Source organism: Myotis myotis, unplaced genomic scaffold, assembly GCF_014108235.1.
Source record: "Myotis myotis isolate mMyoMyo1 unplaced genomic scaffold, mMyoMyo1.p scaffold_m19_p_1, whole genome shotgun sequence".
In the NCBI taxonomy this organism is placed as follows: Eukaryota; Metazoa; Chordata; class Mammalia; order Chiroptera; family Vespertilionidae; genus Myotis; species Myotis myotis.
In genome coordinates this window covers 101,893,476-101,965,564 of record NW_023416313.1, presented here as the reverse complement: position 1 = coordinate 101,965,564, position 72,089 = coordinate 101,893,476, and positions in this window count along the sequence as shown.

Below are 72,089 nucleotides of genomic sequence, written 5' to 3'. Positions count from 1 at the left end.
TCACTGAAATGAACATAGGGGTACATATATCTTTGCATATAAATGATTTTGAGTTTTTTGGGTATATACTTAGGAGTGGGGTTGTTGTGTCATATGGTAGCTCTATTCTTAGTTTTTTGAAAAATTGCCAGACTGCTTTCCATAGTAGTTGTATCAGTCTACATTTCCACCAGCAGTGAATGAGGGGTCCCTTTTTTCCACAACCTCTCCATCACTTGTTATTGCTAGTATGGTTGATAATGGCCACTCTAACAGGTTCTACAAAGATCATATAACCCTGACACCAAAACCTGGCAAAAATAACACACACAAAAAAGAAAAGAACAGACCAATAACTCTGATGCAAACAGACACAAACATTCCAAACAAAATACTAGCTAATTGAATACAACAGTACATTAAAAAAATATTACATCATGATCAAGTGGTATTCATTCTAGGGGCACAAGGATGATTCACCATTCACAAATCAATCAATATAATATACCACATTAACAAAAGAAAGGATAAAAATCACACGATCTTGTCAATAAATACAGAAAAAGCATTTGATAAGATACAACAACCATTTGTGATTAAAACACTCAATACAATAGGAATAGAAGGATAGTATCTCAACATAATAAAAGCCATATATGATAAACCCTCAGCCAAAATCATACTCAATGGCAAAAAAATGAAAGCTTTTCCCCTAAGATCAGGAATAAGACAAGGATGTCCACTCTCACCATGCTTATTCAACATAATACTGGAAATCCTAGCCGGAGCAGTAAGGCAAGAGAAAGAAATAAAAGGCATCCAAATCAAACAGCATTTATCCCTAATTTGGCTGTGCTACAAGGAAGCAGAGCTGATTGAGTGGTGGTCACAACTTCGAATATTTGGATTGCCTTCTGACAGAGTAGTTTATATTTGATTCTAAAAGCCCCAAGAAGCAGAGGCCAGAGAAGCAAAGATGGTTGTCAGAAAGGTTGAAAATGTGCAATTTATGCTCCCCTTGTTTCTTATAACTCAGAATATATGTTGGCTCTGATATAAAAAGCAATATGTACATATTTCAGAGAATATTTTGCAATCATTAGAATAGCATCCCAAGCTTTTAAGACTTTTTTTTTCCTGAATTTCTGCTGTAATGATCATTATAGTCTTCCATAGGACTAATGGTTTGGGGATGGGGTAAACATAAAACATATGAGCTTTAATAGATTATCTTTAAATTTAATTAGACAATAATTTCCTTGGACAGAAATAATATTATTGTATGAGAAGCAATAATAATGAACAAAAGTATTCAGAAAACGCAAAAATGGTAGTGCTGATGATATTCGTATGTTTGCTAAAGAAGAAAGAAAATGTAAATCAAGGCTAAGTTTCTATTCCAAGGAGAACAGAGATCTGATCTTCCCATAATAAAATGTGTCAAAAGTCACCACCAATCAACCAATGAGTTAACTAGTTCTTGTAGAATGTGGCACCGTGTTGAAGTACAGGGTTAAATGTTGCTGCTAGTTAAATGAGATAGTGCAGTACAGTAACTTGGTTTATATTGGGTTGTCATTTGTTGTTTCTGGTATGTTCTTAACTCTCCATTATGTCCATATATCATGCCAAAGCTACTTGCCTAAAGGGACTAGATTCTCTACTATAATTGTCTTGTTAGCACTTGCCTCAAGCTCTATCTGCCTCTGATCAGCTACAGACAGGTCAAGCACCATTGATTCTCTAGGTAATAAACTTGTACAGTAGCCTACATTTTCAATTTCTGAAATTTTTACAGTAAAACCTCAATATAAAGGACTAATTTGGTGAGGAGGTATCTGTTTTTAGCTAAAAGTCCATTATATAATAAACTTGGTTTTCTGAAAGTGTATGCTAAAAAAATTGAGAAATTAGTTTACTGTTTTTACTTATGTAGACATTTTGTTTGTGTAATTAAAATTAAGTATTTATGAAAAGTTTAATTTCACAGAACAGTTTTCTATATGTGTTACAGTAATTATAATTTTATGCTGAATAGGTCTAGTAAAAACTTGCATTCACCAGTCACCAGAGTAAACAAATGCACATGGCTGGGGCGTGGAGAGTACACAGCTGACCACTGGCCACACACGTTAAAACTGCTGCACAAAGTCAGCCACACAACAACAAAACCAATTATCCCGTGCAATGCGGTATGATCATGTGTTATTCATTCGGGGAACATTATTTATGAGTGGTGAATCGTGGACTTAAATATATAGGCTGTAGTTGTAGATATGTAATGTTTATTTATGTTGGCAAAATTACTAATATGTTTTTTCCAACATGTGGCCTATCTGGTAAAATTTGTTAAAAATAATAGTGAATTAATAACAAAAAATAATCTGTTAATTTAATTATGAGCAAATCTTGGTTAAAAGCATATGACATGGACTGGAAATTCTGTCCATTAGATCTGAATAGATACTTCTCCATAGATGCCATACCTATGATCAATAGAGATATAAAAAATGCTCAATGTCTCTAATTATCAGAGAGATGCAAATTAAAACAACAATGAGATATCACCTCACACCTGCCAGAAAGGCTACCATCAACAAATCAATAAACAGCAATTGCTGGAGAGGATGTGGAAAAAGAGAACCCTAGTGCACTGTTGGTAGGAACACAGATTAATGCAGATACTGTGAAAAACATTATGGAGTTACCTCAAAATATTAAAAATGGAAGTGCCTTTTGACCCAGTGATCCCACTTCTGGTAATGTATCCTAAAAATTCTGAAACACCAATTCAAAATAATATATGCATCTCTATTTCATGGCAGTGTGATTTATAACTAGAGGCCTGATACACGGGATTCATGCACTGGTGGGGGGCATGGCCTGCGAGGATTGGCCTGCTGTGAGAGCACTGCTCAACCCAGTCAGCTGAGCAGCGTTCCCACTGTGGGAGTGCACTGACTACCAATGGGCATCTCCTGCATTGAGCGGCTGCCCCTGTTTGTCAGTGTGTGTCATAGCAACTGGTCAACTGGTCGTTTTGGTTGTTCTGCTGTTCGGTCGCTGGGCTTTTATATATATATATATAGATATAGATAGCCAAGATCTGGAAATAGCCCAAGTACCCATCAGTATATGAGTGGATAAAAAAGCTGTAGTACATTACACCATGGAATACTATGCAGCAGTAAAAATGAAGGAAACTTACTTTTTGCCACTGTCTGGGTGGACCTGGAGATTATTATCTGAAGTGAAATAACCTCTTCAGAGAAAGACAAAAACCTTATTATCTCAATTATATGTGAATTCTAATGCACAAAATAAACTGATGAACAAAATAGAAACAGAAGCATAGATACATGGAATAAACCCACAGCTGTCAGAAGAGAGGTTGAAGTGCCACTGGATAAAAGAAGGTGAAGGGATTAGCCAAAGAACATATATGCAAAACCCATAGACACAGACAACAGTGTGGTGATAGCCAGAGGGAAGGGGAGTGAGGTGGAGATGGATAGAGTGTGGAAAATGGAGATATCTGTATTAGTGTGAACAATAAAAATGAAGTAAAAACAAAACAAAATCATGGAAGACATTGCTTTTATGAAAGAAAGAAACCATATTTATGGAAATAAAGAACTTTATCACCATGTTGTCTACCCACTCAATATTTCTGGTTATCATTAAAATTTTATCTTTTTATATCTCATCAACCTCTTTGAACCCTCTATGCTTACACATTTACTGTCAAGAATGCTGTTACTCTCAGCATAACTTTTTTTGTCTGTAAATTTAAGCCATTTATTTATTTATTTATTTATTTATTTATTTATTTATTTATTCAAAAATGTTTATTGTTGAAAGTATTACATATGCCCCCCCCCAATTTATCCCCTCTAGCCCACCCTTGCCCTCTGCCCCAGGCCATTACCACACTATTATCTATGTCCATGGGTTGTACATATAGATGTATACAATTTCTTTGGTTAATCTCTTCCCACCCACCCACTCATTCCCACTTTCCCTCTGAGATTCAACAGTCTGTTCCATACTTCTTTGTCTCTGGATCTATTTTGTTCATCAGTTTATTTTTGTTCATTAGATTCCACATATGAGTGAAATCATGTGATACTTGTCTATCTCTGACTGGCTTAGTTCGCTTAGCATAATACTCTCCAGGTCCCTCCATGCTGTCTCAAAGGGTAAGAAATCCTTCTTTTTTACAGCTGCATAGTATTCCATGGTATAAATATACCACAGCTTTTTTATCCACTCATCTACTGATGGGCATTTGGGTTATTTCCCGATCTTAGCTATTGTAAATAGCGCTGCTATGAACATAGGGGTGTGGAGGTTCTTTCTGATTGATGTTTCTGGCTTCTTAGGATATATTCCTAGAAATGAGATCACTGGGCCACATGGAAGTTACATTTTTAATTTTTTGAGGAAACTCCACACTGATTTCCATAATGACTGCATCAGTCTGCATTCCTACCAGAAATGTATTAGGGTTCCATTTTCTCCACGTCCTTGACAGCACTTGCTGTTTGTTGATTTTATTGTTGGCAGCCATCCTGACAGGTGTGAGGTGCTACCTCATTGTCGTTTTAATTTGAATCTCTCAGGTGATTAGTGATGTTGAGCATTTTTTCACATGACTCTTGGCCATTTGTATGTTACTTTGGAGAAGTGTCTATTTAGGTTTTCTGCCCATTTTTATTTATTTATTTCTTTTCCATTTTTTGATTTGTATGAGTACTTTATATATTTTGAATATTAACCCTTATCAGATGCATCATTGGCAAATATGTTCTCCTATACAGCAGGTTCCCTCTTTATATTGATGTTCATTTATTTTGCTGTGCAGAAGCTTTTTTTATTTTGATGTAGTCTCATTTGTTTATTTTTTTCCTTTGTTTCTCTTGCTCTAGGCAAGAGAAAATTTTGCTTGGTTAGATATCTGATATTTTGTTGCTTATGTTTTCTTCAAAGATTTTTATGGCTTTATGCCTTACACTTAAGTATTTTATCCATTTTGAGCTTATTCTTGTTTATGGTATAAGTTGGTGGTCTAGTTTAATTTTTTACATGTAGTTGTCCAGTTATCACAACACCATTTATTAAAGAGACTGTTTTTACTCCATTGTATGCTCTTTCTTCCTTTATCAAAGATTAATGACTTGGGTTGATTTCTGGGTTCTCTGTTCTGTCCCATAGGCTATATGTCTGTTCCTGTGCCAGTTCCAGGAAGTTTTGATTACCATGGTTTTGTGGTATGGTTTGATATCTGATCTTGTGATTCCCTCCAACTTTGTCCTTCTTTCTCAGGTTTGCTGCGGCTATTCGGGGTCTTCTTTGGTTCCACATAAATTTTTGGAGTATTTGTTCTAGATCTGTGAAGTATGCCTTTGGTATTTTAATAGGGATTGCATTGAATCCATATGTTGCTTTGAACATTTTAATGATGTTAATTATACAAATCCATGAACATGGTATATTCTTCCACTTGTTTATATTCTTTTCTATCTCTTTTTTTTCAATGTTCTATGGTTTTCCGAGAGGGAAGTTCATAACACTACAGGCCTATCTCATGAAACAAGAAAAATTGCTAATAAATTATCTAGTACTACAACTTAAAAATATAGAAAGAGAATAATAAGAAAAGCCCAGAGCAAGTAGAAGGAAATAATAAAGAACAGAGCAGAAATAAATGACCTGGATACTGAAAAACAATACAAAAGATCAATGAAACCAAGAGCTGGTTCTTTGAAAGGATAAACAAAATTGATGAACTGTTAGCCAGACTCATTAAGAAACAAAGAGAGAGTACCCAAGTAAATAATATCAGAAACAAAAGAGGTGAAATAACAACTAACACCACAGAAATACAAAGGATTTTAAGAAAATACTATGAGCAACTACTAGTATATGCCAACAAGCTGGACAATCTGAAAGAAATGAACAAATGCCTAGAAAAATACCACCTTCCACAATTTAATCAGGAAGAAGCTGAACACCTGAATATGCCAATAACAACTGATGAATTAGAAGCAATAATAATAATAATAAAACTCGCAGCCAATAAAAGCCCTGACCCAGATTGCTTCACAGGGGAGTTTTACCAAGTATTCAAAGAAGAACTTGTACCTATCCTCCTCAGACTATTCAAAAAAATCCATGAGGAAGGAACACTTCCAACCTCTTTTTTTGAGGCCAGCATTATCCTAATACTAGATAACGACACTACAAAGAAAGAGAATTATAGGATATTGATACCTGCTGAACATAGATGTTAAAATCCCCAACCAAATATTAGCAAGTTGGATCCAGCAATATACTAAAAAGATCATACACCACAACCAAGTGAGATTTATTCCAGGGATGCAAGGCTGGTACAATATTTGCAAATCAATAAATGTGATACACCACATAAGAAACTAAAAGACAAAAATCATATGATCATATCAATAGATGTAGAAAAAGCATTCAACAAACTTTTTTGATAAAAACTCTCTGCAAAGTGGGAATAGAAGGATCATACCTCAACATAATAAAGGCCATATATGACAAACCTACAGCTAACATCATACTCAATGGGCAAAAACTAAAAGTGTTTCCCTTAATAACAGGAACAAGAAAGGGATGTCCACTTTCACTGCTTTTATTCAACATAGATCTGGAGGTCCTAGCAACAGTGATCATACAAGAAGAATAAATAAAAGGCATCCAAATTGGAAAGGAGGACATAAAACTGTCATTATTCACAGATGACATGATATTGTCCTGAGAAAACTCTGAAGACTTCACCAAAAAACTATTAGAATAAAGCATTTTGGTAATGTAGCAGGATACAAAATTAACACCCAGAAATCGTTAGAATTTTTATGTAATGATAATGAACTCTCAGAAAGAGAAACTAGAAAACCAATCCCATTTACTGTTGCAACAACAACAACAAAATAAGATACTTAGAAATAAACTTAACCAAGGAGGTAAAAGACCTATACTTAGCATAACTTAATAGTTAAAAAATGCGGTGAAGGCTTGGGGTGGGGGCCTTCTAGGGTGGAGTGGGGTCACTGTGGAAAAAAAGAGGGACATCTGTAACACTTTCACAATAAAGATAACTTTTAAAAAAACGTATTTATATGAAAAATGCAGAAAGTGAAAGTGTCTGGAAAACATCCATCTGGTCTAGGCAGTATACTTTACAAAAATCTCTGAGTAATGGTAGATTTAAATTACTGACTATTTTTGCTACTAGACATACTTAGTATTTGATATTTATTATCTTACCTTAATTTTTGTGGTACAACTGTAATTAGGACTTATTAGTCTTATTTAAAGATGCAAAAAATTAGTCTTAGACAGATTAGAACATGGGCTGGCCGACGAAGCAGATAAAGGTCAAAGCAAAAATTGGAACACAAGATTTAACAGTTTTGACAACTTCTATCCCTAACAGAATCCAACTTTGTTGTATTAAAATATATTAAATTCAAATAAAAACTTTTAAATATATTTATAATTAGTTTTTTGAACTGATAAAAAACAGAATTCTAAAAAATACACAATAAAATATATTTCAAAAAAGTTAGTAAAATATAAGGCGTATGTAAATAATTTTTATCTTCTAATTGAAAAAAATCTTTACATTTGATTATATTGATTATGAATCTTAGTCTTTCTATCATCTATCCACTTTCAAGCACATAACCTCAAACAACATAATTATAAAGCAAAAAATTATGTTCTTTAAAAATCTTTAAAAGATACCAAACATGGTAGCATACTTGTGTCTATTATAGCAGAAGAGGTATTGTGTGATTAAGACAAAAATAATAAAAATTCCTAAAAATAATAGGCATGAATTCATACACTTACACAGCAAAGCTATCAGTTCTTGCTCATTAAAATAATGGTAACAAACTTTGAAAATATATAATTAAAAGTTCTTTTTACTGTAGATTGTGCCAAAAACTTTCATAGTAATGCTACTTGTTCCTTGAACTGTAAATACATGCATAGCAAAAAAGTAATTGGGCAGTGTAATAACTTGAGTCAGGACACAGTGATGTTGGCATTTTTTTTATTGTATAACTGCTGAAGTGTTGCCTTAGAAAACAAACTTGGTATGTCATTTATCAAAAAAAAAAAAAAAAAGCTCCCACTGAAAAAGGCTCATCCTTTTCTGCATTCATTATATCTAGAGACTGTTGAATTTTTTAGGGTTTATTTTTTCCTATTTCCACTCAAACTCTGTTCCTTTTTATAATGCAGCCATATTAACAGACAGAGAGAGCTTCACACTCTTCAGAGATGCTGAAAATATTGTTGCTAAGCAACTGGATGCTGAACATTGGAACTCCATTTTTTTCTGATGAAAGTGACAGGGAAAAGATAGGGACATCAGTAGCTTTCTTATTTTTTTTTTTAACTTAACAACTGTAGAGAAAAGAGGAGAGGAGAGGTACAATGAAAGAAAAAGTCAAAGAAGGATAAAAAGGAGGAAATCTGGACGTAAAGAAAGGAATTATGAAAGGAATCCCAGGAGAAGAGAAGATTTAGTTTGTATAAACAGAGGGAAAAGTAACCCAGAAAAGTTAAAATTATTTTTGTAGAAACTATTTTTGTAAATTAGATGCTCCACTAAGAAAGAAAACCAAAAATAAAATACAAAGTTTTGATCCTGAGATTGAATTTAGTACACTGAAACTCCCCAACCCTTCCAGACTCCATTTCTTTTCTCTTACATTATGCTTCAAGGTCTGACTTTTATCTAAGAATCAGAAAATATGTCTGAAGTGAACATTTTTGGCCTTTGAAATTTACCAGATACTAAAAAATGAGCCTCTGAAAGAACAATGAAAAGGTAACAGGGATAGATAGCTTTGAATCTCTCCAAGGAAATGAAAATCTGCACTTTTATCCAGCCTAATGAAGAGAGACCATCTAAGTAATAATGTCTTAGAAAGAAGGAAAAGAAACACCTTTAAATGATTTTTAATGCAATTGGATATGTCCTAAACAAAAAAAAAAATGCAGGCATGATAGTGATGATATATAGACATCTCTTCTTTCATTTCAATTTAAATGATTATAAAATCAAGCCAAAGTTGTAAAAAACATTTGGCATAAATATCAATAATAGTAAGGTTGAAAGATAATGAAAATAAATAAATAAATAAATCTATTTGAGATATTTCAGATATGTATTTGATTCCTGGTTTTTAAACTTTCTAGAAGTTATTTTAAGTTCTCTAACTTCAGTCTATAACATGGGAATAATTTTTAGGTTTGGGTTATAAATAAAACTTTGTGCCAGACAATTACCATAATCTCTGACTTATTACACCAAAAAGTATACCATATTCACTAATGCTTATAATATATAAAATTTTAGTATGAAATATGCCATTTTTTATTAATCTAGACCATTGGTATTGCTGTATACCCTACCACTGTTGGTTGAGCTGAATAGCTAAGAAATACTATTCATTGGAAATCTAAAACTATAATTTTTAATGGAAAACTCATTCCTGTTCTTCATTTGACAAAAATAGAAAAATACGACAGAACTAAATTTTTCTTTTATGACATACTGCATTCCAAACTCTTGATTTTAAATGTATGAATTATAAAAGTGATATTGGAACTTTAACCATCCTGGTCAGTACAGCCCTGCCTTGAACCAGTGATTGGTCCATGTCTGCAGTAAGGTGAAAGAAAATTAAAAATATAGAAGGAGGAGAAACAGCAAACTATTGATTCCATTCTGATTATCTTTTTCCTAGTTAGTTCCTGGCTGGGGTTGGTATTGACTGCTCTTGGTGTAGTATTGTATGTTCCTGAGACATGATTCCTACCATTCAAGAGAAGGTGCCAGATCCTTTGATTGGAGGTTTATATGTTATAATAAATTTAAAAATTAACAATTTCTTCAAGTTAAAGGTTATAAATGAAATACACAGTGAACAGTAAAATAATATAAAAAGAGAATTTGCATATGGGCAAAATTTAAAAAAGCTGGCTATTTAACATTTTTTTCAAAATTATTTATAATAATATAATTCATTGTTGCTAACAACCTAGAGATATAAGCTATTTTTCATATTTACTATAAGTAAAGAGAGCAAGCTAGGGAGCACATTTTATTTTCTGAAAGCACTGGTTTTTATACTTTCTAAATATGCTTTGCTTTAGCTTACGTTACTTTACTCTGGAAGTTTGTAGGGTGTTTCCTCCACCACTACCCCCACACCAAGATGCAAAAGCAATATTTTTCATGCATCAATTAACACACCTTTCATTTTGCTAACCAAAATCACTGTTCTCAATTCATTTAATCCTCATATAGCCCCCAGGAATAATAACTATTATTCCTGTCAGTTGATAGATAAGTAACTGAGAAATAACTCTTCCAAAGTCATAGTTAGTTGGGGAAAAAAACAAACTCATATAACTTGCCACCACCCCCCTCCCACAAAGAAACAGTTTTCAGATATGCTAAATAGTAAGTTAAGAGGTTGCCATAAACAGGATTTTGTGAATTTTACAAATGTTTTTCAAATCCCTAATGATGTTTATGTTTGACCTCTATTCATTTGACATTATAATACACTAGAGGCCCAGTGCATGAAATCCATGCATGGGCGGGGGTCCCTAGGCCTGGCCAGTGATCAGGGCTGATTGGGGCCTTCTGACTGCTGGCTGGGGCCTTCCTTTGTTCCACATGGCACCCTGGTGGTCAATGCACGTCATAGAGAGAGATCAAACTACTGATCTCCTGGTCAAACTCCCAAGGGGACACTTGGCATTATATATATATATATATATATATATATATATATATATATATATATATACACACACACACACACATATATATTGGCAGCAAAGTGCATGAAATTCGTGCACGAGGGGATGTCTCTCAGCTTGGCCTGCACCCTCTCCAATCTGGAACCCCTCGGGGTATGTCTGACTGCTGGTTTAGGCCCTATCCCTGTGGGGTGATCAGGCAGGCAGGCAGAGGCAGTTAGAGGCAATTGTACCTACCTTGCCCCCCTGCCGGCCTGATTGCCCCTACCTTGCCCCCCCCTGCCAGCCAGATTGCTCTATCTTGCCCCCCTGCCAACCTGATCGACCCTAACTTGCTCCCCTGCTGGCCTGATCAACCCTAACCATCTCTGCCTTGGCCCCCCAGCCTAAGCCTCAGTCTTATAAGTATTAAATCACTTTTAGGTATCATTATTATTCTTAGTTTACAGATGAAGGAACTGAGGAAGAGAAAAGCTAACTAACTTTTTAAAATATCCCTGGCTGGCCTCAGTGGTTGAGCATCAACCTTTGAACCAGGAGGTCAAGGTTCAATTCCCAGTCAGAGTGCAAGCTTGGATTCTAAGCTCAATCACCAGTAGGGGCATGCAGGAAGGAGCTGATCTATGATTTTCTCCCATCATTGATGTTTCTATCTTCTTCTCCCTCTCCCTCCCTCTCTGAAATAATAAATAAATAAATACATAAATAAATAAATAAATAAATAATATTTCCCTGGCTGTAAATGGTGAAACTAGGATATAAACCAGGAAAATTAGCTCCATGGTCCACATTCTTTCTAAAATGACACAAACTTTATAGACAATGGTAAGACCCTTGATCCAAATCCTATGATGTATAGGTGTAGCTAGGACCATAGGATCACAATCCAGATTATCAGATTTAAAGTTTATTATTTTTTTCATTACACGGGAATCTATAGTGAATAAATAATGGAAATGATAGAGATAAAGCATATAATATTGGAACCATATAATAGTAGTATGCAAGTGCTTACATTTTTAATGTTTTTAACATCAGTACTGTACTTCTTTTTTAACCTAGTAATTAAAATATGAATCAAGTATACACAACCAAGATTTTTAGGTTATGTTTTAAATTTTATTCAATATCAGGAGTAGAAATGCTTTGATATTACATTAGCAACTCATTCTCTATGTGGTCCTGTTGAGTACAGCCCATTAACAGAACACATAGGTATGTTTGGAAATTACATTGAAAATTCTCTGATTTCTTCCCTTGTCATCTCTAATTATTGAGCAGCCCAGTAAGGTTTTTACTTTGGTTAGTTTAATTTTGATTCTATAATTAGGTTCTACATTTCTGAATTCACTAAGATTTGTTATTTATTCTTTTGCTTCAAATGTGTTTGTAATTGCTTTTTTAATTTATTTTTATTTATTTGAGAGAGAGAGACCTGTTGTTTCACTTATTTGTGCACTTATTGGTTGATTCTTGTGCCCTGGTCAGGGATGGAACTCACACCCTTGGTGCTTCAGGACAACAGTCCAACCACCTGAGTTTCCTGGCCAGACCTTTCCATAAATCGTGCTTTAAAATTATTTTTAGATAATTACTACATCTGAGTTATCTAGTGTTATTTTCTGTCAGTTGTCCTTTAATTCAAGTTGTGTATGTTTTTCTTGGTTCTTGGTATGATGATCGATTTTCAATTGTTACTGGACTTTTGAGTATTTTGCTGTGAGACCCAGGAATTTTAGCAGTCAGTCACCTTACGTAGGTATGGCATTCAGGTCCAAGTGGGATAGATGTTCATCTCCTGACTGTACAAATCCAGCAAAAATGGAACACTGAAACTGACTCATTACGCATAGGTAGAGTAGCCCCAATTATACAGGGGTCTACCGACTCACTTCTTTGTTACCATTACCTCTGGATATACTGAGTATAAGCTCGATTTATCTGCTGAGATCTGCTAACACAAGATGAGGGGTGTGGGGGGAAACAGGCACAACTTGTGTGCACTGCCTCATTACTGCTGGTTTGTGTGGGGAGAAGGGAACATTTTTTATATTAATGCAGCTTAGGAGTCTTTGGCATGAAACTATATAAGTTAAAGTAAGTACTAGTTCTTAGGTCAAAAGATAGGTCAGAGTATATAGCTACTAAACAAGACAAAGACAATCAAAAGTGGGTTTACTTCTAAGAGCAGGAGAGGTCACGAAGAAGGAAAAAAACAAGAATCTTTCTTTACACAAGGTGATGAGTTTTCTCTATAAAGGAAAGCATAATAACTATGGGATGGTTAGCCTTGATGCTAATAGATGATTGATTGTGTCATGTGGCTTAGAAAAACTTATGTAGACAGAGGAATGCTTGCACCTCTGACAGGCAAATGAAGATGGATATATTCACTGTAAATCAAGTGTTGGGCCTTTCCTGTGTAATTCAGCTAAAGCAAGCACTAAAAATGTTAAACATATCCAGCAATCACATTCCTTGGTATTTACCCAATTTATTTAAAAACTTATGTCTGCTCTTTATTCTGCTTATAATAGTTTTATACATAATCACCCCAAACTAGAAGCAATCAAGATTCCTTTTAATAGATGAATGGATTTTAAAAAATGTGGTACATCTCTACAATAGAATACCATTCAGTGATAAAAAGGAATGTTATCAAGTCTTATAAAGAAATGGATAATAAATGCATTTTGCTAACTGAAGTCAGTCTGAAAAGGCTATACATTTTATTATTTGATTGATATTCTAGAAACAGCAAATATAGAAACAGGAAGCAGATCAATGACTGCAAGAATTTTCTTTGATAGGAAGGGTTGAATAGGTGAAGCAGATGGAAATTTTTTGGGGTGGTAAATCTATTTTTTATGATTCTTTAATGATGAATATAAAGCTATTTCTCAAAACTCAGAATTTTATAAATGAAAAATTAAATCATAATGTGTGCAAAATTTAAAATATCATTGTGGAGATTGGGGGATACCAGAATGGAATGCAGAGAGTGGCACAATAATGTACTCACTTTCTAAATATATGAAACTACCTCATTGAAGTGGGTGAAGAAAAAACTATGTGTATCTAAGCATGTTTGGAAATGTGTAGAGTCTATAAGACTAAAGGCAAAAGGAACTGTACCTAAAAGCTATTCTTCAGTTGATAATTTTTTTCCCATGAGGCAGGTTAACAATTCTGTAACCACAATACAGGTGTATTGACATTAAACAGTTAATAAATGGATGGCATGAGCTAGGTTTCTCATGTTAGAGTGCTAGGCTACAGACAGATTAGGATAGAAGGCTAAAAAGATTCATGAGATTATGTATTAGATTGGGAAGCATCATAATACCTCATGCTTAGCTTAAAATAGATACAATTCATTATATATAGAACTATTTATGAATATTTTTATATACAGGTGTTAATAAACAACACACATATATTTTCTTGTTCTGTCTATTGCAATGGCCTAAAAGAAATACATCAAAGTAGAAACAGGTATTGTTAGCACACAGATCTTGGCTTCTAACACCATTATCCTATACTAGAGGCCTGGTGCACAGATTCGTGCTCTGGTGGGGTCCTTTGGCCTGGCCTATGCCCTCTTGCAATTCAGGACCCCTTGAGGGATGTCAGAGAGCTGGTTTTGGCCCAATCCCTACAGGCTGGGCCAAGGGACCCCACTAGCACACAAATCCATGCACTAGGCCTCTAGTATGTATATAAAATCTTTGGTTAATCTCTTCCCACCCTCCCCCCTGCCCCGTTCCCTCTGAGATTCATCAGTCTGTTTCATATTTTCATGCCTGTGGTTTCTACTCCTGTGTTGAGCATCTGCTCTGGTGGTCAATGTGTGTCATTGCTACTGAACGGTAGGCCAGTTGGCTGGTCAGCTGGTCGCTTAGGCTTTTATATATATAGATAAATAACCAAGGCTCCTTGAATATATGGAATATTCTAGAGCTGGAGCATATATAAGATACCATGGAGCACATTACAGTTCCAGAAAGGAAGAGAGAAGTAACAAAACATAAACACATGTGATAATGGGGGTATCATAGAGGGTCACAGGAGCTAACTAAAAGAGCTGCAATATATCCTATATAATAAAAGGGTAATATGCAAATTGACCCTAATGGCAGAACGACCAAAAAATGACCGGTTGCTATGACACGCACTGACAACCAGGGGGCAGACGCTCAACAAAGGTGCTGCCCCCTGGTGGTCAATATGCTCCCACAGGGGGAGCTCTGCTCAGTCACAAGCCTGGCTGATGGCTGCGAGCATAGTGGTGGTGGCGGGAGCTTCTCCCACCCTCTCCACAGTGCTAGGGATGTCCAACAGATGATTTTGGGGAGCCATCCTAAGCTGTCAGTTGGACATCCCTCAAGGGCGCCTGGACTGCCAGAGAGATGTCTGACTGCCTGCTCAGGCCCGATCCTCCAGGGCGCAGGCCTAAACTGGCAGATGGACATCCCCCAAGGGCTCCCAGGCTGCCAGAGGGATGTCTAACTGCCAGGTTAGTCCCGATCCCCCAGAGAGCGGGCCTAAGCCAGCAGGTGGACATCCCTCAAGGGTCCCGGACTGCAAAAGTGTGCAGGCCAGGCTGAGGGTCTCCCCCAAGTGCACAAATTTTCATGCACCGGGCCTCTAGTTGTATTATATTAGAGCAGTTTATCATAACTCAATATATAAAAAACACCTAAGTCTATATTGATATAAATAAGTGATTGATTAAATAAATAAGTGGAGAAAATAGACAAATCACCCATGCAGAAGGATTACAAAAATATTTGTAAATATTCCACCTCAAATTGGTCAAGCAAAACCTCTCAGTCTTTAAGGATAGGTTGTGTATAGTAACTTCTTTCCAAGCAGTACAGTATGGAAAGTGTGCAAAAATAATATCTGACAACACTATCACTGCCACATGATCAAGGTCAACATTAGCAGTATTAATAGTGATAAGTCGTGATCATAACATGTATCCTAGCTATGATGTGATTAAAATGGCACTTAACCTCTGTTGTCTTCCACAAAAACATAGTCCCAGTGTACTAGTTATTATGGGGAAACATCTGACCAGTCCCAACTGAACAACATTCTATAAAATACTTGACCATCACTCCTCAAAAATAGTAAATCATGTAAAACAAAGTCTTAAAAATTTAGAAATTGGTATAGCCAGGAGAAGTATAGGGAAACATAAAAAATAAATGTAATGTATTAGGGATCAGAAAAAGGGCATCATGGTAAAATTAGGAAATCTGAATGGAATATGAACTTTAACTAATGATAATGTATTGATATTTCCTCATTGTAAATATACTATAGTAATTTAAGGTGTCAACAAAGGGGAAATCAGGTGTGGTCTACATGGGAATTTTTGTATTGTCTTCATAATTTTTCTGTAATACTAAAATGCTTCTAAAAATAAATTTTATTTCAAAATAAAATAATAACAACACTGTTCATAGCATTTTTGTGCTATGTGACACACACAAAACAAAATAAAACAGTGTTCTGTTTTATCAAAATCCATGATATTACACTTTAAAGAGATGAATTTCTTCATTATTAGATTCTGTGCACGAAATCAGCATACATTCTACCTTCCTTTAATTATTTACATATTTCTCACTCAGTGCATTAAGATTTAGTTTTGATTCTCTCTATTCTTATCCTCAGTTCTGACAACACTTTAAAATGAAGCTTTCCAATTACTATTCTGTGTCCATGTTTCACACAAGAAAGGATTCCACCATCCATAGCAAGTGCTTAGCAATGAATGTCAGGCACTCTCCCCACTCACTTCCAAGGTGATCACGGAATGAGAAAGGCGTATTTGTTCTCATCTTGTTTTCCACTCAATTTCCATGTATCTGTGAGGAAATAGATTTTGACCATGTGGCTGAATGAGCAGAAAATGGAATTTGTGACTTTTAGGGAAGCAATTGAAACATAAAAGATGGTATACTAATGCTTTACAGCAAAACTCCTAGTAGCCTAAATTATCTAAACAAATTACAAATGTCTTCTTATAAAGAAGCACTTAAAATTTTTAAAAATTTATTTCTGGGGTTAGAAGAAAATGTTATAGATAACAATGCTATCACTAATTCCCTAACTTAAATCAAAAACTATATTAATGGTGATAGATTTCATATATAATAATTTTATAAAGATTTCACGAAAAATATAAATGAAAATATTTGGGCCCTGGCCAGTGTGGCTCAGTTGGTTGATCATCAACCTGTGAACCATGCTCCAAGAGGTCACCAGTTTGATTCTCGGTCAGGGCACATGTTAGGGTTGTGGGCTCCATCACCAATAGGAAGTGTGCAGGGGGCAGCCAATCTATGTTTCTCACTCTCTCCTCCTCTTCCTCTCCCTCTCCCTTTCTCTCTCTCTAAAATCAATTTAAAAAACCATCTTTTTTAAAAAAGAAAATATTTGGTAAGTTGTAACATACTATTGTAACAGATGCTAAGTGTTTTCCTCTTTACCAGAATTTGCTGTTAGGAAATAAAGCTGAGAAGAATGAAGAAAGGACACTTTGGAGTCTCTTTTGCTTACCCAAAGACAGAGCACACTAAAATTAATATATTTTAATTTAAAAAAAAACAGAAAAGAATACGAAAGCATGTCCACAGTGCCAGTTTTATCATTCTTCAAAGCATAGACATAGATAAATAGAAAGAGTATGCAACATTGGGTCTCGGTGTCTTGTTAGCAACACAGTGCTGAAGAAAGATTTTTATTTCTCTGCTATATGGGGAGGAGTGAATGTTGTCCCTTTTGATGAGATGAGTTGAACATTTTAAATGTGACTTGTAAAGATCTACAATTTGTATACAGTTTGTCCACCATTAGAATTTTATTGAGGTCTTGAAGCCAGGGCTTCTTAACCTTGGCACTATTGACATTGTGACTGGGTATTTCTGTTGTAGGGGACTGTCCTGTGCATGGTAGAATGTTTAGCAGCATCTCTGGCATTTAATCACTAGTACCAATAGAATGACCTCTTCTCTAGTCATGACAATCAAATATACCTCTAGACATTGCCAAATGTCCCATGGAAAGAAATATTTCTCCAGATTGAGAAATTCCGCTTTTTCCAGTTTTGCCAATGTAGCATAATGTAAAGTGTGAGGGACATTTAGAAGACATTAAGTGAATATAGACACAACTTGTCTGCAGTTTGGCCAGGTATTAGTCTACATCAAAAAGATTAAACAGCAAGATATAGTGAAGTGTGCTTATTTTGTGGATTAGGAACATCAGCAACTATTTCCTGAAGATCTGTTACAAAAAATAACCAATTCCTATGGCTTAAAAGAGCTTATATGATGTGAATCCTAGAGTAAAGCAAATAAGAACATATCCTAGGAAATAGGGTTTTCCATCTCCCAAAGTTTTAATAACGGAGGTTGCTGGTCTGAAGATGAACTATTCTCCCAGTAAATCACACACAACAAATATGTCAATACCATTACTTAGAAAAAACAACTGGCTCCTCTACTTATCCTAACCTTGGGAGTTAGGGCTTATATGAGAAAATATGGGGTGATAAGTTCAGATCATGCTGCTGGAACCCTAAGCCTCACAAGCAGACACCCACCTGGTTTAGGGAAAAGAGACATGAAAATTTTATCATGCTACTATAGACCTTATGCCCAAACCAGAAAAGAATAAATAATACAAGAAAATGAAGTAAAAACCAATATCATTCATGAATATAAATACAAAGATTCCTAATTTAAAAAGCAGATTATAATATCCATTAACATGTGAAAGGATGATACAGAATAACCAAGTTAAAATGCAAATTATTTCAACATACAAAATTAATGTAATTCACCACATTAACAGATAAAAATATTAGATAAGCATTTCAACAAATGCAGAAAAATACAAGACTCATTTAAAAATATTCAACAAACTAGAAATAGAAGAAATTTCTTTAACTTATCATAGAACATATATAGGAAACATACAATATACATACTGATGAAATATTGCATACTTTGCTCTAAGATAAAGACCAATACAAAATGTACAATCTCGAGAGACTTCCAGTCAAGATGGCATGTCCGCAGTGCCAGTACATTTTGTGCTTGTGTCCTCTCACAACCACATCAAAATTACAACTAACTTACAGAACAATCATTGAGAACCACCTGAAGAGTAGCCAAACAGAAGTCCTATAACTAAAGAGATACAGAAAAAGCCACGAACTCTTAGAAGGGAAAGGCCCCATACCCACAGTGTGGCTGTTAAGAGACGTGAGAAATATCTTGGCTGCAGAGGTTCCCCCCTGTGGAGTGAGGGGTTCCAGACCCACAGCAGGTTTCCCAGCTAAAGGTTCCAGAGCCAGGAAATCCTCATAAGTTCTGGTCATGAAAAGCAGCAGAGACTGTGGCAGAGTGAGATGGAGTGCTGCTAGAGTCCCAGGTATTCCTCTTAAAAGGCTCATGCATACATTTGCTTGCGGAAAGACTCACTCGTTCTGAGTTTCAGCCCTGGTCAGCAGTTTTAAAAGCTCCACAGACATAAGGGAAGGAACTGAAATATCTCACTTCAGGGCAAAGGCTAGTAAGCCAGCTTTTTCCCAGACAGAAGTGCTAGAAGATACCACTGTTCCTTGGTTGAAATTTTATCTATTCAACCTGCAGGTTCAGAGAAGTGCAAAGTCTGAGACTCCAACAAACTGACTTATGTTGTTTGCCCTACCCTGGTAATCCCCTGAGACCAACTCTCACCCAACATTTGGGCCAACCCAAGCCACATCCAGGGGCTTTTCCATAAAAATACCCTGTCTGCAAACTTTCCTAAATCTCTCAAAGTTTCATAAATGCCAAATAAGCAGTATGTGGCCTCTGCAGGCCCCATACCTCTTACTAAGCAGTCCCAAGCCTTGGCTTGCAGCTTAGCTTTTCCCAGGCACCTTCACACCCAGCACAAGCAATAACCATCTGTTGATCACTTGTAGCTCATACAAGGTGGCCCATGGGCCTGACATAACCAATAGCTGTCCTTCGTTTGCACTAGAACCCCTCCCAAGAGGCCACCAAACCAACACCCCTAGTGACCAGCTTCAGATCACACCAGAGACCAGAGAACCAACCAACCACTTCCATAACAGAAAGACACAGCAGGCACAAGAGTCCAGCTAAAATAAATCCTGATGCCTGGGGTCAGCTCCTACACAGCAGCTTTTCAACTGTAGTTATGGCCAGTCTCACAACCAATCATCCTGTGGGTCAATCCCTCCCACTGACGTGCCAACAACAATCAAGACTTACCTACAATAAAAGACACACCTGGAGCACCCAGTTCAGGTGAACACGGAGATTATGTCACTGAGGCCCACAGGACACCTACTACACAAGGCGACTCTATCAAGTCTGGGAGACATAGCACCTCTACCTAATACATAGAAACAAATACAGAGAGACACCAATAATAAGGTGACAAATAAGCATATAAAAATAACAGAACACAATTCCAGAAGAAAAAAAGACAAGCAATCTACCAGACAGAAAGTGATTATAAGGACATTCACTGAATTGAGGGAGAAAATAGGTAAACTCATTTAGAACTTTGGAAAAAGATAGGAAACATAAAAATGGAGATATAAAATATAAAATAGAACCAGTCAGATATGAAAAGTACATAAATGAAATAAAGACTACATTAGAAGAAATCAACAAATTAGATGGAGAAGATCAAATCAACTATTTAGGTTAAGGTAGAAGAAAACACCCAATCAGAAAAGAAAAAAAGGAAAAAAAATCCAAAAAATGAGGATAATTTAAGGGACTCTGAGACAGTAACAAGCATAACAACATTCACATCATAGGGGTACCATAAGGGGAAGAGAGCGTGCAATAAATTGAAAACCTTTTTGAAGAAATAAGGACAAAAAACTTCCCCAAAGGACAGACAAGTCCAGGAATTACAGAGAATCCCACACAAAATGAACCCAAATAACCCATATTGAGAAACATCATAATTAAAATCCAAAGTTCAAAGACAAAGAAAAAAAAAGTAATAAGTTGCCTACAAGGAGCTCCCATTAAACAGTCAACTGACTTCTCAACAGAAATATTTCAGGCCAGAGGGATTGGCAAGAAATATTCAAAGTGATGAAAAGTAAGAAACTACAACCAAGATTACACTCCACAGTAAGGCTCTCATTTAAAATCAAAGAACAGATAAAGAGCTTCCCAGACAAGAAAATCTAAAGGAGTTCATAATCAACAAAGCACTATATAAGAAATGTTAAAGAGACATCTTTAAGAAGAAAAAGAAAAACAAAGAAAAAAATAAAATAACAATACTATGTTCTTGTCAATAATCACTTTAAATGCTCATGAATTAAATGCACCAATTAAAATACATCGGATAACTGAATGGAGAAAAGTAGAAGACCTATACACTAACTATAAGTGACTCACTTCAGATCAAAGACCCACACAGTCTGAAAGTAAAGGAATGGAAACATATTTCTTGCAAATGGAAATGAACAAAAAGCTAGAATAGCAATAATTATATTTAAAAATTCAGCATTATATTTTTTTATTTTTATTGAATTTATTAGTGTGACACTTGTTAAAAAAATTATACAGATTTCAGGGGCACAATTCTACAGCACATCACCTTTACACTGCATTGTGTGTTCACCACCCCAAGTCAAGTCTCCATCCATCACCATCTATCTCCTTATATATTCCTCTACCTCCCTCCACCGACCTTCTCCAGGCAATCACTGCACTGTCATCGGTGTGAAATAAGCCTTTTTCACTTTTTTCCCCCCTTTTTTCCTGTTTTGCTCAATCCCTTCATCCCTATCATCCAGCCCCTGCTTTCCTGATTGCTGTCAGCCCGCTCTATATCTATGAGTCTGTCACCATTTTGGTTGTTAATTCATTTTGTTCATTAGATTTTACATATGGATGAAACAATCATATGGTACTTATCTTTCTCTGACTGGCTTATTTCACTTAGCATAATGTTTTCCAGGTCCATCCATGATGTCACAAATGGTAAGATTTCCTTCTTTTTACAGCCAAGTAATATTCCATTGTGTAAATGCACTGCACTTTTTTTTATCCATTTATGGATATTAGTGATGCTTCCAAATCTTGGCTATTTTAAATAATGCACACACCAAGACATCATAATTAAAATGGCAGATATTAAAGACAAAAAGAGAACCATAAAAGCAGTAAGAGAAAAGCAGTTAATTACCTACAAGGGAGATCCCACAAGACGGTCAGCTGATTACTCAACAGAAACATTTCAGGTCATAAACAATTGGCATTCCCAGACCAGAAAAAGTTAAAGGAGTTTGTTATCACCAAACCAGTATTATAAGAAGTGTCAATGGGCCTTAAATAAAAAGGAGAAGGAGAGGGAGGAGGAGTTAAACAGAGAAACAGTGTTAAAAAAATAAAATAGAAATAAATACATAGCTATAAATAATCACTTTTCATGATTATATAGCTTAAATGCTCCAATCAAAAGACAGAGAGTATAGGGTAGCTGAATGAATAAAAAAACAAGATATAAATATGCTGTCTACAAGAGACCCATCTCAGAATGAAATATATACACATACTAAAATTAAAGGGATGGAAAAAGACATTCCACAGCAAATGGGGAGGAAAAAATAAACTTGGGTAGCAATACTTAGATCTGTCAAAATATATTTTAAACAAAGGCTATAGTAAGAGACAAAGAAGAACACTGCATAATGATAAAGGGTGCAATCCAACAAGAGGCTACCTTTGTAAATATATATCCACCCAACATAAGAGCACCTAATATGTAAAGTACATATTGATGGACATAGAGGGAGAGATTGACAGTAATACAATTATAGTAGGGGATTTTAACACCCCATTGACATCAGTGAATAGATCTTCCAGACAAAAAAAAATCAACAAGTAAATAGTAACCTTAAATACACACTTGATCATATGGATTTAATTGATATATTCAGAGCATTTCACCCTAAAGCAGCAGATTATACATTCTTTGCAAGTGCACATGAAACATTTTCTAGGAAAAACCACATGCTAGGATACAAAACAAATCTCAATAAATTTATAAAGATTGAAATCATATCGAGCATTTTCTCTGACCATAATGCTATAAAATTAAAAATCAATCACACACACAGAAACTGAAAAACACACATATGCATGGAGACTATATTACATGTTACTAAATGATGAATGGTTTAACAGTGAGATCAAGGGAGAAATCAAAACATATCTCAAAACAAATTAAAATGAGGACGCAAGACAAATTGGACATTAAATCAAAGGATATAACAATAGACAAAAATGATCCTGCAATTCTGCTTCTGGATTTTTTTTCTGAAGAAACCCAAAACACTAATTTGAAAAGACATGTGCATCCCTATATTCATTGCAACATTATTTATAACTAGAGGCCCGGTGCACAAAAATTTGTGCACTCGAGGGGAAGGGAGGGGTCCCTCAGCCCGGCCTGTGCCCTCTCGCAGTCTGGGATCCCTCAGGGGATAATGACCTGCTGGCTTAGGCCAGCTACCGGGTGGCAGAGGGCAGGCCCAATCCCTAGGTGCAGCCCCTGGTCAGGCTCAGAGCAGGGCCGATTGGGGAGTTGGGGCGCCGCCCCCTGTCATGCACAGAGCAGGGCGGATTGGGAGGTTGCGATGCCACCCTCAGTCATGCTCAGGGTAGGGACGATTGGGGGGTTGGGGCACTGCCCCCTGTCACACTCAAGGCAGGGTCGATGGGGAGGTTGCGGCGCCACCCCCTGTCACACACAGAGCAGGGCCCATCAGGGGTTTGGGGAGCTCCCCCCTGTCACTCACAGAGTAGGGCCGATAGGGGAGTTGGGGCACCGCCCCCTGTCACCCACAGAGCATGGCCGATCAGGGGGTTGGGGCGCCACCACTCTCACACTCAGGGCAGAGCCGATAGGTAGGTTATGGCTCTACCCTGTCACACACAGAGCAGGGCCGATCAGGGGGTTGTGGCGCCGCACCCTGTCATGAACAGAGCAGGGCGGATAGGGAGGTTGTGGCCCCACCCACTGTCACACACAGAGCCGCAGGGCGATCAGGGGGTTTGTGCTCTGCCCCCTGTCACGCTGATCCTGGCGTCGGGAGGCCTCTCAGCTCCACTGATCCTGGTGCTGGGAGGCCCCGTGGCTCCGCTGATCCCGGTACTGGGAGGCATATTACCCTTTTCTTATATAGGATAGAGGCCTGCTGCATGGGTGGGGTTGGCTGGTTTGCCCTGAAGAGTGTCCTGGATCAGGGTGGGGGTCCCCACTGGGGTGCCTGGCCAGTCTGGGTGAGGGGCTGAGGGCTGAAGTTCCCAACTGCTCCTTTATTTCTTTTTCTTTTTTATTCTGGGCCAGCTTTAGCTCTGAGGCTTGGCTCCAGCTCTGAGGCCTCTGCTGCTGAAAGCAGGTATCTGGTTTGTTTGGGTTCTATAATCAAAACAATGTATAATTCCAGCTCTGAGATCCCGGCTAGCTGAAAGCAGGTTTCTGGGGTTTTGTTTAGCTTCTATATTTGTTACAATGTTTCAAAGTGCAGGCTCAGAGGCTGGCAAGGCAGGCGGGGAACGTTCGTTTCCTCCGTCACTGAAGCAAGCAAGCCTCATGTTAGTTTCAAGCTGCCTGGCTGCCGGCCGCCATCTTGGCTGGCAGTTAATTTGCATATCGCCCTGATTAGCCAATGGGAAGGGTAGCGGTAGTACGCTAATTACCATGTTTCTCTTTTATTAGATAGGATAGCCAAGATATGGAAGCAACCAAAGTGTCCATCCATAGACAAATGTATAAAGAGAATGTGGTATATATACACAATGAAATGTTACTCAGAAAAAAATATAGCTCTTGTGACAACATGGATGGACCTAGTAAGCATTCTGCTAAGTGAAATAAGTGAGACAGAGAAAGACAAATACAATATGATTTCACTTACATTTGAAATTTATAAACCAAGTAAACAACCAAATCAGCAACAAACTCACAGATACATGTTTTAATGGTTGCCACATGGGTATGGGATTGGGGGATAGATAAAAAAGGGAATGGATTAAGATGTGCAAATTACAAGTTATAAAAACACTTATGGGGATGTAAAGTACAGCATAAGGAATATAGTCAATAATATTTTAATAACTATGTAGGTGTCAGATGGGTACTAGACTTATCAATGTGATCGTTTCATAAGTCATACAAATTTCTAATCACTATGTTTTTGTATACCTGAAATTAATATAATATTATATATCAACCATAATTAAAAATTTAAAACATTTTTTAAAAAAGAACAAAAATTATGCTCAATATCACCATTTCTATTCAGCATTGTACTGGATGGAGGTCCTAGTCAGAACAAAACAAAAATATATAAATAAAAGTGAAACAAGTTATAGAGGAAGTAAAAGTCTCTTTATTTTCAAGTAAGGCTAAGGAATTTACATAAATCTTCTAGAACTGATAAATTGAGCGATATAAAATCAACATATATAAATCAATTTTATTTCTATATATTAAAAATCAACCATTAGTTTATTAAATAAAATATAATTTGTAATGCCATAAAATTATAAACTTATAAATATGTTAAAATATGTATTAGCCCTTTACATTAAAAACTGATACACATTTCCATGAGATAATGAAAGAAGACATAAGGAAATGGAGAGATACACCATATTCATAGATTAGAAGACTCAGTATTTTTGAAATACAATTTCTCCCCAGATTTATCTACAGATATATTGCAATACCAATTAAATAACAGTAGAAATTTCCCTCTAGAAATTAATAGAACAATTTAAAAATTTATATGGAAAGGCAAAAACACTCAAATTAAAACACACACACACACACACAAAAGACGTAACTTACTTGAATTCAAATCTTGCTAAAAGGAATGTTAACCATATGAAACACAACAACAAAAGGAAAAATGGTCCTCATAAAAATTAGTAGAAAATACTTATAACACATAATCTAAAAATGAGAGGCACTCATAATATAAAAATAATTATGAAATTCAATAAAACATTAAATAATGAAATAAAAATAGGCAGATAACTTGATCAGGCATTTCCCAAAATATATACAAATGGCCAATAAATACATGAACAAGTGCTTATAAATTATCAAGAAAATGCAAATTAAAATCACAATGAGTATGCTTTATTCCTACTAAAATGATTAAATGGAAAATATTGAAATAACCAATATTGGAGATTAACTGTCATAATTGTTAGGGGAGTGAATTAACAGCCACTTCAGAAAACTTATGGCAATTTATTAGAAAGTAAAACATTTACCCTATGACCCGGCCATTCCTATCTTAGGCATTTTTTCCAAGAGAAAAGAAAATTTACATCCACAAAAAGTCTTATAAAAATTGTTCATATTATCTTTCTTCATAATAACAAAATATTGGAAACAACTAAGATGCCTATCATAGGAAAGAAGATAGTTATAAAATAAACTACTGTAAAGCAAAGAAAAAAGAACTGATACATGCAAAAACATGAATGAAATATTTTTAACAACATGAAACATATTTTGCCAAATGAAACAATGCAGACACCCATAAAAGGCTATATATGCTGGAAAAAAACAAAAAACAAACATAGCCTATTTACCTTCTTTATTAGAAGTTTATGTTTCTAATAAACTTCAGGGTTAAGGTAACTTGACCCTGAATCCTATTAAAACTGCCCCTTATTAAGTCTGGTCAGAACACCATCAACTAATTTCCTAAAGTGATGGTGGTGGACACAGACATGAGCCCCTCAGAACCCACATCAAGGAAGGATTTCCTGCTCAGCCCTCAACCAGGAGCAGTGCTATCAGCAGGCACCTTACAGCTTCTATTTCCTTTACAGTCTCCCTCAGCTGCAGAGTCTCTCCTCTGAGTACACACACACACACACACACACACACACACACATACACACACACACACATGGTGGCCCGGGCAGCCTACATGTGGTGACTGAGCAAAATCCTATATAATAAAAGCATAATATGCAAACTGACAGGAACGGCTGAATGACTGGTCGGCGAGGGCTGAGGTCAGGAACAGGCGGCACCAGGCCAGCCAAGGCATGTGCCAGTGGGCAGAGGGAGGGGATGGTGATGGGGGGGGCGGCAGGGACCAGCAGCAGTGGAGGGGAGATCGGGGTTGGGGGGGTGGTGAGAGGGCGGGGCCGGCCGCTGGCCAACCAGAGCTGTCCCCTGATCACCCTGCCTGGTCGCCTTCTGCAGAGGCCTAACATGTCAGCCGGACATCCCCTGTGGGCTCCCAGACTGCGAGAGGGCGCAGGCTGGGCTGAGGAACCCCCTTCCCCCGAAGTGCATGAATTTTTGTATACCAGGCCTCTAGTAGGTGTATAAATGTTTATACATTTCATCCAACGTGGGACACTGATGGCTCAACACTCACTCCAGAGCTCCCGACCAGGTTGGTGGAGGCTCTGTAGGACCAACATGGCAATTCACCTTCTCCCTCTAAGCAATCAGCTTCCTTCCTCTTCTGTTCACGGAATTGATCCCTAATTAAACATCTCAGATCTCAAGCTTTGTGTTGGCATTTGCTGCCTAAGAATCCAAAATCTTTCTAGGTCTTGCTAAGGTGTTTGATTATGCAGTAATTAGATGCCCAGATGTAAATTGGGTACATTAAATACAATAAGCAGTATGGTATTATATCAGCATATATATTTAGCTTAAAAATCTTGGACAAAAATGTATTATTATGTTAATCATTAAGGTTAATTTGTGTTCTTCTAACATTATTGGTAAATGTAACACCTAAGTTGTTTTTCTGTGCTAGTGGTTGTGTTTGAAAAATCAAGACACACAATGGATTTCTCATAGCAACACAGTCACCAAAGATAAATATCTCTGTTATTTATGGATTTAAGAAAAAATGTGCTCTAAAAAAATATACAGTGTTAGCTGACTTCTTTCAAATCAGACCCTTTTGTCAAAAGCTTTTCTCCCTGGACTGTCTAAAGAAATGTTCAAGAGAAACTTGAAAGCAAATGTAAAACAAAGAAGAATATGATTTGTGATCTTGTGTTATGACAGTCATCCTTTTCGGTGTGTTTCAATAAAGATATTTCTTGCAAAAACTTTGGTTTACCATACCTTAGATGCATGAATACAAATAAGTAGAGGCTGTTTCCACCAGCATGGACCTGAGATTTACCAAACTATAATGAGTACTTTGTGTTTTGGACAAAGTATGCATTTAATGAACATTAAAATATGCTGAGTAACAAGAAATCACCATGACATTCAATTTCAAGTGACAAAAATATTTGTTAGAAGAAATATCTCTACAAATATTTACAACTATGTTTATTTTTGAACAATAGACCTAAAATGGGCTCTCCATTAGCACAGAGAATATGAATATACCAATAATTATGTATCCATATAAATAAAAACAATTCAGGTTTAAATGTTTACTATATATAATACTAAAATATGGCTATGTATGCTTGTTACTATAAGATCATGATCTGAACATTATGCAGCAGAATATTGGTATTTGCATATTTTTATTTTTTATATACCTGAAGTTTCTTAAAAGTTCTATGCTGTTGACAATTATAAGCCAAAAGGAAAAAAGGAAAGAATTATTAATATTTGTTTAATTTTATCACCCAAGGTAATAGCTAAAAGAATTCATTTATTTGGAATGGATTTTTGAAAATTATTAAAGTATATGAAACCTGTGATTTCCACGTGACAATACATCAGTGTAGGTACACACATTTACCGGTAAAATAATACTAGACCTTGCAGAATTGCAAATGAAATTCTTCCATTGCTCCTAAAAATTGGTTTTCATAGTATTTAATATTTCATAGTATTCTCTACCCGGCAGCTATCCTTTGCATTATGGCAACCTTTAGACCAAATGAACCCCCCTACCTTTTGGTAAAAAGCAGCAATGTTAATATTTTCTTCTACATCCAATAAAATTTATGTCTGATAAAAAATAAATAAAAGAAAGACCAACCTTTCTATAAAAATTGAAATAGACTTCCCACAGATTGAAGTCCACCGAAATAAAAATGTTGTCAAGATGCATACCCATTTCATTGGCCCAAGAAGTTATTTCATGGAGAATTTAAGGTTTTAACAACTTCATGTCAAATGCTTTCAATTATTACATTTCAGGATAGACAGGTAACAAATCTAGTCTGCATAATTTAAATTACTCTCAATATGCAAATAATCATACTTTTACCATTTTACTTGATCGTTCAGATTCAGTAGCAAAAATAAAATAATGCAATTATAAAATTACATATCCAGTTGAAAATATATCCCAATATCAACTGAGGTCAGATACATAGGTACAGTATTATACTATAATTATTATATTCAAAATTAAGAATAAACTTTAAATAATTCATTTAATCAACCTAGCACTTATAAATTATGTTTTTAGAAACTATAACTCGGCAAACATTATGAAGATTTTTGTCATAGTTAGCCTTTTAAGGGATTTTCTACATTCTGAAAATTAAATGAGATATTCTGCTATATTGTTTAACATACATCCTACTTTCACTAGTTCCTAATAGGTTTCTAAAAGTTAATTTAAGTCATTTACCTTCACTCCTGTGATAAATAAATCATTGTAGGCATAGCTTAATGTTAGAATTAGTATTTAAAAATCTCTTTATGATTCTGGAACTGTTCTTAAAATACGAATGTATTTTTATGCTAAGATTTCTGATTACCTAGATATTATATCTTTCTTTTATTATGCTACAACAAAAGTCAACAGCATTTAGTAGATTAAAAATATAATCCATACTACCTACAATTCCAGACATATTATCATTTAAAATGTGTAGCATAAAATGGAAAAAAAAAAAGTAAGCTATGGAAAAAGGCCAGAAAAATATGAAAAAAAAATCTTTCTTTGCTTTAGTGCCTTTGTGCAAATAGTATAAACAAATGATATACCAGTACTTGTCATCTTGTATTATAACAGTCGCATTGTATAAGAAGCTCTCCCTGCTGAATGTATTTTCATAAGTTATCTCACATTTCTAACTCAGTATGTTTAATAAATCACCCTCACAATTAATTTTGGGAGGACATAATTTCTTTAATTAATAAAACTTAATTGTGCTTCTTTGGATGTTAAGACAAGCTACTTGCTATTACTTTATGTACAATACATCAATTTTCTGGAAAACAGAGACCAAGATATAGCTCTGTACTCTCCCCTCAAATCCTAATAATATATTTTTTTAAAGACTGAAAAGTCACTCTGTAATTTGCCCAAAATCAAATTAAATTCGCCCACAGCATTACTCTTAACTGTACTTAATGTGAATGGCTTTAAACTTATATACCAATGTTGGGATCCAGAGAGGGAAATAAATTTTGCTTCTACTCAGAAGAGTTTTTTAATCTATAAAAACACTACAGATCTTAATATTTCATGTCTAAAAAGTAAAAGAATTTTCAAAGGACATTGAGGAGAGTAAGTCTTTAGATTGTATGTAAAATTTTTTCAGTATTTAAAAGAGGAGAAATATATTTGCATAAAACAATTTTAGTTATTTAGGAACTCAGTGACCAACGCACTTTTATAAAATATTTATTACATTTCTTATTTTATTCTGTTAAGTATAACCTATAACTCACTATAAATCATATTTCCTTAATCTGATCATTACATTGTATACCAGTAAAACAAAATCAATTTTAGAAGACTAAAATAATAGGGATTCTTTTTCAACATTGCTGAAAGTGTTTGGAAAGAATAAAAACAAATGTTTTTTTAATCATGAAAAGCCTGTCAAATACAAATTATTCTCCAAAATATGTGATGGATAAGTGAATTAATCTTTTAACCCTTCACTAATACAAGAGTGCACATAATCAGATAATGTAATTTTATTCAAATATGATTTAGTTTCTGTATGCTATAATATCATCAACATCCCCTAATTTCTATTACTTGAAATAAATATAATTTATAGGTTTTATAAGTTATAGTTTATTAGTATAAAATAATGAATATTTAATGATTTTTGAATGTACTAATACCTAGTAGATTAAAAACTTTCATACCTAGATTCTTCCACAAAAGTATTTGACAAAATAGTAGTCAGTTACTGATGAGTTAGCATCTAACAATTTAAAAGCTTATACATTAAGGCAGCTCTGTAAGAATAAATATGCCAATGTTTTTATAAAAACTTATATTTATAATTCAACCTCAATCTTATTACAGACATGTGTGTAGCATTTGTTATGATTCCTTCATTCTATCTATTTTTAACTATTCTCACATTTACATGGTTAAGCTGACATGCATTAATGCCATTTCAAGCTGTCAGAGCAGTATTCTTAATCTTTCTGTTATGTATGTATTTCTAGTTACTGCAGTTCTAGTACTTTCAGTTGATTTGTCTTCACTTACCTTAAGGTTTGTATCTTTATAAAAGGATATGAGAACAAATGCTTACTATTTTAAATTCTAAGACATATTTAGAACAAAAATTGTCCAGCAATTCCTATAATATTTAGTGAAATATTTATGACAATTTAATTATATTTTTATTGGGAAAAAAAAGGAAAAAAAATTCTATTTCTTTGATCATTTTGACTGACAACTTGAAAGTCAAGCATTTAAAAATTTGTACGTACAATAATTTGAGAGGTAGTGGGGGAAAGATTTTTACTGAGGAGAATGTTATGAATCAAATGAAAGAAGTACAACATGAATGAGAAAAATTATTCCCATTGAAATGATTGGGGAGAGTATCACAGAAGCAACTTTTGAGACCTACCCTTCTTCTCATATTAAAAACCAACAAATAAATAAATGTTCCTTTTTCTTAGGAGAACATTCTTTAAAGACAAACATCCAAGAATTCATTTGAGGGATAGCATTCAATACACAGAAAAGCTATCCTATCTAATAATAGACAAACATGGTAATTAACCATACCTCTGACACGCTTCCCATTGGCTAATCAGGGCGATATGCAAATTAACTGCCAACCAAGATGGCGGCCAGCAGTCAGGCAGCTGAAGCGAACAGGAGGCTTGCTTGCTCCAGTGATGGAGGAAGCCAAGGTTCCCCACCTGCCGCCACCCAGCTATGAGCTGCACTCTAAGCAACTATGTTGCAATTATAGAAGCTAAACAATCTCCAGAAACCTGTTTTCAGCCAGCCGGGCCTCAGAGCTGGTATTGCAACAGTGTTTCAGTTATAGAAGCTAAACAAAGCCCAGATACCTGCTTTCAGCAGCCAAGGTCTCAGAGCTGGAGCCGAGCCTCAGAGCTAAAGCTGGCTCTCAGCTCCAGTGACAGCCATAGAAGGTAAATAAATCCCAGAATAAAAAAGAAAAAAAGAAGAAAAGGAGAGGTTGGGAACTTCAGTCACCTGCCAGCCTGAAAACGGCCCTCAGCCCCTCACCCAGACTGGCCAGGCACCCCAGTGGGGACCCCCACCCTGATCCGGGACACCCTTTAGGGCAAACCAGCCGGCCCCCACTTGTGCACCAGGCCTCTATCCTATATAGTAAAAAGGTAATATGCAAACTGACCCTAACAGCAGAAGGACTGGGAATGACTGGTCACTATCACACACACTGACCACCAGGGGGCAGACGCTCAATGAAGGAGCTGCCCTCTGGTGGTCAGTGTGCTTTCACATGGGAGGAGCTCTGCTCAGCCACAAGCCCGGCTGATGGCTGCCAGTGCAGCGGTGGTGGTGGGAACCTCGCCTGACTCCTCAGCAGCACTAAGGATGTCCGACTGCAGTTTAGGCCTGCTCCCCGCTGGCAAGTGGACATCCCCCAATGGCTGCCGGGCTGCCAGAGGGATGTCTGATTGCCATCTTAGGCCCAATCCCCCAGGGAGCGGGCCTAAGCCAGCAGGTGGTCATCCCTTGAGCAGTCCCAGACTGTGAGAGGGCACAGGCCAGGCTGAGGGACCCCACCCTCCCCCCCGAGTACACAAATTTTTGTGCACCGGGCGTCTAGTCTATCTACTAATGGAATAATATGCAAATTGGGCAGGATGCCATCACCTAATGACCGATCAACAGGGACCTGAAGCTGTGTGGAGCCTGGCTGGGGCAGGGGACCTCAGGCTGCGACCCCCACCTGGCAGGGCTTAACGGGGGACTTCAGGCCATGCACCCAGCCCTGGCTTTGGGCCAGAGACTTCAGGTTGTGACCCCCTGGACCGGGGGACCTAAGGCTGCGCCCCCATCTGACAGAGATTGTTGGGGGACCTGAGGTTGCACTTCCTGCCCTAGCACTGGGCCAGGGGACCTGAGGCTGCACCCTCCACCTGGCTGGGCTTAATGGGGGACCTGACACTGCGCCCCCCACTCGGCACCAGCCTGGGAGACCTGTGGCTGCTCCCCCCACCTGGCACCAGGCTGGGGAACCTAAGGCTGTGCCCCCCACCCGGAGGGCCTTGATAGGGGTGGGACAGCTGGGTCTGGGTCTCGCCCAATGCGGGAGGGGCCAGCCGGGTCTGGGTCTCCTGCAATTTCGAAGTGCATGCAGGTGGGCAGGGACTTGACTCTGGGTCCTGCAGCACGCCCCAGACTCTGACAGGAGGGAGATTTTCATCTACATTTTACTAATTTTCTTTCATCTCTGACACTTCTATTATAGAGAAAGGGCAAATAGCAATATTAAAATATTTCCTCTAATTAATTCCCTTTTTTTTTTTTTTAATATATTTTATTGATTTTTTACAGAGAGGAAGGGAGAGAGATAGAGAGTTAGAAACATCGATGAGAGAGAAACATCGATCAGCTGCCCCCTGCACATCTCCTACTGGGGATGTGCCCGCAACCCAGGTACATGCCCTTGACCGGAATCGAACCCGGGACCCCTCAGTCCGCAGGCCGACGCTCTATCCACTGAGCCAAACCGGTTTCGGCCTAATTAATTCCCTTTTAATGTGCACGGATTTCATGCACTGGGCCACTAGTTTATAATAATGAAAGCGTAATATGCTAATTAAACAGGACAGCTGAACGACCTTCCAGACATCCTTCCGGACGTTCTTCTAAATGACCTTCCAGACAACCACACTATGACAGCCACTGGTTCCAGGCCAGGCAGAGCAGGTGTGATGCAGTTGGTCAGGGGCCCGGCCATTGCCTCATGATTGCCCTGAAGAAGGAGGCCCAGGCTACCAGCTGGCAGGGCAATTGATCAATCAGGGGACTCTATGATTTCCCCAAAGAGGAAGGCCCAGGCCACCAACCGCCAGGCTGCGGTGGGTGAGCGGGTCCTCCCTCTGCAGGGGAGATCCATCCCGGAGCCCTGGCCAGGTGGACAGGGCCTACCTCTTTGGGAAGATCAATCGCGGAGCTCCTGGACTGTGAGAGGGCACAGGTTGGGCTGAGGGACCCCTCCCCGCCCAGTGCACGAATTCCGTGCACCTGGCCTCTAGTTTAGAGATAAAATGTTTCTCTGTGGGACTTGAATATGGATGAAATGCTCTAGACACAGAACCAGGAAAGACAACAAAGGCATTTGGCTATTACTTTAAGAAGTTGAGAAAGGAGGAGAAGAGTAGGTTGATAACATGAAAAAAATGGATGACTATCACAATGTGTTCTTGAAACTTCAGTAAAGTTACCAAGGCCCCAAACTCTTAGAAGAAATTTCTTTATTTTTAAACTTTATTGTTGAGACTATTACAGATGACCACCTTTTTTCCCTCATTGCTCCCCTCCCACCCGGTTCCCACCCTGCCTCAGGCCTATTGTTTATGTCCATAGGTAATGCACGTATGCATATAAGATCTTTGGTTAGCCCTAACTGGTTTGGCTCAGTGGATAGAGCATCAGCTTGAGGCCTGAAGGGTCCTGGGTTTGATTCCAGTCAAGGGCAAGTACCTTGGTTGCGGGCACATCCCCAGTAGGGGGTGTGCAGGAGGCAACTGATCAATGTTTCTCTCTCATGGATGTTTCTAACTCTCTATCCCTCTTCCTTCCTCTCCGTAAAAAATCAATAAAATATATATATATTTTTAAAAAGATCTTTGCTTAATCTCTTCCCCTTCCCTCTTTCCCTCTGAGATTTGTCAGCCTGTTCCATGTTTCCATGACTCTGTTTCTCTTTTATTCATCAGTTTTTTTGTTCAGTAGATTTCTTGTTCATTTGATTTTCAGAATCAATTGTTGATAGATATGCATTTATTGCCACATTATTGTTCATATTTTTTCCTCTTTGCCTTCTTCTTCTTCTTCTCCTTCTTCTTCTTCTTCTTCTTCTTCTTCTTCTTCTTCTTCTTCTTCTTCTTCTTCTTCTTCTTCTTCTTCTTCTTCTTCTTCTTCTTCTTCTTCTTCCTCTTAAAAAATACCCTTCAAAATTTCATATAATACTGGTTTGATGGTGATGAACTCCTTTAGCTATTTCTTTATCTTGGAAGCTCTTTATCTGACCTTCAATTCTAAATGAGAACTTTGCTGAGTAGAGTAATCTTGGTTGTAGGTCCTTGCTATTCATCACTTTGAATATTTCTTGCCAGTCCCTTCTGGCCTGCAAAGTTTCTGTTGAGAAATCAGCTGACAGTCGTATGGGCACTCCCTTGTAGGTAACTAACTGCTTTTAAGATTCTCTCCTTGTCTTTAACCCTTGGCATTTTAATTATGATGTGTCTTGGTACTGGCCTCTTTGGGTTCCTCTTGTTTGGAACTCTCCATGCTTCCTGGACTTGTAAGTCTATTTCTTTCATGGGAATCAGTAATAGGGTTGGACTAAACTTAGGTTTGTTTTGGTAAAACAGAGCTTTTAGCCAATGGAAACTGGAATTGAAGTAACATAATCTATATGTATCATGAAAACTCTTAGAAAGCATAGGGAGAATACTGAATGTACCAGGCTTTATGACTTAGTTATGAACCTAATTGTATCAGATATCTCAAAGCCAACTTCAGGGTTAAGCATGTCAATCTCTCCTCTGGTTCTATTTCTACCATTTCCCATTCTACTAGGATTTTTTTCACCTATTAGTTATTCTTTGTTTCTTACTTAGATACTAAGCCCATTAAAGAAATCAGATTAGACCCAAAATGGAGTTGCCCAGGCTAAGCTCGATGTCAGCAAACCAAAACATAACTAAATTTCTGTGCTGAACTTTCCAAGAAAAAAAAAGGCCTAGGTCAATCAATCAGCTCTTGCCTGCTCAGCACAAGTTACCTGCCCTGGCCCCAAGGCTTTCCTTTGCTCCATGTGAGAAAACTAACCTTTCTTTAACCAATCTGTTTTTGCTTAGTATGACTTTCCTATACCTGTTTCCATCTGCCTATGAAAGTCTTTATCTTGTACTGTTCCTTTCTATCTACTAGATTGAATGCTGCCTGATTTATGAATTGCTGAGTAAAAGTCAATAAAATCTTTAAAATGCATTTAGTCGAATATTGTTCCTTAACAACATATAAAGCATTTCAGTCTAAAACAAAACAAGTATAAACTTCCTTGATTTTTTCTTTGTATTTTCTCCTTGGTTTTGCTGGCAAATTTCCTCAACACTGGCTGAAAACAGGTTTAATTAGTTTACCTTGACTGCTTAATTAACAGCAATCTTTTTCAAGTTTAATTCTTACTGGCTGCTATAAAAATGATGAATAAATTCCTCTTTTATAAAATTTAATGTTTTATTCTTAGTGTTTTTCTTACTTTATTAAATCTCTTTACTATTTGATACCACTAAACATTTATTTTTTAAATGATCTAATTTGATTTCTGTAACACTATTTACTTTTATTATACTTATTTTATCTTTGTTCATTCAAAATACAATTTGCTATCACTATTTTTCCTTCAATGTTCTTCTTAAATGCTGGTGTTAACCAGGATCCTCATCTCTTCTTTTCTTAACCCACTTCCTGGGTTCTCCATTCACAAGCATAACTTTGGTTATTATTTTGAAAATTATAATAAAAACAACACTTGTTAACTACTTATTAAAAACTTCATGATAAGAATTTTATATGCCTTTTTTAAATTTAATCTTAGCGATAACTTTGGGAGGTAGAAACTCTAATTTGCAGACAAGGGAACAGACTGGGATAAAGTAGTAATATGCACAAGATGATGCAGTTAGTAAACTGGAAAAACAAGATTCACAATCCGGCTTCTCTGACAGTACAATGTCAATCTGAGTATGAATTGGAGCTTCTCTCTTAAACTTGGTCTCTTGATCAAGTTTAAACCTAACCATAACCTTACCAGGCTATAAAACACAAACAAATATATATCTGATGATCTTATCATTTTTGAGAGCTAGAATCATAATTATTTTCCTATTATAAGAAAGTGAGTAAGTAGAGTAGAATGAATAGAAAGGAAGGAGAGACATATGAGATGTGTTGGGACTAGACAAATGGAAGCGAAAGGGAGAAATGGGGAGGCAACACTGATATCGAGAAACAAAGAAAACAGTGTTAAATACTGATGATTTGACATGCATTAGTGTGTTTATCAATTTAGTATTCATAATTGTGAATTTGATTTAATTCTCTATGTTCTCAAACTGAACTTATTAATTCCACTGCCAAAAGTATCCAGTTAAAGGCAACCTCATTCATCCAAGTACTCAAAATAGAAAATTCACAATTGTGTCTGACTCATTATTTATCCTATTACCCATGGTCAATGTTGTGGAAATAAAGTTGAGAAAATCAGATTAAAATAATATAATTTACTAGTATTTCTCATTTAGGAAGAAAAAAATCCAAAGTGAATGGAAGGACACACAGGGCTATGACCTCACTTCATATTATTCTTCTAAGTTACTTTTTCTTGTAGAATTAATAATAGAATCAGTATTCCAACTTGAATAAGCCAAGAGTCTCTCACAAGACTACTATTTTTATATGTTCAAGAGTCTCTCTCTTAATACAAGGGATCATGGAAAAGGGTATGTTGAGCATAAGGAGTGTTGATGCAGGATCTGTGGGTACTCCAAACAGGTAAGACTGAGTAAAATCAATATTAATTTGCCCTTTTGAGTTGCATATCCTATATAAAAAAGAGATAATATGCAATTTGACCCTCATGCTCTCACAAGATGGCTGCCTATGACCTGGCTGGCAGGGGAATTAGTGAGGGATGCCCAAATGACTGAACAAGCAGAATGCATGGGATGACCAGGCCATCAGGGGGATTAGTGAAGGACAATCAAGTGACTGAACATGCAGGCTGCATGGGGCGACCAGGCCGGTCGGGAGGGGGGGTTCAGTTGGTAGTGACCAGGCTGACAGAGGGGGTAGTTGGGGGTGATTAGGCTGGCAGGGGGGCAGTGAGGCATGACTAGGCCAGCGGGGGGTGGGGGGGAGGTGGGGGCAATCAGGCAAGCAGGGGGGCAATAAGAGGCGACCAGGCCGGCAGGGGGGGCAGTTAGGGGTGACCAGGCAGGGGGGGAGGTGCAGTTGGGGGCAACCAGGCTAGCAGGGGGGGGGCAGTTGGGAGCGATTAAGCTGGCAGAGGGGGCAGTGAGGCGCGACTAGGCCGGTGGGAGGGTAGTTGAGGGTGACCAGGCAGGCAGACAGGTGAGCAGTTAGGAGCCAGCGGTCCCCGGTTGTGAGAGGGATGTCCCACTAAACCGGCACTCAGACATCCCCCAAGGGGTCCCAGATTGGAGAGGGTGCAGGCTGGGCTGAGGGGACCCCCCCCATGAACAAATTTCGTGCACCGGGCCTCTAGTATAGTATAATTGGTAATATATGGTACAATTCCTAATGTAGTTGACTATTTTTTCTAAAGTTTTAAGATCACATTCTGAGATGATAGATGATTATATCTGCAAGACTGAAGTTATTTGCTCCCAACCATCATGGTGAGAAGGGATATTGGTAGAAAGGAAGTAGACTGGTGGAGAATACTTGTATTCATGAACAGGAAAAAAAAAAAACAACACTGTAAGAATCAAAAATTAAATATGAACTCTCCTAAACAGTATTAGCCCAGAGGTTTTTAAAGAATACAGTCATTTGAACAATATCTTTATGAATTTCAAGAATGCAAAATTCACTGTTTTATCTGTTATGTCTATCACAGGGAAATCCCTTTTCACACTTAGAACTTATACAGTACTGCTGAAACCTAGGTATTTTATTTTAGTGTTTAAAATTTATCTTGTAGCCGAACGGGTTTGGCTCAGTGGATAGAGCGTCGGCCTGCGGACTCAAGGGTCCTGGGTTCGATTCTGGTCAAGGGCATGTACCTTGGTTGCAGGCACGTCCCCACTGGGGGGCATGCTGGAGGCAGCTGATCGATCTCTCTCATTGATGTTTCTGACTTTCTATCCCTCTCCCTTCTTCTCTGTAAAAAATCAATAAAATATATATTTAAAAAAAATTTATCTTGTAAATATCAATTCCTATTAATAATGATAGCAAATATTTACAACTACTTTCAAAAAGTTTATAAATAATGTTTTGTTTTATTTATAAACTTGCATACATTTAAACGTTTAAAAACTTTTTATAAAGTAAATGCCACTTTTCATTGATTTTAATTTCTTACCTAAAAAATAAAACCACCCAAAATATTAAATACTTCTTATATATCTAATAAGTTAAATAATAAAGAAAATAATCCCAAAATTATTTTAATAAATGTAATAGATTTTAATTTAAAACAGTATAAATAAATTACTCAATTAAAAATTAAATTGGAATTATAAGAGTATACATCTCAGAGATTTACAGAGATTTCCCCACTTTGTTTTCTTCTGCCCCCATAATCTACCACAGTAGATTTCATGTAACCCTCTTTACACCCCTTTCTTTGATTTTAATGTATAAAATAAGTTGCAAAACTGCCATTCTCTGGAGCATTTTCTCAATCTGTTGAGATTTTTGCTTCCTGGAAATTATCATCAGTTTGGTTCAAATAAACTGATAAAAGTTTTCTAAAAAAAAAAAAAGTATACATCTCACCATCAAAAATTATGTATTATCATACTAAACACCAAATATGTAGTGTTTCTTGGCAAAAATATATATTCTGGTACAAGCAGAACTTTTCTTCTAATGAAGCCTGGCCAGTGTGGCTCAGTAGTTGAGCATCCTCCATGAACCCGGAGGTCATGGTTTGATTCCTGGTCAGGGTCAGGGCACATGCCTGAGTTGCAGGCTCATTACCCACTAAGAGGGCATGCAGGATGCAGCTGATTGAAGTTTCTCTACCCTCCCTTCCTCTCTTTAAAATCAATAAAAAAAAAAGTATATATATATATATATATATATATATATATATATATATATATAAATAAAACAATAGAATCTTATCTTAAATGTACATTAATCTTTTCATATTGCCATACAACTTGATAGAATTTGCATTTTCTTAAAACCGCAGGGTGTTCTAACTCATGGATATTTAAAATAGTGCACATTTGTAGTTTAAACATAATCTGTATTTATCTTACTTGAAGTCAAAATATATGAGCCTCTCAATTGATATGTACCCTTGAGAGAGAGAAAAATATCTTTAACTTATCTGTTTAACATTAACTGATTTCGGCATTCTACATTGACCCAATAAATGATTAAAAAGTGTGGACAGTCCTAACTGGTTTAGCTCAGTGAATAGAGCATCGCCCTGGGGACTGAAGGGTCCCAGGTTCGAGTCCAGTCAAGGGCATGTACATTGGTTGCAGGTACATCCCCAGTAAGGGGTGTGCAGGAGGCATCCAATCAATGATTCTCTCTCATTGATGTTTCTAACTCTCTATTCCCTTCCCTTCCTCTCCGTAAAAGTCAATAAAATTATTTTTTAAAAAGTGTGGACATGAATAACAGATTTAAATAGTAATAAATGTTATCCTATTTTTAATCTTTTAAAAAATTTATCTTTTTAATGTATCATTGTAGAATCCTGACTTGTCATGGGTTTAATACTCTTTTATGAACTACAATCATTGGTTTTTGTTAATTAAATTATCATTAATTTGTGCAATGTGAGCCTAGTTTTAGGTAAGTCCTACATATTCTACATATTTTCAAATTTTTTGTTAATCCTCATTTGAGGATATTTTTCCATTGATTTTGAGGGGGGGGGGGGGGAGAGAGAGAGAGAGAGAGAGAGAGAGAGACGAATTGGTTGCCCCGACCAGGGCTGGGGATCTAATCTGCAATCCAGGTATGTGCCCTTGACCAGGAATCAAACCTGACACCCTTCAGTGCTTGGGCTGATGCTCTAACCATTGGGAAATACCAGCTAGGGTGACTACATATTTCTAGGGTCATCTTGCATTCTTCTATCTCAAATATGGACCTGACTATTTCTTCAAGAAAATGATATATAATTGAGAAATTAGTTAACATTTTTTTTAAAATAAAAATCATTAAACAGTGTTATCATTAGTATATTGCTTCCCTGTGTGTGGTAGTTTCTTCAAAACCAATCCTTATTCTATTCTGTGGAGAAAAATAAAAGATAAATACTTCTTATTTCACTATTATTAGGTTAAATCCTGTCCACCTCTTTTTCCAATTTCTGCTAGTAAAATTGAACTCTGCAGACCTGGATTTTGCTTCTCTAAAGCTAAAAAATAAAATTTTAGAAAAGACTTTAAATGTTTAACTCTTTTTTAAAAAACTTAAACTGGTTATTTTAAATGTTTAACTCTTTATAATTAACATATAGGGTATAAAAAGAGATAAATAATCTCAATATTCCCTCTTGAATTCACAGATGGAAATATCACAGTGCATTAACTAATTCAGATGATCTTATTTGATAAAGTGTGAAATTGAAAACTTTTAGAAAAATATCAATTTTTGCAATACAGAGAGTTTTTAATTATTTTTCAATTAATATAAAACTATCTCTGAAAGCATAATTTGAATATGGGAGTTTCATGAGACTCTTAAGATTTTGAAATCATTTCTATAGCTTGATAAAATAACCTCAAAAATAAACCTATATGTAGCTCCTGATTATTATATGTAAACTAATAACTTGTTACTACTCTAATAATGTTGTAGTTGATATTTTTGTATCACTAACTTGTATAATACACTTGTAAAATAATCTGTTAAACATGAGAATAGTATCTTTCTATTTTCCACACAGTAGATAAAGGCTTATGACTGCTTAAATTGTTATTTAACAAAATAATTAGTGAGCCCAAGTTTTTGTTTATATTTTGTTTATTAGTTATGTTAACCCTCTGCTCATATTCTATAAAGACTTGTCATCGTATAATAAAATCTTAGAATTACATTCAAGTTCTTTTAAAATCTGGTATCAGTCTATATTTCTAGCTGCCCAACCTCTTTCCCTTTTCCAAACTCACAAATCAGAGTTTTGTCACATCCCATGCAAACATTCTGCAACACCTCTGAGGCACACATCTGCCATCTACTTTGTTCACACTCCTAAAAGAAACACAAGGAAGAGCTGAATGCATGCATTTTATTCAACTGTTATTCTGTACTTTTATTTACTATATTTTCTTTCCTATACACATGATCTTGTTCTGATTCCCTGGGGAAAAAAGTAAGTTTTGTTCGTCTTTCATATTTATGTTAGGAGTTCAGAGTTATAAGGAGTTCAGATTCAAAGGCATTCAAAGTATGATTATAATCCAAAGGATTCTAATGAAACAAATTGAACAAAATACCAAATGAAATCCTTAAAATGTTTAAAAACACAGCCAAAAGTCTTTTATTATTTTTTCAATAATCTACTAAAGGTCCCAGGTGCCCTCAGAAAGAAGATATTTAGGAAAGTAGATGTTTTCCTCCTGCTGTACCCTTATACAGAGTATTTCTTTGTGTGTGACAGAGAAAAGATAGTTTTGGTTGCATTTCATTTTATTTCGTTTTATTTTGTTTTTCATCTCTAGAGGGCTTTAAACATCTTTCAAAATCTTCATTCAATGCATGTCTTTGATAACCATCAGAGACTGTGACACTTCTCTGTCTGCCTTTTCTTCTGTTTCTTTTCTTTTTAAAAAAAAAAAAAAAAACAAACACAACTACTTATGCTCAATGAGTAAATTAAACCACCATCACTTTTATTTATTTTTTAATTTAAAAAGATTTCATTGTATTGAATACATTTATTACAGAGATTATAAGGATATGCCCCCTGGCACAAACCTCCCCTGGATAGCTCCTCTCATCAGAAATCAGTGCTTCTTTCTGTGCTAACCTTCCTGAGTCAGAATATTGATTATGACCTATAAAATTTTTAAATGCATGGGGAAAACTAAAACATCATCACTTTTAAAAATGTTACCCAACAAAATGCTCAGACTTTCACAGAACTTCTATGTCATTTAGAATTACTTTTTTTTATCACATATATCAAAATAAAATAAAACAAAAGAATTTTGAAATTTTATTTTGTGCTCAAAGAAAACTGCACTGAGAAATGGGCAGGCTTGCTGGAACGAAGGCTCTGTGGCCATGAGGCCTACACATTTTCTCATTTTAGTACTTTAAACCATGGTTTAAAATGACTGCTTTTGGTGAAATGTTTGCTTTTGTTTTGCATATTTTAATTGCATTAAGATGTCTTAAAAATTGTACTTGAGAAGTAAAGAAGATATTGTCTGAGCAGAGGCTGGGCTTGCAGAGGAAAATTCAAAGCTGGTTTAGGCAGTGTAGGGGGGATGGGAGTATTTGTTGAGTTTCTGAGAAGAGGGTAAAAAGAATCAGAGAGGAAAACTAGGTTAGGAAAAGAGAATGTACAGATTGATATTCCCCATGAAAGAATTTGAGCTTTCTTTGGAGTGACATAATGATTGCAGCATAATTACATATATTTTATCAAAATAACTAGGAATGAAAAAGCACTAAAGGTTGTGATGATTTAGAGATGAAGAAATTAATCCTGATGAGAGGAGAAGAGGCTAAATCAGGGCAGACGCAGTGGAATTGGACGAGTTGTGGACGAAAGGGGCCACATGCTGACCTGACTAGCTCAGGGAAGGCCTGCAGGGCAGTTTTGCAAACTCAAAGACCTAAAGTAACTACAAAGGATGGTTTGAAATTAAAATTTTAACTACAAGAAGTTATGGTGGCAAGTCATGTCCTAGGCCGGTATCTTACCTGACAAAGATCAATCTTTACCTTAAATTGAACCTATTGTCTTTTTGCGTCCACAACAGCATATCATTGGAATATCAAAGTAATTTTCCTTCTTCCAGACCCCTGTTTGGAGACCACAAAGCCCCTCATTGTTATTGCGTTAATTGTTGACTGTTAACCTGCACCCATCTAAGTAAAAGAAGTATGTATCTGTCATTTTACTTTTATCCAATTCCAGAGTTTTAACCCCTCCCTCAGCCCCCCCCCCCCTTTACTTTCTCCTGCCTTCCTAATCTATCAACCAATGGAGTTCATGAAACCCACTTACATCTCCTCTTTTTATTGTAATGTGTAAAACAAGGTTAAAAAACCGCCATTCTCCAGAGCACTATCTCAATACTTCCAGATTCTGCTTCTGGCAATTGTTAACAGTTTGGCTCAAATAAACTCATAAAAATTATTTTCAGGTTTGAATGTTTTTTATGTTAACAAAGCTAATTCAGATCATATATTTAAAGTCCCATTGCATAAGTCACTTTTTCCCAATAAATGGTTATGTTCTTACTACCACAGAATAGGGCTAAAATATTTATATTATTGAAGAATTAAGAAGATGTCTTTGGCTGTTTTAAATGTAGTTTCAGTCATCTCAACATTTCTAAGGAAGTAACAGTTTCAAAGGCAGAAAATGAATGAAGATATGGGCTAAGCAATTATACAGGTGAGCGTCAACTTAGCCTCTATCAAATAAAAAGCATGTAACCACATTAATCAAAAAGGTCAAATTGAATTTGAGCCAACCAAATTACTCAAAGACACCTAAGAAACTTACCTGTAAATATTTTTTAATCTTCTTTCACTCACCATTTTATATGCTCTTTTATACTCACATTTTCCTTTCAACACTTTCAATGTTAGTATGGGGTATAAGTCAGTGTAAATAGCAGAAAACAACTTTTCATTCCCTTTTCACCTATTGAGCATGGTGGACCCAGGGGTTCAGAAAGGTAGATTAATTTAATGAACTTAAGTGATATAGACATTTATTCCTAAAATTATTATTGAAATTATAATTTGGAGACCACAAATCTCCTCATTGTTATTGAGTGAATTGTTGACTGTTAACTATCCTGAACCCACCTAAGTAAAAGAAGTATGTGACTATTATTTTATTTCATATAAAGGTGTACCAGTTAATAATGAGGATTTTGTAATCAACGAAAACACGACAATTTTAAGAGAAACATCAAAAGTGCTTTATTCAAAGTAATGTCCATCACTAGCTACACATTTCCCCCATCTTTCAGGTAATTTTTGGATACCGTCCCAATAGAACTTTTTTTAAAATATAATTTATTGATTTTTCACAGAGAGGAAGGGAGAAGGATAGAGAGTTAGAAACATCGATGAGAGAGGAACATCGATCAGCTGCCTCCTGCACACCCCCTACTGGGGATGTGCCTGCAACCAAGGTACATGCCCTTGGCTGGAATCGAACCTGGGACCTTTCAGTCCGCAGGCCAATGCTCTATCCACTGAGCCAAACCGGTTAGGGCTAGAACTTTTCTTGTTTTGAGGCAAACCATTCAGCGACCCAACTTTCCACTTCTTCATATGTTTTGAAGGGCTGCTCAGAAAGTGCGTATGCCATCACTCGGAACAAGTGATAATCTGAAGGAGCAAGATCTGGTGAATACAGTGGGTGGGTTAATACTTCCCAGGCAAGATCTTTTAACATGCCTTTAACTGGTTTTGAAGTATGTGATGGTGCGTTATCATGAAGCAAAATTACTTTTCCGTGTCTTCTGGCCCATTCTGGTCATTTCACGATCAAAGTGTGGCTCAAATTGATAATTTGTTGTAGGTAGCGATCAGTATTAATGGTTTCACCTGGTTTTAGAAGCTCATAATACACCACACCTTCCTGATCCCACCAAACGCAGAGCATTGTCTTATTTCCAAAACTATTTGGCCTTGCAGGCGATGTTGATGGTTGACCTGGATCGGGATTCTCAAAAGAAATCCACTTTCCATCGTCAGTCACAATTCAATGCAAAAAAGATGTTGTTTCGTGCCATTTAAGCAACATTTTACTGATGACTTTTCGGTTTTCCATTTGTCTTTCGTTCAGTTGATTCGGCACCCATTTTCCTTCCTTTAAAATCTTTCCCATTGCTTGTAAATGATCAGAAATTGTTTGCTGAGTGACGTTTAATCTTTCTGCAAGTAGTTTTTGAGTTTGACATGCACCTTCATCCAATAATGCTTGAAATTGTTGGTCTTCAAACTTTTCCGGTTGACCTAGATGTTCTTTGCCTTTCACATCGAAATCATCAGCTTTAAAGCATTTAAACCAGCGTTCACAAGTATCTTGAGATGGAGCATGCTCACCATAAGCTTCCCGAAGTATACAATAACTTTCAGCAGCACTTTTCTTCAAAATAAAGTAATGAATTAAAACTTCCCACAAATGCTCTTTTTTTCCCCTGCACGAAACTCAACATTTTTAAGCATAAAAATATCTATGATGTTAACACCTTCAGAAAATTTGACATATGAAGGTTTGAAGCTTGTTGTCAATACAAAACAGCATACATATCAAATTGCATATATATCAACATGTGTGTAATTCCATCTATTGAAAAAAATCTGCATTATTAACCCATATACATATATATGTGACAGAATATATTTTCCTTTCATTCTTCTGTGATAATAGACCTCATAACTTCAATTTGAAAATGGTTTTTCAGACTTTTAGATACATATATAAATATAAAATTAGGCAACATATGTAAAGCATTGTATATAGCTAAACTAGATATATATTAAAGCTAGAATAAGCTCTGAATAATTCCTTAGGTAAATTAAACTCATAATATAGGAATTATAACAGGTCAATACCATTAAAGTCTCAAAAATGAATATATTAGATAGGTATGCATAGTCTATTTGAGGTCCGCCTTAAGTATTCTGGTTTCACTTAATCACTCCTCAGATACACATATAAGTTTCAGAATGAAATCTGAGGGACAGCTCTTTCAATATATTCCGCATTTGACTGTAAGCACTTTAGAAGGAAGATTTGTGTCTGGGTCATCTTCCTCTTCTAACGCCACTCCAAGTACACATCATATTCTTTTTATGAGAGCAGGCTATTGCGGAATTACATGGGAGCTTTTAAGACATCTGTCATGCTTGAGATTCTATGATCGCTGTAAAAAGAAAAAAAGGTACCAAGTTAGGAATAAATATATAAAACATGTAGGATTAGCTCCTCCACTGATTGATTCTACCCTGCCTAGTATTTGGGATATACATTCTTCCTGAGTTTAAAATTTACTTAAGTTTCAGTTCTATCTGGAACCAAAAAAGAGTAATTTTTCTAAGCCTGGTGGCAGACACAGAATTTTATAAAGGTTGTGCAATAAACTAGAAAGTGTCTACAATTGTTCTTTCACATACCTGGGGAGATAAGTAACCCTTTCTTTTCCTAATGCAGAGTTTTGTTATTAGAAAAAAGGCAATGAATTTTCAAAGATAAAAGTGCATATAATAAAATAACATATATGTATATCCATATAACTCTGTGTAGAGCTTACTTGCAGAGCTATGTGCAACAATGTATATGTATATTTCTTCAAAACATCTATTCACTTCAACCAAGCAAAATTTTTATATAATCACTGGACTGAAGTAACTGTTAATTCTAGTGATTCTGTGTATATTATGCTTAATAATTTTTAAGTTTATACTGACAGGTAACAAATGGAAGTAACACTGTTTACTTCTCTGTTTTTTTACTTATTTAATGATTTAAATTAATCATACAAAGATTACCATGCCTAGAGTTAAATATGTATAACATTTTGAACACATACACAGCATAAGAAAGTTTGTAGACTATTAGTTAAAAATGGCAAACTGACTGCATCAATTTATCTCTTTTCAAAAAGCCACTAACCTAAGAATAAAAATAAGAATAAAATAGCCCTGGCCATTGTAGCTCAATGGTTAGAGTGTCCACATGCGCATGGAAGGGTCTCAGGTTCAATTATCTGTCAGGGCATGTACTTGGGTTATGGGTTTGCTCCCCACCCCCAGTTGTGGAATGTGCAGAAACATATCATCTCTCTCTCTCTCTCTCTCTCTCTCTCTCTCTCTCCCTCCCTTATGTTCTCTCTGAAAAGCAAGGGAAAAAATATGCTCTCTTAAGGATTAACAAAACAATAAATAAATTTTAAAAGAGAATAAAATAAAGTATTGTATATTCACATAATGAGAATAGAAAACACTAGTAGGTATGCAATAGTAGGTACACAATTTTGGAAAAGGAAAAAATGGCATATTTTAACTTATGAAAGAAATTACAAACAATGTTTGGAGTGGGAGAGACTTCAAAAGAGAGACAATATTGCCTACCATTCCCCCATAGGCTGGCAATTGGCAGTTCCATATACAAGACAATCAGTGGTCAGGAAGGGAGCTAAAAATCAGGAAATGTGTAAAAGTTATGTGTTTGAACAAGAGCACTTATCATCCTTTGTCTTCCGAAGCAGTCCATAAACGATCACAAAAAGACTTCACATGTCTTGCATGCAAAATGCTGGCAGTAACCTGTCTATTCCAATGCAAGACACCAGACTTCTGAAACTAAACAGCTAAAAAGAAGTGATTTTTTAAAATGCTGATTATTGAGAGCATTTCACTGGAAAAGCTGCTTTGCCACCTCATCATTCTATTATTACTGGAGGTTTTCTGCTGTGTCAGGGGTCACACGAGGAAGATTTTAAGTAATCATGGCAAGACTTATTACAGTGAAAATGATACCATTTTAATTAGCTAGTCATTAATAATAGAAAAGGAGCAAAGGGAGAAAGCCAGATATTGCAGGCATGTCATTTAGGCAGCTTCACTTTCACACTCCCCAGGAAAACATTCCTTGCAGATCACTGGGGGGAATGGGTCCAATAAAGGGGATATAGATGCAGGTGCATTGAGTTGGAGTGCCCCTAGGGAAGGTGCTTGTCAATCAAACCTGGGAACAGAAATCATTGGCTGGAAGAGGTAGAGCCAATGGAAGCCCGCAAAAATTTGGGAATACATAATCCCCTAAACAAAGGAGTTCCCACTCTTGGGTCTCTCTTGACCTTGGCTCTTGGGGCCCCCTTGGCTCCCTTGCATTCGCCCATGTGGCCCACAGCCACATGGACCCCATACACAATGGACTGATGGACCACAGCTAACCTGATGCTGCATTGGACTGTGCTGTAACATGGAACGGAAACTCTGGACACTCTCTGATTCTAGTCCTACTGAAGCCACAGATGCTCTTATTCCTTGGTGAGACTGAGGGAAATGGGACTTTGGAAACTCGGGGATTTGATCAGACACAAAAATCACTCGTTCTCCTCTGCGAGTCTCAGAAAATTCTTTTTCTTGGGATATTGCAAGAAGTCCACTTCCTCTAGCAATAAGTGGGGACAAGGACCTCTTCCGATGGGTAACAAAAAGAGACAGTGTGCCCTCAAAGAGGCAGAGAGCAGTCAGGCTGTCTTTCAAACTAGACAACCTCTTTCCTGGCTTTTCCTGGGGGGCTGTGCTGGTTCCCTCCCCCAGTCCAAACTCTTTCCTCAATTTTCAGGGTTTCATGTTCTTAGCCTATCCAATCTTTGCCCCATATTTGCCCAGGTAGCCTCCTCCCCACTATGGTCACCATTTTGGCTTCTACTGTGCATGCCTCATAGCTCTGCTTCATCATTTGGCTTCTATTGCGCATGTGCTTAGTAAAAGGACTTCCCACGTGCCTTTATTCCTTCCTCCATTAAGTTCAAGGAAAGGGTACCGTTATTCCCTGGGGTGACTGGAAAGCCTGTCTTTCCTGCCCACTGGGAGGTCAATCCATTTGGCTGAGCTATGCTGGCTATTCCCTAGCAGAGGTCCTCAAACTTTTTAAATAGGGGGCCAGTTCACTGTCCCTCAGACATTCCACACATGCGCACTGCGGGCCTGGGATGAGTCTGCTGCTACGCAGGACAGGCAGCTGCAAAAACACCCCGCGGGCCGGATAAATGTTTTCGGCGGGCCGCATGTGGCCGGCAGGCCGTAGTTTGAGGACCCCTGCTAGAGTGACTAAGAAATGCCCTTCCCTAGTTAATTCAGCTTAATCAGATATCTCTTTAGTTAACGACTCATTAACTGCCTACTGTAACACTGCTGTAAAACGATATGTTGAACAAACTTAGCTCATAAAATATCAATTTTAACCCATGTGGAATGCCTTACTTTTAAGTATAAATGCTGCATCAGAAATCACCAGATACTTGAGAAAATGCCTCATTATAAAGAGAGAAACTAAAACAACAACAACAAAATAATTAAAAAGAGAGGAAAACTGGAGGATACATTAAAAATGTAAGGAGTACACATATGTAATAACTTGATCAATAAAAATTTTTTTTAAATAAAAATAAAAATGTAAGGAGTAGAAAATATCTTCTAAAACTAAAACCTATAACTAACATCTTTAGAAAGATAAAATAAGGCATTTCATCCACAAAACAAAAACATGATGAAATAACAGAAAAAAGAAAACTTCTGGGTCTTAAAAAAGAGGATGTGTAACACAAAAAAGAAAAGAAAAAAAGTAGGATGATGAAATAAGAAACAAAGTTAGAATAAAAAGAAAAGGGGTATTACTACAAGAGTTGCAAAAAGAAAGAGAACAAAACAACAACAACAAAAACAGAAAGGCACAACTATAAGAGAATATTGCAGTGTCCAAATGTATGTACTGAGATGGCACGCTTAATAGCCAGCTAACTAACTGAATACAAATCACACCAGTGATAAAGCTCAAGTTGTAAGTACTTTGGAAGAGACCCAACAACTTATGAAAACACCACAAACAATATTCAGAATGGCATAAAAAAAGCTCAATAGTATATTATATCCTAGAAGACACTGGCAACAAACCTCCAAAATCTCAGAATATTACTTTATCCTAGAATTTTATACATAGCCAAATTAGTAAGATCTCAAAAGTGATTTTATTATTCAGCAAAATGAGCAAGTTTCTGAAAGAAAAGGAGATACAGGACTCAGGAGACTAGAATCAACAAGAGTCAGGAGTGATGGAAATGCCATGATGGAGACTTGCAGGAGGCTGAAGGAGTTCTCAATCCACTATTGTAGCAGGAATACAGAGAAGTATGTAAGCAGAGATTACTAAAAAAATGTCATAATCTCAAAAATTTATTACTGATTTTGGGGAAAATATATTTGTGTTTGGAAAAATTTTTGTCAGAAATTTTGGACTTATAAAATTAACAAACTTAACAAATGGGAAAAGTGAAATAATGCTTAATTCCAGAGGGAAAATGTTGTATGACAAAGGAATAGCAGTTCACTAACATTGCTTTTTAAGATGTCCTTGGTCTCCTGCCAGATCTCAAAATGTATATTTCCAAAAAGCAAGGAGATAAGTAGCTTCTACCAGATTGGCTTAAGCAAATCAACTACATCAATAAGTACACTGGTGTTTTTCCAGATGATTTTTTTCATACAAAATTTTCTCTAAAATAAGTGCATTGATTTTCTTTCCCACATGGGCTCCTTATTTTGCCATAGCCCTAGCAGTTTGAGTTCAATTGCATTAGTATAGCTTACTGGCTGCATTTAAACAAAAACTCTGACAAAAGTGTTATGAGGATTGGTGGAAGAAGAAGTAATAATATCTAATGGTAAATATTCCAATTATATAGGAATAAATTAACAGTTATCTAAAATGTATGACTCAAAAACAGCAGTATAAGAAAATTATTAAGACATGTTGAGGCAAATCCGGCCAGTATTGCTCAGTAGTCACAGTTCAATTCCCAGTCAGGGCATATGCCCTAATTGCAGGCTTGATCCCCAGCAGCGGGTATGAAGGAGGCAGCTGATCAGTGATTCTCTCTCATCATTGATGTTTCTAACTATCTCTCTCCATTCCTCCCTGAAATCAATAATATATATATATATATATATATATATATATATATATATATATATTTAAAGATATGTTGAGGCACATTTTTAAAAAGCTAAAAATGTGGACATTGCCTTTGCAAACATTAGGGAGGATAGGCAGGAATTGGGTAGAAATTATAGCTATTTTCCTTTTTTTTAAATATATTTTATTGATTTTTTACAGAGAAGAGGGGAGAGGGATAGAGAGTTAGAAACATTGATGAGAGAGAAATATCGATCAGCTGCCTCCTGCACACCTTCTACTGGGGATGTGCCCGCAACCAAGGTACATGCCCTTGACTGGAATCGAACTTGGGGCCTTTCAATCCACAGGCCAACTCTCTATCCACTGAGCCAAACCGGTTAGGGCTGATTGCTATTTTTCATTGCAAATTATTTAGCCCTAGTATATCTTCAACCATATATATTTATTACTTTGATAAAATCTAAAATAATTTTAAGTAAGAATGTATAAGAATTGTAGGTTTCAGTAAGTTTATGATAAAAAAATTCACATATATTGACAACTTATTTACATATCAAAGATCTAAACATTTTAAGAAAATAATTGACAGGTGTAAGAACTTTGACAAAATAATAAAGTATAATAACACAGTAAATAAATCAAAGATCAAATTAAAACAGATGTAAAGCACCAAAGAAAGAGAAGAAACACTGCAGAGGAGGAGAAGAACCAAAAATATTAAAATGAAGGGGAAATGTTAACAAATCATCACTAGCTTGTAATAAACAGGCAGATATAGATATACAGAAAACAAGTTTTACAATTCTGAATATTACAGAAAGATATTGAGGACAATAGTTAAACAGTCTATAAGTATGACAGTGTACTGTCAATAACTACTAAGGATTTCTGAACAGCATTATCTTGAATAATATAGATCTTGTCATAACTTCATAACTAATAATACGTGTAGCCAACACACAACTTACTATTTTTGGGAACCTGGACCCAATAGGAAAGTGAAGTATAAAGAAAGATACAGTAAGTATGTGACTAGATTTTAAAACCACATGGAGACTTTCTTTTTCTAAAAGCTCTGTAAGTTTCTAAAAGAGCCAACCTAAAGTAGCAACTTCAGTCTCCTGCTGAATGCTGACTAGATTAATTAAGGTAGGTAGAACTGACTGCTATAATTGAATTACAATATTTTCTAAGAGCAGTTGTCTTATTCTCTGTATTTTATTGACTCTTTTATGAGTTCTACTGCTAAATCAATTCTAATCACTGCATCAACTGGAAAAATTCCACTTTCCACTGCCAGATCAATTATAGTCATACAATCAATAGCTGGTACTTCAGCCTTCTTGATTAAAAGAATGTTTAAAAAAAAGTAAAATAAATGAAGATTTACTAAAACAGAAAGTGAAGATAATTCTGTTTTTGCATTAAAATAAAAGTAAAGCTTATTTGACACATAAATATTCACATTGAATATAAATTTCAATGATAAAATTATTTGCATTGATATAATATTTTCAAATTAATTACTTAACCTATTTTTGATTAACCTTTAGTGAATTATCTGGCAGTTTACAAGAATCTCTTGTGACAATTATATACCTCAGATTGGAATTTGTATACAATACCAAGATTTCACATTGAGACTGGAACCTGTTGACCCTGCCTCTATTTGTTTCATCATTTCTTTGTTGTCTTTGTTGATTCTCCAAGAAATTTCTCCTCTGATGGCCACACCACCTTTTCTTTTCCTGTTAAGAAATAACCTCTAGGATACATCCCAACTATTATCAAGTTTTAAATTTAATTAATAGTTTCAATTTCTCTTAACTGTATCCTAATTTACTGTAATATCATTTTAGGTCACTAATAATGTATTTGTCTTAAATGTCTTCAATCTTTTTAAATATTATAACAATTATTTATATGACATAATTATAATTCAGAGCACCTGAGGATGTCACCTTCCAACACATCAAGTGTTCTATTTTATTTTATATTTTGTGACTTTAAATACCCGACTACTCTGTTTTCCTCTCCCTGTTATTATTGTGAAAGTTTTATTAAGAGTTGTGTTCATGTCATGATGATTTTCAAGCCGTCATCACTTACTTAACTGGCGTGACTCCTGGAGGAGCCAGAAGCCAGTGAGGTCACTGCCTAGATCTTCATTATTATGATGAGCCTCTGGTAGCACATCTTCAGTTCCAACATGATAAAGATGGTACATGGATGAATAACATCTCACTATCAACTGTGTTTCCATAGCGCCTGATGCTGGGTAAAGTACAGTGCAAACGTTTCTACAGCATTACAGGGAATTCTTAGAGGGTGACCTATATCATTACCAAATACTGTCCATCTTTCATGGGTTGCTGGAGTTCAGAGAAACAAAATTAGTGAAATCCTGTAAATTACCTTTGTTCAGTCTTTCATTAGAATGTTACAGGGTTGTTGGTGAGATTAGGATATGTTAGCACCAAACGTATTCCCATAGTACTTGCTTGATAGAACCTTGGAGAGTATGCAACAGTTTCTCTTACTGTTATTTTGTCACTGTATAGGGGTAGCAAAGGTAGATTTACAGTTTGAGTATGCAAAACACAGAGTTTAGTCTTGTATTAGTATTTAATTATTGTATTATCTATTTGCATTACAACTGTAAGCCTATTATTGCCCACCCCTGTATATTCTATAATCTCCCATTTAGTAACAATATAAAATCCTAGTTAAATATGTTTCTGGCATAAAATAAAATAAATCCTCATGACTGTGTGTGGTAAACAGAATAACAACCCCCAAAGATATTCATGCTCTAATTCCTAGAATCTGAATAGGAGATTGCGTACGGAAAAGGGAGCTGGTAGATGTGATTAAGGTTGTGGACCTTGAGATGGGGAGGTTAACCTGCAATGTTCTGATTGGCCCAAGCTGATTACATAAGTCTTTGAAAACTTTTTCTGGGAGTAGGTGGATGGAAATGTGGTAATGAAAGAAGAGTCAGAGAGAGATGCAAGTTTCTGGCCTTGACAATGAATGAAGAAGGTCACAAGTCATGAATGCCAGTAGTCTCAAGAATATGGAAATAACAACAAAATAAAAATCCTTCCAGAAAGAAATGCATCTCTGCTGACACCTTGATTTTAGCCCTTTGAGGCCTGGGTCAGACTTCTGACCTCCAAAACTGCAAAGTGATATTTATATTATTTAAGATTAAAAGCTTGTGGTAATTTTTTGTTGTTGTTGTTATAGCAGCAATAGAAAACTACTATAGTTAATAATACAGTAAATTCAGGAAAGAGATTACTGATTCTACAGGGTACCTTGAGGTTACCTACAATATATAGAAAGTTAAAGGTTTGGTTTTAATGGTCATGTCCCGCAGCTCAGCAGCTCCTGCATTGATTGTCTACCCCTAGTGGTCAGTGTGCATCATAGCGACAAGTTGTTTGGTTGCTTAGGCTTTTATATGTACTGACAGTCCTTGGGTTACATCGGACTCGATGTACGTCGTTTCGTGGTTACGTCGCCATCTCCCATTTATTTATAAAAAAAAAGTTCTGTCATTTCGATGTATGTACATATGTGCTTTATGTTTTTTATTATTTATTTACCACAAGTAAAGGTCAGAAATTGTTATCTTTCTTTTAATTTTTTTTTTTAATGTTTCACTTCATTACTGCTGTGTATGTGCTCTATGTGAGTGACGTAGGTGCTTATGTAGGTGTGTTCTGACTTACTGTGAAAATAGCGTTATGTTGCATCTCACAGTAGAAACAGATCTCTGACATAACCCAAGGACCTACTGTATAGATTTCTAATTGAATGTCAATGAAAATATGACATGTCAACCTTGATACTTGGTGATAAATATATAGCATTAAATAATTATATTAAAATAGAAAGTTGCTAAAATTAATGACTTAAGAAAACAAATAGAAAGTAAATAAAAAAGCAAGTGGACATAAACAAAAGGAAATAAAATTCATATAACAGTATAATAGCCAAGAAAGAGGTTATTCAGAAACTGGTGCTTTGCAAAAATAAATAACATAGCTCTTTGGAAGACTTACTAAGGAAATTAGAGAGAAGACCCCCCAAAAATTATATTTTGAAGACAAGTGGGGCATAGGCAGACATTAAGCAAACAGCAATTAAAAAAATATACTAATTCAATGGGCTAATTTTCTTTCTTTGAAATCTTATAAGATATATGGCCATTACCTAAAGAGAACAAAAGTTATAATAGTACAACTATTTGATTTTATCAACTGAGATTTTATTTTCAATTTAAAATACCATATATTTGAAAATGGGATTGCAATATAACGACTATATAAATGTCAGTTTTTTAAACTATGTTTTCTGCCCTCATCTGCCACAGAATAAAGGTGTATCACATTTACACGAATACTTCTAATTTAATGGATCTAACACTAGTCCACTACTTTAATAAGAAATGCAGTTGTATCTTTATTCTTCTCCCCATTAATCCCCTGAGGTATTTCAAGGATCCAAGTAAGGAAACATCTTATGTAATAAAAGAGAAATATGGTAATTGGCATACGACCACTACCCTTCCCATTGGCTAATCAGGGCAATATGCAAATTAACTGCCAGCCAAGATGGCGGCCGGCAGCCAGGCAGCTTGAAACTAACATGAGGCTTGCTTGCTTCAGTGACGGAGGAAACCAACGTTCCCCGCCTGCCTTGCTGGCCTCTGAGCTTGCAGTTTAAGAAACATTGTAACGAATATAGAAGCTAAACAAAACCCCAGAAACCTGCTTTCAGCTAGCCGGGACCTCAGAGCTGGAGTTGATACAGAGTTTCGATTATAGAACCGAAACAAACCAGATACCTGCTTTCAGGAGCAGAGGCCTAAGAGCTGGAGCCTCAGAGCTAAAGCTGGCCCAGAATAAAAAAAAAAAAAGAAAAAGAAAAAAAGGAGCAGTTGGGAGCTTTAGTCCCAGCCTGAAAACAGCCCTCAGCTCCTCACCCAGGCTGGCCAGGCACCCCAGTGGGGACCCCCACCCTGATCCAGGACACCCTTCAGGGCAAACCAGCCAGCCCCCACCCATGCACCAGGCCTCTATCCTATATAGTAAAAGGGTAATATGCCTCCCAGCACCGGGATCAGCGGAGCCGCGAGGCCTCCCGGCACCGGGATCAGCGTGACAGGGGGCAGTGCCCATACCCCCTGATCACCCTGCAGCTCTGTGTGTGACAGGGGGTGGGCCCACAACCTCTCTATTGGTCCTGCTCTCTTCCTCACAGGGGAAGGTGCCCCAACCCACTGATCGGCCCTGCTCTGTGCCTGATAGGGGGAGCTCCCCAACCCCCTGATCGCCCTGCAGCTCTGTGTGTGACAGGGTGCGGCGCCCAACCCCACCCCCCCCCCCCCACGGGCCCTGCTCTGTGACGGGGTAGAGCCATAACCTCCCCATCGACCCTGCCCTGGGTGTGACAGTGGCGGCGCCCCAACCCCCTGATCCGCCCTGCTATGTGTCTGACAGGGGGCGGTGCCCCAACTCCCCTATTGGCCCTACTCTGTGAGTGACAGGGGGAAGCTCCTCAACCCCCTGATGGGCCCTGCTCTGTGCGTGACAGGGGGGAGCTCCCCTACCCCCTGATCGGCCCTGCTCTCTGTGTGACAGGCGGTGGCGCCGCAACCTCCCCATCGACCCTGCCTTGAGTGTGACAGGGGGCGGCACCCCAACTCCCCAATCGGCCCTGCTCTGAGCCTGACCAGGGGCTGCACCTAGGGATTAGGCCTGCCCTCTGCCACCCGGGAGCAGGCCTAAACCAGCAGGTCGTTATCTCCCGAGGGGTCCCAGACTGCGAGAGGGCACAGGCTGGGCTGAGGGACCCCCCCCCCCAGTGCACAAATTTTTGTGCACCGGGCCTCTAGTAGAATATAATTATCCTCTACCATTTCTCTGGTCCTGTTTCTGCTGTTGCTCATTTTTGTGTTCCACTGGCCTCTTGTTCTGCACCATATGATTTGCTCTCCATATGATCTTCCTTAAAAAAGTCTTTTTGGGCCCTATCCGGTTTAGCGTCAGCCTATGGACTGAAAGGTCCTGGGTTCGATTCTGGTCAAGGGCACATGCCTCGGTTACAGGCTGGATCCCAAGTAGGGGGAATGCAGGAGCCAGCCAGTCAATGATTTTCTCTCATCATTGATGTTTCCATCTCTCTCTCCCTCTTCCTTCCTCTCTGAAATCAATAAAAATATATTAAATTTTTAAAAATATTTTATATATTTTTAAATGTATTTTTATTGATTTTTTACAGAGAGGAAGGGAGAGGGATAGAGATTTAGAAACATTGATGAGAGAGAAACATTGATCAGCTGCTCCTGCACACCCCCCACTGGGGATGTGCCCGCAACCAGGTACATGTCCTTGACCGGAATCAAACCCGGTTCCCTTCAGCCCACAGGCCGATGTTTTATCCACTGAGCCAAACCGGTCAGGGAAAAAAATTTTTTTCAATTAATTAAAAAATTTAAAAAAAGTCTTTTTGAATTACAGAACACTTTCATTACTGGTTAACAGCTCTGTCAGTGAGTTTTTCTCTAGCATTATTGCTGCTCCCTCATTCTACATTTTTCTTTATTCCACATACCCCTCTCTTTAGGGATGGGCTAAACCAGGAAATGGCAAGAAAGAGCTTTTAAAGTGCATGTGGAATTGATGCCATCTCCATCATTTGAGACTCGCTTCCTTTTTTTTTTCATTTTTTAATATATTTTTATTGATTTCAGAGAGGAAGGGAGAGGGAGAGAGAGATAGAAACATCATTGATGAGAGAGAATCATTGATTGGCTGCCTTCTGCATGCCCCTTACTGGGGATTGAGCCCATAGCCCAGGCATGTGCCCTTGACCAAAGTTGAACCTGGGACCCTTCAGCCTGTAGGCTGACGCTCTATCCACTGAGCCAAACCAGCCAGGGTGAGACATGCTTCTTAGTGTTGCCCACACTCCAAACCTCTTCACCTACAGAAAATTTCTCTCAAAAGTTCTATTGCTTTACTTTTTAGCCTGGTTTACAGTTCACTTTTTTTTTTCATCCAACATGTCTGTACACATCTTAAAAACAATTTTAGGCTGTATTAAATTAGGGACTTTTTCACCTTAACGAAATCACCAGAAGTGGCTAATTCAATGTCCCAGAACTGTTCTCAACAGTGAAGAAACTCTCTAAAATTTGTGTGACAATAGACTGGTTATATATAACATTTCTGCCCTACTTAAAATGCTTTATTATAATGGTGAATATTTGTGTTAGCGAAATATGCGCATTTAATAGGTAAACTTGATAAAGCTCTGACATTCTCTTTTACTCATTGGATTTTAGACTCTGATGGAGGTAGAGTAGTTATTATCTTTTACATTTGCTGAATGCAAAAAGAGAAAACACTACAGTGGAATATGCATATGATTTGAAGATTTGTCAAAATTTCATTTACTTGAATAATATTGATCCCTAAGACTTGATACAGAGGTGAAAATTCCATTTTTAATAACTCTTTTGGCAATTTTTTAAAAAGTCATAGTATAAAAGCTGTATTATTATTGTAGGGACTTTTACTGTTTATAAAGCACTTTTATGGATCATATGCCCTATAATTTCTACAAGAATACTGTTAAGTAGACAGAAAAGAGTAAATGGTTTTGCACAAAATCAGTGAAGTGGATAATGGCAGTCAAAAATAGAATTCAGAGCATTTGTAATGTATGAAACCTCACAGTAATTCTCTGCTTTCATTCTACTTATAATCAACCCACAACAAAATCCTATTTTTACTTATTTAAAAATATATTTGAATCATTTTCCTCTTCATTTATATTACCAATTCTCTATTTGATGTAATTATGACTCATCACTAGAGTAGTGTACAGTGATAACCAGCTAACTGGTTTTCTTCTTCCCTCCTACAATACCAATTCTGATGGCATCCGATGGCCAAATTAAATTTGCCTATAGCACCACAATAATCAGACAAGTTCTTTATTGAAATACTCCAATGGTTCATTATTACCTATGGATAAATTCTAGACATCTTGGCCTGCCTTCAACCGTCTTCTTAAAATTCTTTTTTTTTTTCCAATTAAAATTGGCATTTAATAACCATAGTTGTTTCACCCTGGAAGTCAGGGAAGTGTCATGGAAAAGACTATCAACTTCTGAATCAGAATGACCTAAGTAAAATCCTCCTTCTGCCTATTCCAGCCATTAGACACTAGCGTATTTGTATCCTTAGTTAACTCAGCTGTACAATGAGGACGATTGCACTGTAGCCATGGTATTGTTTTAAACATTTGCGGTAAGCTATAGACATATGCTTCACATAATAAATACCTGGTTTTCATTAATATTTATTATCAAAGCTTATTTTCTACTATTCCTCGACACCAAATTATTTCATCTTAACAATTTAAGAATCACATGGGAATATATTTTCTTGCCGCATATATCATCCAATTTCCCTACTTGAATTATGTTATGCCAAATCAAAATTTCAGAACAGGTCGGGGCAAGGAAAATGTAAAATTAAAAGGAATATATATCAGTTGAAATAGCTTTGAGAACTCAAATTTAGCAATTTTTGTCATAGTAAATAAATAAAAATTTAATAACAAAAACAAGTATCTTTTTGTATTAATAACAAAGGTAATCATGTACAATCTCTATTTTGACTAGAGGTTATTCATAGCAATGCCAACAAATACGCTCAAATAATTTCATTAAATGGCAGAAAGAGAAAATGAAGAAAAAAATAGTTCTTGATATAGTCATGTGTAAAATCAACCAACCAGGAAAGATATTAATTTGACTATAATAACCTTAAAAGTTATCAGTGAGTAACAGGATAACTTTCAGTTAATTTAAATGTAATTTTGCTGCATAAATCTGCCTACCATTTATTTTTAGTTCTTTGGAATAGTAATGATTTATTTCGTCAAACCTCCATCAAACTTTTATAAGCTCAATGATCCCAGATAATATACATCTTCATTGGTTTACCAGTTGCTTATTTTATATTCTATCAGTAAGCATATTTTGCATTTACTAAATATTTCAATAACTCTAAATATTTCAGTAGCTCACAGTCCATTAAATGCAATTAGTATGAAATGTCTACAAATTACAAAATGAGAAATTAAGTTATTAGCAAATCAATCAAAGAATATTGCAAAGATAGCAGAATTGGGTAAGAATTCCATGATGGAGAAACCCATGTAAAAGCAAATATGTTTGATTGTTTTAACAACTGAAGAGGGGGAACACTAGAGCAAAGAGCAGGTCTGCACTTTGATGATGACTCACATATTAGGTGGCATTTCACAGCAGCAAGATAATACAATAATACTTCCATAACAAGGAGAAAAAGGTGTATTATGTTAGAAAATGATTACATAAGATAGTGTGGTGAACATGACTTTTAATTGTATAAGGATCAATATTGGGTTAAAATTTTAGCAATTTTGTAAAGTTTGAGCACAATCAGAGAATTCTAACTTTCTTTTCTGTGAAATGAAAACAGCTTTATATAGGATCAACCTGAGTAACATAAAACAGTTAATCAGTTCAGTATGAAACCACCCATTTGGCCCAAGCCTGCTGTGTATGTAACCTTTCATATCTCAGTAATAACAACTTGATTCTTCCAGTTGTCCACCCCCCAAAAATAGACTCATCTTTCATTCCTCTCTTTCCTGCACAAGCCTATCTCCAATCCATTAGGAAACCTCCATAGCTCCACATGCAAAATATATCCAGAGTCTATAAGTTCTCACCACTGCCACTGAAAGCACCGTCACCTCTGCCTCATCTATCCTCTGGTTCATTGCAGTAGCCTCCATAGATCTGTATGTATCTACATTGGCCTTCTTCCCATGGTTTTCAGCACATCATCCAGAATAATGTGCTAAAAGTATGCCATATCATGTTACTCTTATGCAGGAAGTCCTACTGCAGAGAGCCATTCCAATCAGAGTAAATGAAACATTCCTTACAGTGACCTCTGATCACATATTTTACCACCCTAACCTTGCTCACACTTATTCCAGCCACGCTGGCCTCCATTCGTTCCTAGGACAGAACAGTATGATATCCACATAGTAGGGCCTTTGCTCTAGCACCTTTCTCAACCAGCTACACTCTATAACTTGATATCTATGTGATGAATCACCGCATGTCCTTCTGTCTTTGTTAAAGTCTCCACTTTTAATACTGTTATTAGTCTCTTATACCTTCAACTCCCTGCTGCCTTCCGCACCTGCACTCTCTACTCCCCAGCTCTGCTTTAATGCTTTTTGGGGTTTTTTTCCCATAGGACTTACTTCACTGTCTCCTCTGCTAGAGTAAACTCCACAGGGGCAATAGTCAGTATTTTGTTCACTGATATACCAGAAGCCCCATAAAGCAGTGCCTGGAATCTGATAAGCCCTCAATATATATTTGTTGAATATAATATGAAGGAATGTTCTGTAAACTTAAGAATTTCCTGTTAATAAGGATTGTGAATGCTATTTGTACAAGCATCTCTATTTAGACAACTCATAATTCTCCCTTCCCTACTCAGAAATTGAGTTCCTTATCAATTTAAAAAATAAATGGACTCCATCTATTTACAGGAAATACAAATAATAAAGAATTAGAGATTTTTTTTTAAAAAAAAAGGCCTAGTAATCACTGTTGTGCAGTTTTAATGATATTAACTAAACAAAATAAAATATATAAAATGAAACATTGCTATGTCTACACTGTATTCTTTAAAATGAATTTTACCCATGAGTTTCATCTTAAGAAAAAGATAATAGTTCAATGAGATGAAGTATTAGTGCCTTTTCCCAATTTAAAGCAGATCTAATGATGTTTATACTATAAATCCAGAAGACTGCATATTTCTGACGTGTTATAGCATTTTCTCTAATAATATTGCTATTAATACTAGGATTCATTGTTCTTCCTGCATATAGTCACAGTGCTGTGTTTCCCCTCTTATTTTTCTTGCATCCTGGTTTTATACTTTCACACTCTGCATTTTCAATGCAATTCTCTTTTCTACACAGCTATCCTTCTCTTCCTCTGGGCTCTTCTACCCTCTGTAGCCCATCTGCAAGCAATAGTGTGTGCAGTTCTCAGGATTAATCTGCCTGCAGTTCTAGGATTAAACAATCTCACTGTGGAAGTCACACTTATTTCTATTAGGATAGTGTCTTTGGAAAAATAAAAGGGTTATTTGCTGGAAACTCAACTCCCTTCTGCAATGGCTGTAAAGCATTCCCAGCACAATATTTGTAACATCTCATTGTGTAGAATCCTTTCAGGTTCACTTCATAAATAAAGTATATTTTTTCTTTAAAATACAGTGTATTTAATTCATTTCCTTTTTATCAACTTTCAAATACACTGGTTAAGTTTGGCATTGCAACTGAGTCGTAGCCTTCCTTTTATATTCTTTAATAATCAAAGAGTTCATTAAAAATCCCACTGGCCTTATATGAGCTCTGTAAATTTATTAACTCCATCCTATATAATAAAAGGCTAATATACAAACCGACCAAATGGCAGAACAACCCATCACTATTACATGCATTGACCACCAGGGGGCAGGCGCTCAATGCAGGAGCTGCCCCCTAGTGGTCAGTGTGCTCCCATAGGAGGAGGGCCACTCAGCCAGAAGCTGGGCTCATGACTGGTGAGCTGAAGCCTCTCTTGCCTCTGCAGCAGCACTAAGGATGTCCAACTGTCGGCCTAGGCCTATCAGTCAGATATCCCCTGAGGTCTCCCCGACTGCAAGAGGGCTCAGGCCGGGCTGAGAAATGCCTCCTCACACCCACCCATCCACCCCCCCAGTGCAAAATTTTCCTCAATGGGCCTCTAGTGTATTAATAAGGGTTGTGAATATTTGTATAAATATTCTGGCAGAGTTGAATTCATTGGTAAATGCTTTTTTTTTTTTTTTTTGAATGACTGATTTATAACTGTAGATATATATGTGTTATACAGGGACACATTTTTTTTGTTACTTATTTGTTTCTTTTTATGCTGCCAAATGATCAGAAACAAAATTCTGTTTGAACCACTCTATCACTTCTGTGGCCATATAAAATTGTTCATCATTTTAAGGACTTCCTGGAAACAATGATAGCAATTTCAACTTCCTTTCATGTGATCAAGAGATTTACTAATAGTATATGAAATGATACAGGTTACCAAAAAATAGTACATGTACTGATAGTGAATTTTGGGAAGCCAACTGTTTGGGGTCTGGCTGATATTTCCTTCTTCCTGACATGTCTACATAATCACCTAAAGCTAGAAACATCTCATGTCTTCTTGCACAATGACAAAAACAAATACATAAGCCTCCATCATGAAGAGGAGATTGCACAATATTTGCCTGTGACACCTGATTTGATAATTATATGCAATTATCAAAGTATTATCCAAATATCTCAGTGAATAATAGGTTCTTCTCTTTTTCCCAATAAATTCTCCACTATTTTTTTATATCAAGAGGTTGGCTTTTTGCCCTAACTGGTTTGGCTCAGTGGATAGAGCATCGGCCTGCAGACTCTAGGGTCCCGGGTTTGATTCCGGTCAAGGGCATGTACCTTGGTTGCGGGCACATCCCCTGTAGGGGTTGTGCGGGAGGCAGCTGATCGATGTTTCTCTCTCATCGATGTTTCTGGCTCTCTATCCCTCTCCCTTCCTCTCTGTAAAAAATCAATAAAATATATTTTTTTTAAAAAAAGAGGTTGGCTTTTTATCCAATTAGCCCAACTTAAGACTATAATAAACAGCAAATACATTTTTAAGAAATAGAAAGGATAAAGATTGTTAATGTTTATAGGTCTATGTATCTATGTTTGAAGTTCAAAAATTAAGTATCACTGCATATTTTATCACATTTAAGAAAATTATCAGTTGTAAGGTGCACTGGCATTATGCATATAGTGAGAAGAAAAATACTGTCAGTTATTATTGGCAGATGCCACGGATTGTGAGATGCAAACTGCTTTCAGAAATGTTAAAATATAAATAAAAACTAATCTTAGATTGAATGATTCAAAGGAAGGAATATTACTCCTTTCTCTTATGAATAGAAAATATATATTTAGGCAATACACAGATAAATATTATTCACCTATGTGACACTCAGATTGCAATTGGATATCACATGATTCATAAGGTATTTGAAATTTCTTGATTATTATTTTACCAAATTGCAGTTCAGCAGACGCCTTTATGGCAGAACATTTTTCATTTAAAAATATACCTTCAGGCAATATCCCATTTTATCCTGCTTTGCCCAGGATTTTCCCAGTTTTAGCACTGAAAGTACTTCACCCCAGGTGCATCAATCTGCTAGGGTGGCCACAACAAAATCACAGACTGCATGGCTTAAGTAAGAGGAATTAATGTTTTAATTATGGCTACTGCAAAGTCCAAGATGAAGATTCTGGCAGGGATCAGTTTCAGATGGGAGCTCTCTTCCTGTCTGGCATATGGCCTCTCTCACTGCCTCCTCATGTGACCTTTCTTCTGAGTGAAAGTAGAGAGAAATCACTCTCTCTACCTCTTCTTACAAGGCCACCAATTCCATCAGATGAGGCCCCACCCATATGACCTTATTTAACCTTAATTACCTTCTAAAGGCCCTATAAGATAGGGCCTATCTCCAAATACTGTAACATAGGGGGTTAGGTTTCAACATAAGAATTTTGAGGGGACACAATTCACTTCATAGCACAGGGAAATGCCTCAGTCTTGGGAAACTGAGTGGTTGATAAATAAGTTATATTTTGTTAAACAAAATATTAAACAGAGCCATTTATTTCAACTCTTGCATAAAACAATTTAAAAATTAATATAATCTTGACCCTAGATAAAATAGTTTCACACAGCTTATCATTTTCTTTGATGAAATGACATGAGAATTATTTAAATACACAAAGGCTCTTTTATGTGAATGTTAGAAAATACAGGACATCAGATGAAGTGATCAGCAGTAGATCATTGTGTCATGATGTCTGAACAATTCTTTCTCTCCTCAACACTCTCTGTGCTCTGCCAGGGAGGAAGTGTGGAATGTACATCTTATAGGCTCTATTGCCAGCAGAGTTCAAGTTTAGGTTTCAGTCATAACAAAGAGACATTGCACAAGTTTTGTTAGACAGAAGAAAATAAAATGTCATGATTGTCCCAGAAGTTTATACCAATAACTTTCAGTCGTCTTCTGGAAAGCAGCCACTTCTTTGTTGCAGAAAGCTGAAATCATCATGAGTTTCCTGATATGCCTGCTTTCTGATTTCCTGCACCCTAACAGCAACTTCTCTAACCTCCACTTCTACAACCTTTAACTCTCTATTAAATACCCTTCTTCTTGAAATATCTAGAGTTATTTCTACTATGCTAATGAAAGTATAATGAATAAAAATTGTAAATTGTTTCATATAAGTAATTCTAAAATAATTTTGTTTAGTTATTTTATTTTTTTCCTAATAAAATTATAAGATGTTTAATTAATTCAGTGAGGTTGGCTTGTGTCACCAGAAAATTAATTGTTTTTTAAATATTACCTCTCATACTTAATAAAAATAAGAAAAATATAAAGTTATTTTTTAGTATAGTAATGGATTTTAAATTTTAAAAAAGAAGACAATTATTTTCCTCAATGCATTGACTATACAGTCTGTTATCCTAGATTTTATCTTCCAGAAAGAAAAATTTAATTAAAAATCTTTTTTTATTAAATTTATTGTGGTGACATTGCTTAATTATATAGGTTTCAGGTGTACAATTCTATAATACATCATCTGTTATTGGATTGTGTGTTTACCACCCCAAGTCAAGTTTCCTCACATCACAATTTATTCCCCTTTTGCTCTCATCTACCTCTGCCCACCCCCCTTTCCCTCTGGTAATCACCATACTCTTGTCTGTCTATGAGGTCTTCCTTCCTTCCTTCCTTCCTTCCTTCCTTCCTTCCTTCCTTCCTTCCTTCCTTCTTTCCTTTCTCTCTCTCTCTCTCTCTCTCTCTCTCTCTCTCTCTCTCTCTCTCTCTCTCTCTCTCTCTCTCTCTCTCCTTAACCCTTCACCTTTTCCACCCAGTCCCCAAACTCCTTCCCTTCTGACAGCTGTCAGGTTTTTTTCAGTATCCATGAGTCTGTTTATATTTTGGTGTTAGTTTATTTTGTTCATTAGCTTACCCATATAAATGAAATCATATGGTACTTATCATTCTCTGGCAGACTTATTTAATTTAGCATAATACTGTCCAGGTCCATCAATACTGTCAGAAAAAGTAAGATTTCCTTCATTTTTATGGCTGAGTAATATTCCATTTTTCCATTTTGTAATGCACCACAACTTTTTAAAAATGTTTTTTCTATTGACTGTAAAGAGAGAGGAGGAAGAGGGAGAGAGAGAGAAACATTGATGAGAGAGACATAGTGATAAGCTGCCTCTTGCATGCCCCTTACTAGGGATCAAACCCCCTGACGGGAATTGAACCTGAGACCTCTTGGTCCATTGGATGATGCTCAATCCACTGAAACACACCAGCCAGGCTATACCTCAACTTTTTTATCCACTCATCTACTGATAGACACTTGGACTACTCCCAAATCTTGGCTATTTTAAATAATGCTATAATGGACATAGAGATGCATATATTCTTATGAATTAGTGTTTCAAATATATGTCCATAAGTGTAATTGCTGGGTCATAAGGCAGTTCCATTGTTAATTTCTTGAGGAAACTCCATTTTTCCACAGTGGCTGCACCAATCTGCATTCACACCAACAGTACACAAGGATTCCCTTTTCTCCACATCCTCACCAGCACTTGTTGTTGGTTGATTTATTGATAATGCAATTCTGATAAGTGTGAGGTAATAGCTCATTGTGGCTTTAATTTGCATTTCTCTGATGATCAGTCATGTCAAGCACCTTTTAATGTGTCTATTGGCAATGTGTATATGTATGTCCTCTTCAGAGAAGTGTTTATTCAGGTCCTTTGCCTTTTCAATTGGATTGTATGTTTTTTTGTGTTGAGTTGTACAAGTTATTTATAAATTAGTATATTAACCCTTTATCAAATGTATCTTTATCAAATATGTTCTCCCATTCAGTGGGTTGTCTTTTTCTATTATTAATGACTGGAGGCCCAGTGCACAAAAATTTGTGCTCTCGGGGGTGGGGAGGCATCCCTCAGCCCAGCCAGTGCCCTCTCGCAGTCTGGGACCTCCTGGGGAATGACCACCTGCTGGCTTAGGACAGCTCCCCAGGGAATTGGACCTAAGATGGCAATCAGACATCCCTCTGGCATCCCGGGAGCCCTGGGGGATGTCCACTTGCCAGCGGGAAGCAGACCTAAGCTGCAGTCTGACATCCTTAGTGCTGCTTAGGCGGGAAAGGCTCCCACTACCACTGCTGTACTGGCAGCCATCAGCCTGGCTTGTGGCTCAGCAGAGCAGGAGCGCACTGAGCACCAGGGGGCAGCTCCTGAATTGAGCATCTGCCTCCTGGTGGTCAGTGTGTGTCATAGTGACCAGTCATTCCCAGTCATTTTGCTGTTAGGGTCAGTTTGCGTATTACCCTTTTATTATATAGGATAGAGGCCTGGTGCATGGGTGGGGGCCGGCTGGTTTTCCCTGAAGGGTGTCCCGGATCAGGGTGGGGGTCCCGCTGGGGTGCCTAGCCAGCCTGAGTGAGGGGCTGATGGCTGTTTGCAGGCTGGCCACACCCCCTTCAAGGTGGGTGTCCCCCTGGGGTGCCTGGCCAGACTGGGTGAGGGGCTGATGTCTGTTTGCAGGCTGGCCAAGCCCCCCACATGCGACAGAAGCTCCCAGCCTCTTCTTTTTTTCTTTTCTTTTTTTATTCGGGGATTTATTTACCTTATATAATTGAAACTTTGTAGCCTTGAGAGGAGCTCAGAGCTGGCCAGGGTGGGCGGGAGGGAAGCTTGGCTTTCTCCATCGCCAGAGGCAACCCAGCCTCCTCCTCGCTCCAGCTCTGTGGCCATGGCTGGCTGAAAGCAGTTATCTGGGGTTTATTTACCTTCTGTAATTGAAACTTTGTTGTTTTGAGTGGAGCTCAGAGCCGGGCCATGGCAGGCGGGAAGCTTGGCTTCCTCCATCATTGGGGCAACCAAGCCTCCTGCTTGCTCCACTCCCTTCCTGCCGGCCGCCATCTTGGTTGGGTTAATTTGCATATAGTCACTCTGATTGGCTGGTGGGTGTGGCTTAAGGCATAGCAAAGGTATGGTCAATTTGCATGTTTGTCTTTTATTAGTGTAGATGTCTTTTGTTGTGCAAAAACTTTTTAGTTTGATATAGTTCCATTTGTTAATTTTTTCAATTGTTTCCCTTGCCTGAAGAATTATATCAAAAAAAATATTGCCAAGAGAAATGTCCAAGATATCATTGCCTATGTTGTCTTCTAGTATTACTATGGTCTTGAGTCTAACATTTAAGTCTTTAATCCACTTTGAGTTTATTTTTGTATACGGTTTAATAAGGTAGTCTAGTTTTATTTTTTTTGCACTTATCTGTCTAATATTCCCAATACCATTTACTGAATAGGCAATCTTTACAAACATTATATGTTCTTGCCTCCTTTGTCAAATATTAATTGATCATAAAGGTGTGAGTTTATTTCTGGGCTCTCGATTCTGTTCCATTGATCTATATGTCAAATTTTAAGCCAGTACTAATGACAGGGGTCTTTCCCAGCATCTAGAAGGGTTTAGATATCTGGAGAAGATGCTGTGTGTAAATTAATAAAGAGACTAGAAATATAATATAGATTTGTAATACATGGGGGAGCCAGAGGAAGCTTAGCTGTAGAAACCAAGTTCTTTCTATCTCTGGACCCAGGGCTCTTTTTATTCCCACACCTTGCCTTATAGAAAAGTAGATATACATATCAAAGGTAAATTTGGAATGCAGTAAGCATTGTCAGATTGGGGGAACTGCCATCGGCTGTTCAGGTGTTTGGCCAGTAGGAGGCAATAACATGTAGATTAAAATGCCCACAGCTGTCTGGTAGTAAGTAATAATATATGCAAATCTTTAGGTGTGGGGAAATGCCCCTAGCTATTCCAGTAGCAGGTAATATGTATTTAGCCCTGCTGAATCCCCAAGGTCCATCAACATTTTGATGAAACTTCTTGCATTTATGACATGCTGGAATTAGCTTCTGGCACAGTACCATGCTGTTTTGATTGCCATGGCCTAGTATACTTTGATATCAGGTAGCCTGAAACCTCCAAATTTGTTTTTACTTTCTCAAGATTGCTATGGCAATTTGTGATTCAATAAAAAATTTTGGAATATGTGTTCTAGTTCTATGAAATATGTCATTGGTATATTGATAGGAATTGCATTGAATCTATAGATAGTTTTGGGTAGGATGGACATTTTAATGATATTAATTCATTTTATGCATAAACATTATATGCTTCCACTTATTTGTGCATTCTTCCATTTCTTTAGTGTCTTATAATTTTCTGAGTACATGTCTTTTTTAAAAATATTTTTATTGATTTTTTTACAGAGATGAAGAGAGAGGGATAGAGAGTTAGACACATTGATGAGAGAGAAACATCGATCAGCTGCCTCCTGCACAGCCCCCACCGGGGATGTGCCCACAACCAAGGTACATGCCCTTGACTGGAATTAAACCTGGGACCCTTCAGTCCGCAGGCCAATGCTCTATCCACTGAGCCAAACTGGTCAGGGCTGAGTACACGTCTTTTACATCCTTGGTTACATTTATTCCTAAGTATTTCATTTTTTATGCAACTGTAATTGGGATTATATTCTTAGTTTCCCCTGATAGTTCACTATTGGAGGATAAAAATACAACTCTTTTTGGATATGTATTTTGTATTGTACTACTTTACTGAATTTATTAATATGTTCTTATTGGTTTTTGATGGAGCCTTTAAGGTTTTCTATATATGTATCATGTCATCAGCAACTAATGACAGTTTTACTTATTTATTTCCAATTTGGACACATTTTTTTTCCTTGTCTTATTGCTGTGGCTAGGACTTCCAGTACTATACTAAATAAGAATGATGAAAGTGGACATCCCTGTCTTTTGTATATGGAACATTTTCTAAGATAGACCACATGTTAGGACACAAAGCAAGTCTCAATAAATTTAAGAAGATGGACATCACATCAAGCATCTTCTCTGACCAGAATGGTATGAAACTAGAAATCAATCATAAGAAGAAAACTGAAAACACACAAAGACATGGAGGTTAATTAACATGTTACTAAGCAATGAATTGATTAATGAGTTCAATGAAGATATCAAAAGATACTTTGTAACAATGGAAATGAGAACACAACAACCCAAAATTTATGGAACAGTGAAAGCAGTCCGAAGAGGGATATTCATAGCACTACATAATTACCTTAGGAAACTAGAAAAAATTCAAACAATCTAATTTTACTGTAGGAATAAACAAGTAATCTTTTCTGTCAAAGAAGGAATTTAGGGATCCGCCATTTTGACTTGCATGACATGCAGCTCCCCTGGGGGCTGCCCATTTTGAAATGGCAAAGGTCAACCCCTCCCTTTTCCCTTTAATTAGCTAATTGTGTAAGACTATGAGCCTAAGCTCTTCCAATCAAGAATGAGGGACAGATGACCTTGGTCAGGCATGAAAGCCCAGTGGACCGCCCTCACAATGTGTGTGTGCTCCCAGACCATGTGCGTGCACACCCTCCTGCAGGAGAGAGATATTAGCCTCGCTGTCTGGCTCCTGATTATCCTTTGTGTCCTGCCAGGACACTTGGTTTTGGGGCTAACATTATTTCTAACCATTTGGGGACTCATCCAGGATTCTATTTGTCACTATGGAGGGCAATTGCACCCCTCTCCTGAGGAGGCAAGTCCCGCTACCAAGTAGCGGCTACCTCAATGAAGAGGGACAGCCATTACCCCCCAGGCCATCTATGAGCTCAGGATTGAGAGTCAGCCAGCAACATGGGAAGGACCCAAGTAAGCAAGAACTGTGGCAATCAGGTAACCTCATGCATGAGCCAAGGTGGGAAATTAGACTGAGCACTACTTTGAGTATCCTCAGAGGTCAGGTATATGTGACTAGGATGTGTCTTAGACATAAATGGAGTGTGGAGTTCTGATCTGCAGTTCCATTCT